The sequence below is a fragment of the Oryx dammah genome, unplaced genomic scaffold (assembly GCF_014754425.2).
Source record: "Oryx dammah isolate SB20612 unplaced genomic scaffold, SCBI_Odam_1.1 HiC_scaffold_2, whole genome shotgun sequence".
Lineage (NCBI taxonomy): Eukaryota > Metazoa > Chordata > Mammalia > Artiodactyla > Bovidae > Oryx > Oryx dammah.
In genome coordinates this window covers 183,531,153-183,585,394 of record NW_024070186.1, presented here as the reverse complement: position 1 = coordinate 183,585,394, position 54,242 = coordinate 183,531,153, and the positions used below count along the sequence as shown (strand labels likewise).

The 54,242-nt window shown below is 50.4% G+C and overlaps 6 protein-coding genes across 13 annotated transcripts in view; 4 read left to right on the top strand and 2 right to left on the bottom strand.

Annotated features, from left to right (window-relative positions):
* The first annotated feature begins 2,411 nt into the window (after window positions 1-2,411).
* SEPTIN1 (septin 1) lies at window positions 2,412-6,243 on the top strand. The gene is made up of 10 exons (XM_040259307.1): window positions 2,412-2,653; window positions 2,746-2,832; window positions 3,078-3,201; window positions 3,506-3,640; window positions 3,741-3,858; window positions 4,766-4,867; window positions 4,991-5,090; window positions 5,273-5,438; window positions 5,684-5,774; window positions 5,869-6,243. The coding sequence occupies exons 1-10, from the start codon at window positions 2,644-2,646 to the stop codon at window positions 5,953-5,955; spliced, it is 1,020 nt and encodes a 339-aa protein (XP_040115241.1). The 5' UTR covers window positions 2,412-2,643; the 3' UTR covers window positions 5,956-6,243.
* A 188-nt stretch (window positions 6,244-6,431) lies between these two features.
* MYLPF (myosin light chain, phosphorylatable, fast skeletal muscle) lies at window positions 6,432-8,951 on the bottom strand. Of its 2 annotated transcripts, none has more exons than XM_040259671.1 (7): window positions 8,845-8,951; window positions 8,137-8,232; window positions 7,809-7,884; window positions 7,479-7,583; window positions 7,285-7,363; window positions 6,722-6,770; window positions 6,432-6,631 (listed from the first exon to the last, which is right to left on the bottom strand). In XM_040259671.1, exons 1-7 carry the CDS (start codon window positions 8,845-8,847, stop codon window positions 6,527-6,529), a joined length of 513 nt encoding a protein of 170 aa, XP_040115605.1. In that variant the 5' UTR covers window positions 8,848-8,951; the 3' UTR covers window positions 6,432-6,526. The 2 variants fall into 2 exon arrangements, with proteins under 2 accessions (XP_040115605.1, XP_040115614.1); XM_040259680.1 differs by having other exon boundaries at window positions 8,137-8,298; window positions 8,845-8,925.
* Window positions 8,952-12,582: 3,631 nt separating this feature from the next.
* Window positions 12,583-23,712, top strand: TBC1D10B (TBC1 domain family member 10B). 2 transcript variants are annotated; one of them, XM_040258657.1, is made up of 10 exons: window positions 12,583-13,775; window positions 16,918-17,017; window positions 17,286-17,393; window positions 17,494-17,600; window positions 20,986-21,100; window positions 21,216-21,281; window positions 21,496-21,685; window positions 21,980-22,134; window positions 22,223-22,675; window positions 22,718-23,712. In XM_040258657.1, the coding sequence occupies exons 1-10, from the start codon at window positions 12,844-12,846 to the stop codon at window positions 22,856-22,858; spliced, it is 2,367 nt and encodes a 788-aa protein (XP_040114591.1). In that variant the 5' UTR covers window positions 12,583-12,843; the 3' UTR covers window positions 22,859-23,712. The 2 variants fall into 2 exon arrangements, with proteins under 2 accessions (XP_040114591.1, XP_040114584.1); XM_040258650.1 differs by having other exon boundaries at window positions 12,584-13,775; window positions 22,223-23,695.
* Window positions 23,706-25,725, bottom strand: LOC120877351 (sesquipedalian-1-like). 3 transcript variants are annotated; one of them, XM_040259640.1, is made up of 2 exons: window positions 25,134-25,725; window positions 23,706-24,506 (listed from the first exon to the last, which is right to left on the bottom strand). In XM_040259640.1, exon 2 carries the CDS (start codon window positions 24,480-24,482, stop codon window positions 23,862-23,864), a length of 621 nt encoding a protein of 206 aa, XP_040115574.1. In that variant the 5' UTR covers window positions 24,483-24,506; window positions 25,134-25,725; the 3' UTR covers window positions 23,706-23,861. The 3 variants fall into 3 exon arrangements, with proteins under 3 accessions (XP_040115574.1, XP_040115590.1, XP_040115581.1); XM_040259656.1 differs by having other exon boundaries at window positions 25,281-25,399; XM_040259647.1 differs by lacking the exon at window positions 25,134-25,725 and adding an exon at window positions 24,780-25,127.
* On the top strand, window positions 24,229-27,854 carry CD2BP2 (CD2 cytoplasmic tail binding protein 2). 3 transcript variants are annotated; one of them, XM_040259293.1, is made up of 7 exons: window positions 24,229-24,381; window positions 26,051-26,150; window positions 26,381-26,522; window positions 26,648-26,805; window positions 26,890-27,325; window positions 27,411-27,517; window positions 27,605-27,854. In XM_040259293.1, exons 2-7 carry the CDS (start codon window positions 26,076-26,078, stop codon window positions 27,713-27,715), a joined length of 1,029 nt encoding a protein of 342 aa, XP_040115227.1. In that variant the 5' UTR covers window positions 24,229-24,381; window positions 26,051-26,075; the 3' UTR covers window positions 27,716-27,854. The 3 variants fall into 3 exon arrangements, with proteins under 3 accessions (XP_040115227.1, XP_040115220.1, XP_040115235.1); XM_040259286.1 differs by lacking the exon at window positions 24,229-24,381 and adding an exon at window positions 25,391-25,510; XM_040259301.1 differs by lacking the exon at window positions 24,229-24,381 and adding an exon at window positions 25,424-25,510 and having other exon boundaries at window positions 27,414-27,517.
* A 24,854-nt stretch (window positions 27,855-52,708) lies between these two features.
* The window catches only part of SPN (sialophorin), a 4,127-nt gene continuing 2,593 nt past the window's right edge, over window positions 52,709-54,242 (top strand). Inside the window, exons 1-3 of one of the 2 annotated variants that reach the window (XM_040258880.1) lie at window positions 52,709-53,209; window positions 53,336-53,392; window positions 53,751-54,242. The exon at window positions 53,751-54,242 is cut by the window's right edge and continues 2,593 nt beyond it. In XM_040258880.1, the coding sequence (XP_040114814.1) occupies window positions 53,767-54,242 (476 nt within the window). In that variant the 5' untranslated portion in view covers window positions 52,709-53,209; window positions 53,336-53,392; window positions 53,751-53,766. Of the gene's footprint in view, window positions 53,393-53,750 lie in introns of both variants that reach the window. The other variant, XM_040258876.1, reaches the window with a different exon arrangement.

The following is a 54,242-nucleotide window of genomic DNA, read 5'->3' as shown; positions in this document are numbered from 1 at the left end:
GGTGGGAGGGAGGACACAACAGGGGCTAAATGGGAAATGAAAAATAGAACCACAAGGAGTGAAGGACGGAAATGGGGTTGGAGCAATAGGCAGGATCCAGACCAAGCAATGGGCTTCCCTGGTGGGTCAGATGGTAATCTGCCTGCAATGCAGGAGACGTGGGTTCTATCCCTGGGTCAGGAAGATCTCCTGGAGAAGGGAATGGCTACCCACTCTAGTATTCTTGTCAGGAAAATCTCACGGACAGAGGAGCCTGGTGGGCTATAGCCCATGGAGTTGCAGAGTCAGACACGAATGAGTGACTAACACACACACACACACACACCAAACAGTGCTTTATAGGTCATATTAAGGTTCAGAGAGATCATTCAGTTCATAAGTTCTAAAGTTGGGGTGTGTGTGTGTGTGCGCGTGCACACACACACCAAGCAGGAGATGCAGGTTCGATCCCTGGGTTAGGACGATCTCCTGGAGAAGGAAATGGCAACCCAACCCACTCCAGTATTCTTACCTGGCCTGGACAGAGGAGCCTGGTGGGCTACAGTCATGGAGTTGCAAACAAGTCAGGTACAACTTAGTGACTAAACAACAACAACAGGTGTACATATATATTAATATATATGTATATATGGTATGTTGTATGCATAAATGATTAGCTCCAAAGCCTGTGTCATCCAAAACCACTGATTCCTGATAAAAAGTCTAAGTGTGTGCATTTCATCTTACTATGAAAAAATGGAGTTCAGAGAGGGCAAATGACTTGCCCGAGATCACACAGCAAGTGGTAGAACTGAGGTCTGGGAAGTTCTGACTCCAAAGACAAGTTCCTTTTACACATTCTGTAGCCTCCCTGCCTTTTCCCTAACTAACTTCCATCACTCACTCTTTCATACATTCATTTATCTGGTATATTATTTATTGGCACCTTCTTGGTGCCAGGCCCTGTGCAAGACACCAGGGATATAAACATTAGGAAGACATAGTTCCTGCCCTCAGAAAGCTCAGCCAGGAGTAGAAGAGACAGCCAGGTAAGCAAAGGTGGGCATTGGAGGGGCTATGAAAGGTGCTGGGGAGTCCAGAGGATGGAAAATGACTCTTCCTTTTGTGGGTGGGGAAGATTTCATAAAGGAAGAAGAAGAACCCTTTGAATCAAACTCTTGAGAGACAGAGTTCACCTGGTGCAGAAGAAGGAAAAGTCCAATATAGACAGAGCCAAGGGTGCTACCCTGGTGACTCAGTGGTAAAGAATCCACCTGTCAGTGCAGGAGACATGGGTTCCATCCCTGATCTGGGAAGATCCCATATGCCAAGGAGTAAGTAAGCCTGTGCACCACTACTGAGACTGCTCTAGAGCCCACAAGCTGCAACTCCTGAAGCCTTGCACCTACAGCCTGTGCTTTGCAGCAAGAGGAGCCATCGTAATGAGAAGCCTGTATGTCTCAACCAGAGAGAAGTCCTTGCTCACTGAAGCTAGAGAAAAGCCCCTGCAGCAATTAAGACCCAGCACAGGCAAAAATAAACAAAATCGTAGACAGAGCCAAGGATGTGGGCACTTGCCAAGGGCGAATCAGAGGAGGTGATGAGGTCAGATGCAGGAGGCTTTGGCCAGGACCCTCAGACTTGATTAAGATCACTGGGAAGTCCATGAAGGGTTTTGAGCAGAGGAGTGCCTTCGCTAGGATTCTGAAGGCAGGCTCTCTGGCAGTAGTATCCAAAGACCTGATGTCCTTTTTTAAGAATCCAGTGCATGAGCTGGGGAGGAAAATAGTTAGTCCCTCCTACCCTCAATCTTGTTGCTTTTGGTCCACTCAGACCCTTGGAAATTGTTTAAAATTTCATTATTTTTAATTGGAAGATAATTGTTTTACAGTGGTGTGTTGGTTTATGCCATACCACAGCATGAATCAGTCATAAGTATATATATATATATATATATATATATATATATATATATATATATATCCCCTCTCTTTTGAGCCTTCTCCCTACCTCACCCCCATCCCACCCCTCGAGGTCATCACAGAGCACCAGGCTGAAACTGTTTTAAACTGTCTTTATCCAAGCCTTCACCTCACTTGCTAGAGAGACCAACCCACTTCCTTCCTCTTTGCTTAAACCCTACCTTCCATCAGGGTGATGGGGCCACAGTGGGGCTTAGAATAAACGTGTAGAGAGAACAGAGGGATTGAGGCTTCCGATCAGGGTGATGGGCAAAGGGACCCAGGAATCGAGAACCAGCTGTTCTCATCTTGGTTTTCCCCACTCTCTGAGCCAGTTGGAGCATCTCAACTCCTATACTGCCCGCCCCCTTGTTTGCCGCCCTCAACTTCCTGCCCCACCAGAGGAAGTGGGGAGAGCTATCAGGTGCAGCAACAGCTATCGGGGCCATGGTGAGTCCTTACGCCCAGGAATCCAGGCATCTCTCAGTCCCCAGCCCCCAGGGTAGCCAGGTTCAGGTCAACCCACAGTAGGCTGACTTCTCCTAGCCTCTGAGATCAGGTCATACTGGGGGACCCTGCCTGCCACCCCCAGCAGCCTCATATCGTCCACCCTCACCAACAGGACAAGGAGTATGTGGGGTTTGCCGCCCTCCCCAACCAGCTGCATCGCAAGTCTGTCAAGAAGGGTTTTGACTTCACACTCATGGTGGCAGGTCTGAGGGTTTTGGAGAGGGGCCTGGTAGGGGGTCCTCAAGAGACCTTGGCTGTCCCCTCACCTGACCAGCTGGGCTTGACCTGTCCACAGGGGAGTCAGGCCTGGGAAAGTCTACTCTCATCAACAGCCTATTTCTCACCAACCTCTATGAGGATCGGCAAATACCAGAAGCCAGTGGTAAGATGCCCCTCTCCTCACCACGCTGCCCACGCCCTCTGACCCCTCTCCTCCCAGACTGCACACTCTTCCTTTCTTTCTGGGTCTCCCATGACATTCTGGGGAACTCAGGCAGCTCACTGCTTTTCTCTGAGACTCAGTCTCCTCCCCTGAAAAATGGGTGGGGGGCAACTGTGAGTCTGAGAAAGGAAATTAGTCCTGCTTCAGACCCCTCGCCAGCTCCCTGACCTCTCCCCATCTCATAGCTCGCTTGACGCAAACGCTGACCATCGAGCGCCGGGGCGTGGAGATCGAGGAGGGGGGTATTAAGGTGAAGCTGACTGTGGTGGACACACCTGGCTTTGGGGACTCAGTGGACTGTTCAGACTGGTGAGGAATGGGGGAGAGCCCAGGGCTCAGCTTCCCAATGTGGCTACTCTGAGACCGAGGGGTCGGATTCAGGGCTGGTCTGCCCTGCCCTACTCACGTCCCTGCAACAGCAGGAGCTGTTTCTGGTGGTCTTGGGGCCCCAAATGCCTTGTGCTTCCCAACATCTCACCTGCCAGTTTCCTCTGACATCTTTGGTTGGAGCCAAAGACCCTGCTTCTTACCCCCACAGTCCTGGCTAGCCTTGCCCCCTGCCCTCCACTGCGGTCCAGATCTCTGACTGCCGGCACTCTCCCCACACCCCCAGCTGGCTGCCTGTGGTGCGCTTCATCGAGGAGCAGTTTGAGCAGTATCTTCGGGATGAGAGTGGCCTGAACCGGAAAAACATCCAGGATTCCCGTGTCCACTGCTGCCTCTACTTCATCTCACCCTTTGGCCGGGGGTCTGTGGGACACCCTAGGGGGTTGGGACATTTGGGGAGGGGGGGCAGAGGGTGGGTCTCTGTGCCCTGAAACTGAGCCCTGACGAATTTCTGGGTGCAGGCTCCGTCCCCTAGATGTGGCCTTCCTCCGGGCGGTGCACGAGAAGGTCAACATCATCCCGGTCATTGGCAAAGCAGATGCCCTGATGCCAAAGGAAACACAGGCCCTCAAACAGAAGGTATGTGTGGTGGCTTCTGACCTTTGGTCTGCACATGAAGCCAAAAGTCATGACAAAAGCTGAACTCAGCTTTGACTTCCTTGATCTTGGGGTAGCCTTTTCGGAGCGTGACATGTCAGGCTAGACTGGAAGAAAGTTTTTGAGAAAGGTGGGTCATAAGCTGCCTCAGGAAGCCACATCTCTGGAGGCTCAGAATAGAATCCCTGGGCTGGATGCTTGGCTAAGATCTGTCTGAGGGCAGGAGTGTGGACATAACGACCCATGTTATCCGTCTGGCCCCAGGATGCTCACCATGCCCCCATTTCCCCGCTTCTTCAGCGCCCTCTCCCACTGTTTCCACTTATGTCTCTCTCTCCTGGTCTTTTGGTGTCTGCTCACCTTCAAAACTTCCCAAACATCAGTCTTTTCCCTCTTAGGGTAAGGTCTCAGTTTTTCATCCTCTATGTCTCTTTCATGGAGAAGGCAATGGCACCCCAGTACTCTTGCCTGGAAAATCCCATGGACGGAGGAGCCTGGAAGGCTGCAGTCCATGGGGTCGCTAAGAGTTGGACACGACTGAGCGACTTCACTTTCACTTTTCACTTTCATGCATTGGAGAAGGAAATGGCAACCCACTCCAGTGTTCTTGCCTATAGAATCCCAGGGATGGAGGAGCCTGGTGGGCTGCTGTCTATGGGGTCGCAGAGTCGGACACGACTGAAGCGACTGAGCAGCAGCAGCAGCGTGTCTCTTTCATCGTCTGAGATTTTGTTTTCAGTCTTCCTGGATGCCCTTGTCTCACCATCTTTGTTTTTCACGCCTTCCTCTCGGTCTCTTTCATCCTGTGTCTGTATCTAGATCTCACAGTCTCTGGTGGTCTTTGTGGCTCACAGCCTCTGTGTTTCTGTCTGCATTTGTTTCCTCCAAGATCCGGGAACAGTTGAAGGAGGAAGAGATCAATATCTACCAGTTCCCCGAATGTGACTCTGATGAGGATGAAGACTTCAAGAGGCAGGACGCGGAGATGAAGGTACAGAGGCAAAGCAGGACGAGACTGAGAAGCCAGGGGAGGTGGATGTGGAGGTGGGAGCTGAAAAAGGTTTCTGTCCACGGGGCGGGGAGAGGATGGAGATCGTTGACTCCTCCCCTCTAGGAAAGCATCCCTTTTGCCGTGGTCGGTTCCTGCGAAGTAGTGCGGGACGGCGGGCCCCGACCGGTGAGAGGACGCCACTACTCCTGGGGCACTGTAGAGGGTGAGTAAGGCTGGGTACGCGTTCTGAGCCCAGCAGGGAGCCCAGGCCGCCTCCCAGCCAACCGTATCCAACATGTGAAGTTGGGGAAAGTTCTGTTCCCAGGGGTCCTAGGAGCCCCAAGAGAGGTCCTTGGGCAGCCGACCCGACCTAAGTTCCCTGACGCTCGCGGGTCCGCCCCCCAGTGGAGAACCCACATCACTGCGATTTCCTGAACCTGCGACGGATGCTCGTGCAGACACACCTGCAGGACCTGAAGGAGGTGACGCACGACCTGCTCTACGAGGGCTACCGGGCCCGCTGCCTACAGAGCCTGGCCCGGCCTGGGGCGCGGGATCGAGCCAGCCGTAGGTGAGAGCCAGCGCGGACAGTTAGGTGCTTCCAAGGCCCCACCCTCACTCACCATGACTTCGACCTTCACCTTCTAGACCTCTCTCTCCCAGGGCCTTTCTTTCCCCATCCCCTTTGCTTATCTCCCTAACCTAAGGATATGGCTCCGCATCCTAGCCTCCAAACAAACTCCAGATCCTGTCTCGCAGCGATGACTCAACCAAGGCCCTCGCCTTTGATTCCTTTCCTTCTCTCCCATCCCCTAGTAAGCTTTCCCGCCAAAGCGCCACAGAGATCCCGCTGCCCATGCTGCCTCTGGCAGACACGGAGAAGTTGATTCGCGAGAAAGACGAAGAGGTGAGCTTTCCCCCAGACCAAGACCCCCAAGTCCTCTTCGGAGTCCCTCTCTGGCCTCGCCCGGACCCAATGCCTGCAATCTTGCCCCGCACAGCTGCGCCGCATGCAAGAGATGTTGGAGAAGATGCAGGCCCAGATGCAGCTGAGCCACGCTCAAGGCGAGCAGTCCGACGCTCTCTGAGGCCCCCATCCGGGTTTTCTTTATCTCGCCTCCGCCTACGGTTCGTCTCTTGTCCAATCCCTGAGCCCCAGGCTGCCAGGCGCCTAATCCCGGAGCCCCTGCCTGTAAGGCCCGCCCTTCTAGGGGGCGGGTTCTCAGGTTCTCCCAATCCTGGAATTTGTAGCCCCGCCTTTGGCTCCGCCCTAGCTCACTTCTGGAGCGCGACCTCCTCTTCTAACCCTGAACACCCCCATCTCCTCCGCACTTCTCCCTGTCCGTGACTTCAATAAAAACTGAGTTTCTCTGAGGCCACGCAAGTCTTCTCTTTCCCAGCGGGAATAAGTGGCGAGCTTAGCGGGTGGAACCGCTCCACCCAGGCCTCCGGGCCACTATTTATTAATTCATCTGCTGGGCACTCCTTTCGTGCCAGCCGGTGTATCTGCCCAGCCTCCCACCTGAGTCCCACTCACACACAAACGCACTGAAGGCGCCGCGGATAAGAAACGAGACCCTTTCAATTTATTAGGAGTCTGGGTGGGGAGGTCGGACTGGCAGGAAGGCGTTGACTAGCAGAGGCCGCAAAGGGTCCGCTCTACTCCTGGTCCTTGGCGTCGCCATGCGTGATGACGTAGCAGATGTTCTTGTAGTCTACGTTGCCGCCCACGTCGGGGGGGAAGGCAGCCCACATGTTCCTGATCTGCGGAAAACAGGCAGAGTATCACCAACTGGTTCCTTACGTTCCCCTTCCCCCATCCTTCCGCTTCTCCCAGACCCCTCCTCCACTCACCTCTTCCTGGGAGAAGCGGTCACACTGCGTGGTCAGCAGCTCCTCCAGGCTGGAGAGAGGTAATTGATATACGGGAGGTTTGAGATTGGACTTCGTGATTCCTTTCCACGCCCTCCCATCTCATCCCCCTTGCCATTGCCAGTCTCATCTTGAAAACCAGGGTCACTCTGGATTCCTCACTGGTCTCCCAAACACTCTGACCTCCCGTTTTGCCCTTCTTCCTGTGTCCCATCGCCCATTTCCACAGTCCTGATTTTTCCCTTATCTCTGTGCTGTGCGGTGCTTAGTCGCTAAGTCGTGTCCGACTCTTTAAGACCCCATGGCTGTAGCCTGCCAGATTCCTCTGAAGAGCTTCTCAAGGGATTCTCCAGGCAAGAATACTGGAATGGGTTACTATGCCCTCCTCCAGGGGTTCTTCCCAACCCAGGGATCAAACTCAGGTCTCCTGCATTGCGCAGGCAGAGTCTTTACTGTCTGAGCCACCCTTATCACTGGCAGTGCCTATTATTGGTGGGAACTGAAAGAGGCTTTCTGTGTGGGAGCAGCTGGAGTGTGTCACTTACAATTGCTTCTTGATGGTGCCTTTTCCCTCAGGGTCTAAGACCTTGAAGGCTCCAGTGATCACATCCTCAGGGTCGGCACCTAGAGGGGGTCAGAGGGCACATGTAGCTGAAAGGTTGCTAAAGGGTCAGTCCCTGAAAGTTCTGAGGAGAGGCAGCTGAGGGGTTGGACCAAGGACACGTCATACTTCATTTACCTTTGAGCTTCTCCCCAAACATGGTCAGGAAGACAGTGAAGTTGATGGGCCCACTGGCTTCCTTCATCATGGCGTCTAGCTCCTCATTCTTCACATTGAGACGCCCTGGAACAGGGTTGGGAAAGCAGGGGCTGGAGTGGGGTCTTGCAGCCAGAGAATAATGCTTCCTATAAATTCAGATCATCCCATCCATTTTTATTTTTTTATCCCATCCAATTTTATCCTGGATAGACTGAGTCCCAAGGTGGCCTGGCAGGACTGGGACCCACAGCTGCTGAACTCCCAGGACTCTGCAGCCTTGAATCTTTACAGGTAGAGGAGGCAGCTCACCCATGGCTGCAAAAGTGTCCCGCAGGTCTTCCTTGTCAATAATGCCATCCCGGTTCTGGTCAATTACTGTGAAGGCCTGTGGAGGGCAGAGGCAAGGAGAGATTAGGTCTCCCGTGGCCAAGTTTCAGCATCCTTACTCCAGGCAGATCAGATTCTGAGATTCTGGTTGCCAGCCAGAGGTCCTCTTACACTCCAAGCAGGGAGGGGAGTAAGGAATCTAAGCCCTTCTCCTTCCCCCAAACAGGTGCACATTCCAGGGAGGGGTGGGGGGAGGGGCAGCAAGGGGTGCCTTTGGTCAGCCTTCAGTCTCCCTTCTCCCCACACTTACCTCCTTGAACTCCTGGATTTGGGTCTGATCAAACATGGAGAAGACATTGGAGCTTCCGCCCTCTGCTGCTGCCCTTCTCTTGGCCTTCTTGGGTGCCTGAAGGGTGAGGGTTGGGCAGAGGGGTTCATGGACCCATCCTTACTCCTCTGGAGGCAGTGGATTCTTTGAGTTCATTCTTCTAAAGCAACTCTTCTGGCTCTAGGCTTCCCCTTCCTTACGACTCTTTGCTGAGGGGACTTGTTTCAGTTGGATTGTCCAGTTTCTATCTGAAGCCCTCAAGTTCCCATCCTTCCACCCTACCCAACAAGTGAAATGTTTCTTGCCTTCTGAGTGCCCTGAGCCTGGCTCCTCTGAGTCCTAGACTTGCTGTGTGTCCCTGATCCACTTATTCACCTTGTCTGAACCTCTACCTTCTCATTTATAAAATGGGAGTGGGAATCCTGGCCTGGCTGGTTCCAGGGGATTTAGGAAGGTGGAGGAGTGTGCTTTCAGAGGGACTGGGCTCCTGAGAGTGGAGTGTCTGGGCAGATTATCCTTGATTGGGTCCTTTAGGGCATCATTCTATATATTCCCCATTAACGATACCAAGAAAGGGAAGATTCATCTTTTTTCCTCTTGCCAGACTTGGAACCAGCTCCTTTCTTTCAAGGAGTGAGGCTGCCCTGAGGTCTGAGAGATCTGAGCTTGGGCTGGGGGATTCTCACTCACCATGTCTTAGGTCTCCTGGGGGCAAGGCAGTGGCTCTGGCTGGAAAGGAGCAGAGAGTCCGTCCGGAGCACTCCCTCTGGAGTTATATAGTCCTGCCCCAGGGAGCCCTTAACATACCACTGTAACCTTAGCCCTGTGGGTGCCCACCCCAGATACCAAAATAGCCCCGCTCAGGACCTCTCCTTTCTTGGAGGGCCAGCAGCAGCTGGAGCCTAGCGAGGGACAAAGGAGGGAGGGTGTCTTGGGCGGCATGTCTCGCTAGGACCTGGGCAGGAAGGGATGTTCTTTCTCCTCAAAGGAGGCTGGAATGTGCCAGTGTTCAGAGAGGGCCCAGGCTGAGACACAGGACTAGGAGAAAGAGGAACCAGGCTCCTGTATCCCTGCAAGGTTTAAACCCAATAAATTTATTAACCAGCAATAGTGTACCAGGCACTGGACCATACTTCAGTCTCCCTTCTCCCCATATTCACCCCTGAACTCCTGGATCTGGGTCTGATCAAACATGGAGGCATTGGAGAAGGGAGGCTGAAGGCTGACCAAAGACACCCCTTGCTGTCCCTCCAAGTGCACCACCTGGGTGCACTTGGGCAAACACAGTCCTCCTCCATTGTGGAGTTCACAGTCAAGAGTATGTATGTGTCTGGGTAGTGACAGATTAAAAGTGAGAAAGAGCTATCTGGGGAAGCTGAAGGATCAGGAAGTCTACATCCCCTTCAAGGAGAGGGGGTAGTCTGTGAGGGAAGATGTGGGGCATGGAATCACTAAGTATGAAGAGACTCGACAGCCTGGAGCAGAGATCCTGCTCTGTGACATTGGGTTTTGTGTTCCAACTCTCTGGGCCCTGGTTTCCCGCTCTGTAAAAAGGGAAGGTAATTCCCAGGCCAAAGAACTTGTGGATGTGAACATATTGGGAAACAATTAGTGATGTATGATCATTATAATTTCTTTTGTGTGTGTGTGTGGCAGCACTGCACAACTTGTGGGATCTTAGTTCCCTGACTAGGGAGTGAACTTGGGCCCTTGGCAGTGAAAGCCTGGAGTCCTAACCACTGGACATCCAGGGAATTCTTACAATCATTACAATTAATATTCAGGCCCTGCCTTGGTAGAACTTACAGTCTACAGAGAGGGTAAATGCAGAAAATGACACACCAGTTGGAATACAGAAGTAGAGGGCATAGCAGGCCTGTGTAGGAGTACTGAAATGACCTTATGAAGGCTGCTAGAAGTGTCGGGTAGAAGTGGAGGAACAGGCATGCTAAGTGGGGGGCAAGGATGGGCAAAGGGCTGGAAAAATCAAAGATCAGAAGTGTTCAGATCACCAGAATTGGGATGGGGCTTGAGCAGAGGATACAAGGGCCTGGACACCAGAGATTGGAGGGTCTTCAATGCCAGAATGAGGGCTGAGACCTTGAGAGCCTTGAAAAGTTTTGAAACAGGAGAAAGACATGGTCTAGTGTGAGTCTTTAATCACTTTTTTGAATATGGATGTAAAAGTTGGAACTCAAGAGGAGGGGAGTCAAAGACACCAAGAGAGAAGCTAATTAATCACCTCCACCTTGGTGGCTGGATGGCCAATGGCTTCTCTCTCCAATCTGGGCAAGAACCAGCTTGGTTGACTGTGAGATTTTGAGGTCCCCTCTCCCAACCCTCTGGGCCTCAGTGCCTGTCCATTCCACACAGTGGAGGCCTGGGGAAACAGTGGCTAAGGAAGCCCCAGAAGGTTCAGTGTTGGCAAGGACACTTATGTCCCCTCCTCCTCTTGCTCCGTTTAGGACCTGATGTCCTGAAGAAGTTGCCTCCTCCCTGCTCCCTCCTCCAGACTCATGCCAATGCCTCTAAGACAGTTTCTTTTCTGGGCACTGAGGTCGAGCCACCTGTTGTCTCTAAGAAGGGAGAAGGAGCCACCCTAAACTTAGCAGCTGCCCTTGGCCTCCTGCACTGGGCCCTCCCTGCCTCAGTCAACAGCTGCCTCACCTTATAAGGTTACCATGGGGGTCCAGGCGCAGGGAAGAGCCCACTTCTTACTGGGTTGTGGGAGGGGAGGAGAACTCAATAGAGGGGAATGGAGGAAGTGCTTAGGAAGCTTGGGCCTAATGGAAAGTGGGGAGTTTGAAGAGAATGAGATCAAGAGCGGCAGATCTCAGACACTGGAGTTCACAGGATATGAGTCTGAGCTGGGGAAAGGAGCCTCAGAGAACTCAGAGACCAAGGAACTGGGAAACTGGGAGCTAGCTAGGCCTGACTGAAATTTCAGGATGGTGGATTTTGCACAGAAATTGGAGCCCTCCTGGGGCTGAATCCTGAATCCTGGGCCCCAGGGAGATGGAGCCCAGAGAGAGGAGGGGCTGGTAAAGTCTGGGCTTTGTGTTTGTGGTCTAGGGTAGCCTGGGGTGGGGTGCGGGGGGAGTAGGGGGATTATGAGATTGGGGTCTGGTTTCCTAGCAGAAAAGGAGGAGCACAGAACGGTGTGTCAATGAGGAGAGAGGCATCCAGAGGGTTTGTTCTGCATCCTCCAAAGAATAAGAACAGAGATATGGGAGTTCATGGTAGTGGGAATCCATGATTTGGGGTCTGGGATCTCCACTAGAATGGAGCAGGCACTCGGAGGATGAGTTCTGAGAAACCGGAGCCTGGATTCTGGGAGGAGCTCAGATAGATAGATCTAAGGACAGGGACCTAGGGGTTGGGATACCCACAGGAAATGGTGGGTCCAGAAGGATAAGTCACTTACAGGATTTGGGGGCTCTTGTTATAGTCACCTGGGGTTTGTAGCGGACTGGGATAAGAATTAGAGACAGAGTGAAGGGCAAGAGTACTCGGTCAGAGAGCACCTAATCAAGTGCCCCGTAGTGGGTTTGGGAGCTGAAAGAACTAGCCCAAGAGGGGACTCAGGCAGGGCAGCGTGGCGCTTATTGGCTAAGGGTTTCACCAATGCCCCCGAACCCCGCCGCTCTCAGCGCTGTCCCCAACTGTCACCCCCTCCCGCGCTTGTCTCCGCCTGTCACCGACATCCCTGGTTTGGCACCGCCTGCTGGTAGCACCCCCTTCCTTTGGATGTTGTCATTGGCTGAGACAGCTGTCTCTCTTCCTCCCTTATCACTAAAGTGAGAGGATGCATTCATTGGCTGACAAGGCAAATTAATCGCAAATTTGGCCCGCCCCTCGCAGCTGTCATTCCTTCCGGACCTTCTTGGGACACCCAAAGAATCCCTCAGCTGCTATTGACTGCGAATACTGTCCGTCACCGCCCAAATAGTTATCTCTGTCTGTCAACCTGACCTCCTCCCACTTCCCTTTTCATTGGCTCCCTTTTAACCATTCTTTTCTAGATAGGCCCGCCTCTTCTCGCACATCACCCGCCTCCTTCCACGGTCTGTCACTCTTCAGTCATCTTTATTGGCCAGGAGGTTCGGCTTCCCGCTTTTCTACTAGTTAATCCCTTCGTCCCGCCTCCGCTGGGTTTCACTCGCCCTCTCATTGGTTTTATAACCCTCCGCCTTCTCTGTTTCCTCTTCCCAAATTACCCACCCCCTTCCCACCTCCAGCCCCACCCACCCACCCAACGATTGGCAGAAACCCAGTTCCCTCTCTCCTATTATTCGTCCAAGACCTCTGACGAGGCGGGAGAAAAAAGGAGCGCGATGGGACTGCCCGTGCGCAGGCGTGAAGCGCCGAGACGCAGGCCGCTTGGCCGGCACCGGGGCGTATGCGCAGGCGCGAGGTCGGCCGCTCGCCCGAAGCGGGAGGGAGGGGGCGGCGGCGAGAGAGCGAGAGAGAGGTAGAGGGCGCGAGCGAGACCCCGGCGCCTGGCGCCCCGGGACCCTTTCCCCGGCTCCGCGCGCTGGTCAGCCGCCCGCGCGCCGCCCTCGACCCCGGCGCGCGCCGGGCCGCGCCCTTCGCCTTCTCCCCTTCCTCGGCGAGCGGCGCGGAGCGGCCTGAGGGGCGGCGCCTTTTGCGGCCGCCGCTGCGGGGGGATGTGAGGGGCGGCCCGCGGACATGGAGACGGGCCCGGCGCCCCTGGTGGCCCCGCCGCGCCGTCATGGCGCCCCCGCGGCCCCTTCGCCGCCGCCCCGCGGCTCTCGGGCCGGGCCCGTCCTGGTGGTGGCTCCGGGGCCGCCAGTGACCACGGCCACTTCGGCCCCGGTCACCCTGGTGGCCCCCGGGGAGGCGCGGCCCGCATGGGTACCGGGTCCGACCCAGACCTCAGATTCGGCCCCCAGCCCGACGGTCACAGGCAGCACGGAGGTGGGACTGCCCCTGGAGGCCTCACCTGATGCCCCCAGGGCGCAGGTCTCCAGCCCGGAGCCCTTGGTGCCCGAGGCTGTGGCTGGAGCCGAGATGTCCGTGGCTCAGGCCCCAGGGGCAGACCCTCCGAAGACGGAGGAGGCTATAACCTCACCCGATCCTGGACCCGGGACCCTCACCAGGACCCCTTCAAGAACGGCTCCTGGGGCCCTGACAGCCAAACCCCCTCTCGCCCCCAAGCCGGGAACCACAGTGGCCTCAGGTGTGACTGCACGGGTTGCAGCTGTGACAGCAGGACAGGTGACAAGTGGACATGGAGCTGCGGCAGCAACATCAGCATCAACCGGACAGGCTCCCGAGGACCCTTCAGGGCCTGGCACAGGCCCTCCAGGGACATGTGAGGCCCAGGTAGCTGTCGTGACGGTGACCCCAGCTCCGGAGTCCGCTGAAAACTCTCAGGACCTAGGCTCCATGTCCAGCCTGGGACCTGGCATCTCTGGGCCTCGAGGGCAGGCCCCAGACACCCTGAGCTACTTGGACTCCGTGAGCCTCATGTCTGGGACCCTGGAGTCCTTGGCGGATGATGTGAGCTCCATGGGCTCAGACTCTGAGATAAACGGGCTGGCCCTGCGCAAGACGGACAAGTACGGCTTCCTTGGGGGCAGCCAGTATTCAGGCAGCCTGTGAGTACCCAGTGGGCCTGTTTCAAGGAAGCAGAGGTGGGGCGGGATGGGGAGGAAAGGATACACCTTGCCTACACTCTCTCAGCGCATCCTTCTCTGAGGATCCAGGGAGTGACCAGTAGGAGTAGGATGCTTAAGGATCCTATCCTGCCTAGAGCATCCTGAGGCATGGATCCTAGAGCATCCATTTCTGTGGCACCAGCCTATTAAGGTTTCAGACCAGGTGTCAGGAGTTCTGGGTTTGAGTCTAAGCCTTGCCTTTGGTGGTGTGTTGCGTGCCCTTGAGTGAGTGCCTTCCCCATTGGAGTTAGGGCCTCACTTGCTTCCTCTGTGAAGTGAAAGGTAGAATGAGATGATACCTCTGGTTGTCCCAGCTCCTTGATGGGAATCTCCAGCCACAGGCCGGATAGTCTGGAGGTTTGACCAGGCAGGGGTTTTGATAGAGATCGTTGGTCCCTTAGGGGCAAAGTCTGGAGGGATGCAAGCACCTCTCCCCCGTAGCCCTAGGTCTGATGGGGTGATGAGTTGGGGAAGTCTGATGGAAGAGAGACCCGAAGGCAGGGCATCTCTGTGAAACAGAAGAGCAGGCTTGTGTTTTCACTGAAGGAAAGGGGGTGGGGGAGGCCTCTTCCCCATTTCCTCATCTCCCTAGCCGGGCTTACTCTTTCCTAGTTCCCTCCAGGCGCCTGAGTCACTCCTAAGGTGGGGGTGTAATTACTTCTGACTTCTTCCTTTCCTCTCCTTGGATGCTCCCCATTGGTCCTGTACCCCTTTAACCTGCTGGTCAGTTCAGTGTACAGCTTCGCCAGGGAACCCCGGTGCCAGGCCCTGTGCTGGGTACTGAGGATCAAATGGGCTTTTCAAGGTGCTCATCATCTAGAGGGAGAGACAAATACTTAAACCGTTGGTTTCGACATCATATGTTAGGTTTAGCCTGGAGATCATCACGGGGTTTTGTGAGCACCTAGGGGAGGGATCTTTTGCCCAGGCTGGGAATTCAGCCAGACTGATCTGAATTGTGGAGAATGAGGAGAATTTAGTCATGGCTGTGTGTGTTGGGGTCAGGGGGACCTGTCTGGTGTTGGGGGAAGCCCTGTGGGAGGGTATTCTAAAGAATGCAGGGTGTATAATCCAACAACAACAACAAAATTTCAGAAAATCTTCGAGCATCAACATTCGCGGTCCTATGTGGGGAAGGCTGGTGCTTTCCCATGCATGACGGAGGCATTGTTGTACCTAATTCACAGATGAAGAAACAGGATTAGAGCAATCGAGTGAATTGCCCCATTTGGATGCAATTGCCCAATTTGGATCTGCGTGACCTATGTTGCTATCCTGCCCTAAGGAACTTGGATTGAATTGGATTTTAGTGAGCCCCTCTTGTGTACCAGGCACCGTGCTGGGTGCTAACTCTCTGCTTTGTGGTTTTCTTCCTCTAAAGTCCATCTTCACACTGGCAGAATCTACTTCTGAGGTCAGGCTGACCGTGGGGCACGTTTTCTTACAAACTTTTGGCGGCTCCCCACTGTCCAGAGGATAAAGTTTAAGCGTTAGCCTGGACACAGGTTCCTTATTATCAGCCCTGACAACCTCTCTGGTCCTCTTTCCCACTTTTCAGCATGTGCTATGTGCTGTTGAAGTGATGGTAGTCTTTGCTACCTTCATACTCAGGCTGTATCATCAGGTAGGAATGCCCTTCTCCTGGCCTTTTCCTGCCATCTTTTACTCAGTCCTTCATGGCTTCCCTCAGATGTCCTTTCCTCCAGGAAGCCTTCTTTGATATCTGCTGCCCCTACTTCAGTTAGCTGCCTCTTCCGTGCATCTTTGGCATTGCGTTTCCCTCATCACATTGCCGTCATCCCTCTGCTAGCTTGTGACATTTCGAGGGCCGGAAAGGGATCTTACTCCTCCTGGCCTTTAGTAGAGTTTAGAATTGACTTTTAAGATAGAGATTAATGAGAAATCACCTTTCAGTTTAAGGAGCTTCTGGAACAAAAGAAACTAACATTAAACCTTCCATTTAACAGTCCTCTATATACAGTTTCTCAGTAGTCCTCCCCTAACTTGGTGATGTAGGCGGTGGCATCCCTTTTAACAGATTAAGGAAGAGACTTGATTCCCACTTGCTAAGACTCCCCAATTTCTAAGGGACAAGTGGGATTTGAGCTCAGGTCTGTCTGGGAACATGCACTTTTTTCCATTCTACTCACCTAATGCTGGCTCCTCCAAGTAACTGTTTTAAGACTGATGCGGTATCTTGAGTGTGAAGCTTTGCTAGAACAGTGAGCAGGCCGTGCAAGGAGAGCTTCATTTGCTTGGTAATCTGGGGTGATTCCAAGGAGGAGGAGGTAGAGGAAATTGCAGATGGTTCAAGGGATCTCAAGAGTCTGGTAGAAGGAAACTCAGTTGCTTCTAAGGAGACAGATATTTGTTCTGTATTTAATTTTGTGGATAATAATTGATGTTTACTCACTGAGGCCGTGCTAGGTGATACTGTTTTTTCCTCCATCTTACAAATGAGGAAATTGGGGCTTAGAGAGTGACTTGCCCAAGGCCACACAGTGAGTAAGTGGTGAAGGTCTAATGTAAAATATGTGAGGTGAAAGTGAAAGTGCTAGCTGCTAAGTTGTGTATGACTTTTTGCGACCCCATGGACTGTAGCCTGCCAGGCTCCTTTGTCCATGGAATTCTCCAGACAAGAATATTGGTGTGGGTAGGCATTCCCCTCTCCAGGGGATCTTCCCAACCTAAGGATGGAACCTGTGTCTGCTGCGTTGCAGGCAGGTTCTTTACCATCTAAGCCACCAGGGAAGCCCCAGCACAAAGGATACTTTATACATATCCTGTACTCTCTCCCCAACTTTTATGTGTCAGAAGTGGGATTTGAACACAGCCTCTGTACAGAGGTCCAACATGAGAATGTGATCTCTGTTCGGAGATTCCGTCCAAAGGGAATCCTTTCAGTGTGGTGAATTAGGGCCTTGGAGGGCCGAGTGACCAGACATCCTGATGTGTTGATAGCTCACAGAATGTGTTTGTGGTCTGGGCTCTCATTGGAGATTGGGAGGGCTTGCCTCAGTTCCTCCAGCATCAGGATTTATACTGCTGCTACTGACTTCTTTCCTACTCCCCATATCCTCAGAGAGAGCTCCATTCCTGTGGATGTGGCTCGGCAGCGGGAACTCAAATGGCTGGAGATGTTCAGTCACTGGGATAAGTGGCTGTCACGGCGTTTCCAGAAGGTTTGAGAAGGCTGTGGTGGGCAGGGCCACGGATATGGTGGGGGTGGGGAGGACAGGGTGGGCCCATGGGCTTTGGGGAAACCCAGGAACCTAATCTTACCTGCTCTCTGGACCATGTTGCGGGTAGGTGGTTCTTGGGCCTGGGGAGGAGTAACTTTAAAAGACAGAAGGCCAGGTTGGGTGTCCCAGGGAGCCTGAGGGCTTAGGGGAAGGCTTGGAGGCTGTGGCAGTCACTGAAGCTGTTCCCCTGCTGGCCACCCTGCTTTAGGTGAAGCTGCGTTGCCGGAAGGGGATCCCCTCCTCCCTCAGAGCCAAGGCCTGGCAGTACCTGTCCAATAGCAAGGAACTCCTGGAGCAGAACCCGGGCAAGTTTGAGGTGCGCACGGCTCCAGGGTGTGGGGCCAGTGACACAGTCTGTGTGAGGGCCATCATCCGTCCCCCCCGAGTCTGAGGTAATCTCAGCTGTCCCACTGCAGGAGCTGGAACGGGCTCCTGGGGACCCTAAGTGGCTGGATGTGATTGAGAAGGACCTGCACCGCCAGTTCCCTTTCCATGAGATGTTTGCTGCTCGAGGCGGGCATGGGTAAGGCAACCTGATTGTGTGAGTCTGTGGTGGGTGGATGCAAGTCTCGGCTGAAAGCAGTTCTTGCCTCCCAGGAATTCTGCAGGAGTGGTCTTTGATGAATTGAGTGTCAAGACATACTGAAGGATGGGTCCAGGGAGGGAGACACTGACTTGGGGTGATGGGGGAGTGGCGTGGGGGTATTGGTGAGGGGGAGGTGGGACACATCAGAGCCTCATTGGGGAGGTTGCATGTGAGTGATGTTTTGAAGGATAGATGGAAGCAGAGCAAGGGGCAGGGTTTTTCCTGGCTGGGGGGTTATGTAAGCTCTGTCTGGGCAGTGGCATTGGATAGAGCTGCTGAAGCTGGCAAAGCAGTTAAGGGCCCTTAAATGCTGTGCCAGGGCCCTTCGATTTTTGTTCTGTTTGCCAGACTTCCTCAAGAAGTCTATATATCGCTTCCTAGTAGTGTGCCAGATGTATTTAGATGGTTCTCAGCTCCTTGTGGGAGCACGTGGATAAACTTTAACAGTAAGTTCATCCTCTCAGCAAGTGCTTATCAAGCACCTGCTATCTTCCCGGTATTGTTTTAGTTACAGATGATAGCAGTGAATGAAAGATAAAAACTCCTGCCCTCTCCAGGCTTATTATATTTTAGTAGGGATAGACAGCAAAGAATGAAAATATGTCATATGTACAATGGTAATAAATAGAAGAGTTTAAAGCAGGAAAGGCCAATAGAGAATCTGAGTGGAGATGGGGTTACAAGTGACCTGATTTGACTTGTGTTTTAAAAGGATCATTCTGGGACTTCCCAGGTGGTCCAGTGGCTAAGACTGCCTGGGGCATGTGTTTGATCCCTGGGATTCCTGGTTGGGAACTAAGATCCCACAGACTGTGCAACTCTGCCCAAAAAAACTCCTAGGATTGTTCTGGCTGCTGTGGTGAGAATAGACGATTGGAGACAAGGGCAGCAACAGAGACCAGGTTGACTGTTGCCATAATCCCAGACAGAGACAGTGGTACATAGACCAGGGTGGTAGCAGTGGAACTGTGGGGAGGAGGGGTTGAACTCTGAATATATTTTCAAGGTAGAGCCAAAAGGATTTGCCAGTGGATTAGATGTGGAGTGGCGTGTGAGAAAGAGTAGATAAGGAAGACTCTTAAGGTTCTTGGTCTTAGAAACTAGAATGAATGTAGTTACAATATACTGATATGGGTGGTTGGGGAAAAGTAACCTTGAGGGGTGTATCAGGAACTCATTTTGTGAATGTGAAGTTTGAAATACTCACTGGACATCCAGGTGAGATGCCAGGTAAGCTGGATATACAATATACACAACATCCAGGGAGAGGTTTTTTTTTTTTTTGGTCATGCTATTTGGCATGTAGAATCTTAGTTCCTCAACCAGGGATCAAAGCTGTGCCCCCTGCACTAGGAGTGTGAAGTCTTAATCACTGGACCACCAGAGAAGTCTGGGAGAGATTTAAACTGGAGATAAATTGGAAGTTGAGAGATGTCAGCCTCTAGATGGGACCAGATCTCACCCGTGGGACTAGATGAGGTCATCAAAGTAGGAAGTGTAGGTATGAAAGGAGGGTGTTCAGAGACTGAGCCTACAGCGCTAGCATTTCACGAATAGGAAGATGGGAAAGGACCTGTAAAGGAGACTGGAAAAAGCTAGAAGGAAAACCAGGAGAGTGTTTCCTGGAAGGAAAGTGAAGAGAAGTTTCAGGATCAGCTGCTGCTGATGGATCGAGTCAAGTCAAATCTGTAAACTGACCTCTGGATTTAGCAATGTGGAGGTCATTGGTGACCTTGATAAAAGCGGTTTTGTGTGCAGCAAGGACTAAAGCCCAAATGGAGGATTGGAGGAAAGAAATTGAGGATAGCAAATCTGTACTCTGGGTGGGTTTGCCTGAACAGGCAGGAAAGAAATAGTGTGATATTCAGAGGGGAAAGTTGGGTAGATAGACTTTTTTATTTTTTATAAGCTAGAGGAAATGACATGTTGGTATGCTGCCAGCATCCGTAGTTAGAGAAAAATGGATGATACCCAAGTGATGGGAAGGTTGCTGGGAGGATGGCCTGTGTAGGCAAGAAGGGATGGGACCCATTGGAAAGGCTGTGGTTAGTCAGATTCACAAATAGTTCACTCATAGCAGCGGGAGGAGGCAGGGGCACAGAATCAGGCAGGTGGGTGAAAGTAGCGTGAGAGCTTGTGGAAGTTACATATTTAATACATATTAGGTGAAATAACTAGTATATCAAACCTGTCATTTCATGGATGTTATTACAAAGTAGAGAAATAACTGGGGCGGTGTGCAGATAAAGCACAAATGAAGGTCACACTTCAGTGACTGAATTTTGAGAAACACTGTTGTAAGCTGTGGTCAGGAGTGTGTGACTGGAGGCAGGGAGAAGATCTGAGAGATTATGAACATTTCCCTGGTTAAGAGATGAAGGGCTGAGCTGCTCAGTAACTGTGGAGGTGGAGAGGCCGCCTCACTCAGTCATGTGCAACTCTGCGACCCGTGGACTGTAGCCCACCAAGCTCCTCCGTCCATGGGATTCTCCAGGCAAGAATACTGGAGGGGGTTGCCATTTCCTTCTCCAGGAAATCTTCCTGACCCAGGGATCGAACCCAGGTCTCCCACATTGCAGGCAGACACTTTAACCTCTGCGCCACCAAGGAAGCCGGAGAGAAGGCCCAGACACGAGAGAAATTCAGAATGTAGTGTTGATACGATGTGATGACCAGCCGTGGGGAGGGGTGGCAGGCCCTCTGCTTTCTAATGGGGGGCTGAGGGGTTGGAGTTCCCTCATACATCTATGGAGCACCCTCAAGCAAAAGGGACAGATCTAGGGCAGAGCTTGTGTTCTTCTGGATGCAGAGATAAGAGGAAAATCTGAGGCCCAGCTGGCTTCCCAGGACTCCACAAGAACCAAGGCCCTGGCCTGGGGGGAAACTGATGAAATCCAGTCAGATAAGGTGGGCCCTGCCCTGGGAGAGCACCTGCTGGGAGGTTAAAGCACGCAGACAGTGCCAGAGGAGGGCCGATGCTGCAGAGGAGAGCTTCCTAGAAAAGGTGACCTTGAGGGTTTAGGGATGGTGGCAGATGGAGAGAGCAGAGCCTGTGGGGAATGGGTAGGGAGCACGTGGGTGTGCAGCAAGGGTGGAAGGCTGGAGCCTGGGAGAAAGCCTCCATGATGATCTGAGACTTTGGCTTAAGCTCAGGAGGTGGGATCGGGAAGGTAGCTAGATCAGGTGTGTGGTGGAAAGCTCCAGGGTTGATCCTGCACAAGCTCTGGGGGAGTCTGGGGTGGGGTTGGGGTGGGGGTTTGTTCAGGGGCAGGGAGCTCCCAAGTCCTGTGATTGCCTTTATGGTCTTTCCCTCTGCCCACAGGCAGCAGGACCTGTATCGAATCCTGAAGGCCTACACCATCTACCGACCCGACGAGGGCTACTGCCAGGCCCAGGCCCCCGTGGCCGCGGTGTTGCTCATGCACATGCCTGCCGAGGTCAGCAGACGCCGGATCTGGTCAGGGAGGGGCTGGGCCTGCAGGGGTGACGGGGGAGCTCCCTGCCCCCGTTCCTCTGGCCCCATCCCTCTCTCCTTGTTCTTGTCTTTCTCAGCAAGCCTTCTGGTGCCTGGTGCAGATCTGTGACAAGTACCTCCCTGGTTACTACAGCGCAGGGCTGGTGAGTGTGTGGAGGCTGGTGCGCCTGGGGCTATGGCTTGTCCCTAGGACTGTGGGGTGGGCTGAGCCTCACCCTGTGCCCTTCTGGCTGGCTGCTCTGGGCCCTCCCACCGAGCTGAGGATCCCGTCTCACGGATGGAATCTGACTGCCAGCGCCAGTCCCACCCCAGGGGGCCCACAGCCAGGGCACCTCTCATGGTTCATCCCATCTCCAGGAGGCCATTCAGCTGGACGGAGAGATCTTCTTTGCCCTGTTGCGCCGGGCCTCCCCACTGGCGCATCGGCACCTGCGACGGCAGCGCATCGATCCCGTGCTCTACATGACAGAGTGGTTCATGTGCATCTTCGCCCGCACCCTGCCCTGGGCTTCAGTGCTCCGGGTCTGGGATATGTTCTTCTGTGAAGGTACTTCTGTAGCCACGTAGGCCAGTAGGGGGACTGGGGTTTCCATGGTGGCTGAGATCCATCTCGGGGCTGGAGAAACTGAGACTTGATGTTACTGGCTCTGCCACCAGCCACAGCTTGCTTTGCCTCCCAGGAACCTAAAACCCATGGCGGCTCATTTTCTCCTTGAGGCCTCCATTTCCTCATCTGTCGGGTCAGCAATACACAGGGATGGGGGCTGTGAGTACCCCCTGCACGGGCCAGGCTGAGACCCGCAGGCTGATCACCCATGGCCTCTTTTCTTCGGGCCTGCAGGCGTCAAGATCATCTTCCGGGTGGCCCTGGTGCTGCTGCGGCACACGCTGGGCTCGGTGGAAAAGCTGCGCTCCTGCCAAGGCATGTATGAGACCATGGAGCAGCTGCGGAACTTGCCCCAGCAGTGCATGCAGGAGGACTTCCTGGTGCACGAGGTAGGTCCTGGCCTTAGCGTACCTCACACCCGCTTCAGTAGATCCCCACCCCCGACTTCACCCTGGTACCCATATCTTCTCCATCTAGGTGACCAACCTCCAAGTGACAGAAGCACTGATTGAGCGAGAGAACGCAGCCCAGCTCAAGAAGTGGCTGGAAACCCGGGGCGAGCTGCAGTATCGGCCCTCACGGAGACTACACGGTTCCCGGGCCATCCACGAGGAGCGCCGGCGGCAGCTGCCCCCCCTGGGCCCCTCCTCCAGCCTCCTCAGCCTCCCTGGCCTCAAGAGCCGGGGCTCCCGGGCAGGTGGAGGGGTCCCCTCCCCACCCCCTCCTGTCCGCAGGGCCAGCGCGGGGCCTGCCCCAGGGCCCGTGGTCACCGCCGAGGGACTGCGTCCATCCCTTCCTTCACCTACTGGCAACAGCGCCCCTCTGGCCCCTAGCGGCAAGGAGGCCCGGAGGCAGGAGAAGGAGCGGCAAAAACAGGAAAAGGAACGCGAGAAGGAGCGGCAGAAACAGGAAAAAGAACGGGAGAAGCAGGAGAAGGAGCGGCAGAAGCAGGAGAAGGAGCAGCAGAAACAGGAGAAGGAGCGGCAGAAGCAGGAGAAGAAGGCCCAGGGCAGGAAGCTCTCGCTCCGTCGAAAGGCAGATGGACCACCTGCCCCGCAGGACGGCGGGGACAGGTCCTCAGCATCAGAGGCCCGGCAGGATGCGTACTTCTGACCTCTGTCCTGGGGCTGGACTGCGTGGCCCCCTCTTTTCCCTCAGCCAAGAGCAGACCTAGCCTGGGGTGCTGCTCCCAGCCCGCCCTTGGCAGGCTGTCCCTCTTTTTGAGGAAAGTGGCTTGTTCCCCGTCTCCGTGCCAGCCGCTGATCCCCACGTGGCCAGGACAGTCAGAACGGGGGGCAGCTGCATTTCCCTGGGGAAGCAGTGGACACCTCACCTCCAGCTCGGACCAACTGGGGTCCCTTCCCAGGTGCCGCCCTCCTGATTGGCCTTTGGTCACCACAGGGGTGACTTGTGGCAGTGGGAGTCAGCAGTTTTCAGATTCTTACACTCCAGTCACTCCCCTTACCCGTGAAGTGAAGCTGGGTTCCTTTACCCCCTTCAGTCCTGCCTGTCTCCCCCAGTTCCTGGTTGGGGGCCCAGGCTCTTCTTGCTCTCCTTCTGGACATCTCTGTGTTGTAATTATGTACAGAGGACCTGGTTGGCCCAGGGTGGGGGTGTTCACTCCATCTTCTGTTCTCTGGTTCTCCCTCCCCAGTGTTCTTGCACTCTAGTTTATTTAAGGGGACAAGCACTGGAACAGGAAATGTCTCCCACCTCCCACCACCACCCTCCTTGCTCTCCTTCCTCTTCACCCACCTTTCTCTGTATTCTCAGGCCTCCCCTGCTTTGTCTGACCAGGGCCCCTGCCTTTCACTTTGTCCCTTCCAACCCTCCAGCCCCTTCCTGGGTAAGGGGTCTTCCCCTGAGCCCCAGGGGGTGGAACCCAATGTTTACATGTTCTTCTGTCTCTGCCCCCACCCTGTGCGGCCGCTTTGAGGAACCGGAAAAGAACCTGCTGTTGTACCTGGGCCTGTCTTTTGCCTTGTTATTTGATGAGTGGGGTTAAAGTAAGGACAAGGAGGGAAGGAGTGACGAGTTAGCAAGGATCTGGGTGTCTCTGGAAGCTGTTGACTGGACTTGGCAGGTACCTTTGGGCCTTTAGTCTATTAGTCGCTTGTCAACACAGTTGTTGTGTTCCTGCTTCACCTCCACCTGCTGGGGATCTGCTGCCTCCGTTGTCACTGGCCTCCTGGAACTGTCTGTGGACAGCCTGCAGCATCCGGATCTCCTTTCCAAAGTGCTCGTGCAACTCCTGGAAGCTGAAGAGAGTCCTGGGGGTGGCTGGGGAGCCACAGTCCTCTGGGGGTGAGCCGGGCTCTTGGCCAGCTGCCTGGCACAGCTCCCGGTACTGGGCCTCCAGGGGGCGTAGCAGCTCAGCCAGCCGCGTCCAGGTGGCTCCGGCCAACGCCCACAGCCAGGCTCTCAGCTCCTCCCGGTTTTCTGCTGCCAGCCTGTAGGCCCGCCCACCACCTCCCCCTGGAGTCCGAATGGTAAAGGCGTAAGGTTCTGTGGCTCCAAGGCGTGGCTCCACTTGGCAGTTCTCTAATAGGATGAGACCCAGGGGTGTGTGGTCAGCCTGGTGTTCCAGGTAGAAGAGGAGGTTTCCTCGCAGGATGAACCAGCGGCGCTGATAACTGGTATTTCGGGCACCCTTCTTTAGCAGGATGCCCTCCCGGTCTGGAGCCTGTGTTCTGTACCCACGGAAGAAACGGAGCACGGACTTTCGGTGCAGTTTCATGGTAGCCCACTGTGGGAAGAAACCCTAGGAGCAGAGAGAGGAGGAGTGGTGGATTTGGTTATCCGGGGTACCCCAGCACTGCCCTCCTCTGGCTCCAGTAGGCTCTTTCTGGGCACTGTCTTGGTCTTGGTCTAGAGGGATTCAAACTCGAGTTCTCAAGAAGGACCTTCCACCTACCTCCCAACCTCAGCTCTGCCCCTTGGGCCAAATTACAAAACCTGGGCAGGACTGTAGTGCTGGGGTCCTGTTTGGGGTTGGGGTTGGCGGATATCCACTACGGCCCTTTCCCAGGCCTACCTGAGATGAGGGCACAAGGGACTAGAGGCCTCGGTACTGGGAACAGGTGCCGCTGCCACCTCTCCTATTTGACTCTTCCCACCTCAGAAACCAGGAACTTGCCCAGGGGATAGGAGGCGGCTGATTTTATACTTCCCCTGGGTCCTAAAAGGAGCTGTGTTCGGAAAGTCCCAGGAGCTTCCAGGAGAACCTCTGGGACAACAGCAAGGCTACCCCTCGGACTAGCAAAGGGAGGACAACTGGACGCCAAGAGTAGGAAGGCAGGATTTCTAATGAGCTGATGAAGGGCGCAGAGCCAGCCGTGGGGAAAAGGAGACTCAACCCGGGAAAGAGAAAACTAGGGCAGGAACCCACCGGCCCTGCTGGGACTTTGTTCCTCCATCGTGAACCTGCGCGCCCCTTTCTCCTCAGAGCCTCTAGTGTTGTAGGAGGAAACCGAGACCACTTCCGGCCATCCTCGTCCGATCAGGGTCTAGGCGTTCAAATGTCCCCTCTTCTCACCAGAGTCGCCCCACACGGCTCGCGTCACTTCTGGGAGGGGGCGTCTCTCCCCGCGCGGCGCGTACTTCCGCCCGCTCCTTCAGTTGTTGATCTAACCCGAGTGAAGCCACTTCCGGCTTTCCCCGACGCCTTCCGCAGTTCTCTTCCGGGTGGTGGCGGGCGGGTGGCCCGGATGTAGCCCTGGTGAAACCCTCTCTCCCTTTCTTCCCCCACCTTTCCTGGATCCTTAGGTGAGCGCGTGCCGGCGGGACTGCTGGTGTCCCCGTGGCCCTGCCGCCTTTCTAATTTGTACACAGCCCAAGACAGTTGGGAGTCACCCCGCGGAGTTGGGAGTTCGGCGCAGGGAGGAGCGGGACTCCCAGGGCGCTAGGTCCTGGGTCCGCCGGGGCTCCTCGGGTTCCGAGGAAGCTGGGGGTGGTGGAGCGGGTGTTTGCCCGCGAAGCACGTCGCGCCCAGCACTGCTGGGGCCTGGAATAAGGGTGGTCACGTGGGGGAGCCCGTCTCCTTTCGTCAAAGGTGGGGGTGCCCGTAGGAGCTCCTCCGCCCGTCCGCTCTTGCGTCTCCGCTCCAGCGGCTCTTTCAGATGCTAAGCCAAGTCCCGGGGGGTTTCTGGACTGCCAGCTCCCCTTTCGGCTCCTGATTCTGTACTCCCTCCCTTCCCAAAGTGGATCTAGTACCTGCCAAGTAAAATCTGTTGTGCAGGGGGCCCCCTCGCGGGGAGTTGCCGCCTCACCCAGTTCCCTTAATCTGCACCCTTTCCCTCTGCTCAGTTTGGAAAAGCCCTTCTGTCCAGTCATGCCAAAGAGGAAAGTGACCTTCCAAGGCGTGGGAGATGATGACGAGGATGAAATCAATGTCCCCAAGAAAAAGGTGAGGGGGCCAGACTCCTCTGTTCTGTGGCGGTGTGAAGGGAGAAAAAAAATAAATTAGAAGCCAGAAGAGAGATCTGGAGGGACAAAGAAAGGATGGAAAGGGCCAGCTTTTCCGCGTATTTCTGAGATATGGTTTTGCAAGATTTTCAGTTTGAATGTAGATCCTAGAGTATTTGGGGTCATAGCCAGTAACTTGCTTCTTTCTTAATTTCTGTCTCCTGCCCACAGTTGGTGGACCCTGTAGCTGGGGTAGGGGGTCCCGGGAGCCGCTTCAAAGGCAAACACTCTTTGGACAGCGATGAGGAGGAGGAGGAGGAGGAGGAGGAAGGGTCCAGCAAATATGACATCTTGGCCTCAGAGGATGTGGAAGGTGAGCTGTACCAAAAATTGACTTTTTCCTGGGGGAACAAATAGGGACCTCTGGGGCTGTGGAGGACAGAAGGCTCCTGTCTCTTGCACGCCTAGCATGGGATTCTTGTGTCTGTCTGGGTATAGGTCAGGAAGCAGCCACGCTCCCCAGTGAGGGAGGTGTGCGGATCACACCCTTCAACTTGCAGGAAGAGATGGAGGAAGGCCACTTTGATGCAGACGGCAACTATTTCCTGAACCGGGATGCTCAAATCCGAGACAGCTGGCTGGATAACATTGATTGGGTGAGGCCCGGAGATTAGCATGGCTGGGCTTGGGCCTTGCTGGCAGTTTGTCAGGAATAAAACCTTCCTATTTTCCCATTGCAGGTAAAGATCAGGGAGCGGCCACCTGATCAGCGGCCGCTGTCAGACTCAGAGGAGGAGGACAGCCTGGGCCAGACGCCAATGAGCACCCAAGCCCTCCTGGAGGGCCTTCTGGAACTGATGTTGCCAAGAGAGACAGTGGCTGGGGCACTGAGGCGTCTGGGAGCCCGAGGGGGAGGCAAAGAAGGCAGCAAGGGGCCCGGGCGGCCCAGTTCCCCCCAGCGCCTCGACCGGCTCTCCGGCTTGGCTGACCAGATGGTGGCCCAGGGCAACCTGGGAGTGTATCAGGAGACAAGGGAACGGTTGGCCATGCGACTGAAGGGGTTGGCGTGCCAGACCCAGGGACCCCGTGACCCCACACCGCCCCCTTCCCTGGACATGTTTGCTGAGGAAGTGACAGAAGGGGAGCTGGAGACCCCAACCCCTGCCCAGAGGGAAGGTAAGATTGAAGGGCGGGGGGGGGGGGGGCTTGTGGGCAGGGGGCAGGCCATTGGAGGCCCAAATGACTTGGCCTGTTATTTTAGAAGCAGAGTCACCCGGAGATGGTCTTGCGGACGTGATGTGGGAATATAAGTGGGAGAACACAGGGGATGCTGAGCTGTATGGGCCTTTCACCAGCACCCAGATGCAGGTAAGCTCCTTTCTACTTTGCTGTGCCTCTTCTTTCCCTCCCCCAACCCCATCAGTCCTCTCCTAGCTCTGCCCTCTCTTCCTGCAGACCTGGGTGAACGAAGGCTACTTCCCAGATGGCGTTTATTGCCGGAAGCTGGACCCCCCGGGTGGCCAGTTCTACAACTCCAAACGGATTGACTTTGACCTCTACACCTGAGCCTCCTGAGGGCCCAGTTTGGTGATCCCTTCTTTGCTGGACTCTGTGGAGGAGGCCCCGGCTGCCTCAGACAGTGAAGATGTTGGGGGCCACTTTTCAGTCAACTTCCTTTTCCCAATAAAAGCCTTTAGTTGTGTATTAGGGGCCTTGGCTGTGCTGATGGCCAGAAGCTGGAGCTAGGAACCTCTTCCAGGTCCCTTTGGACTTGTTCTTGCCCTTAGCATTTCCTCCTTGGGAGTTTCTCTCTGGTCCCTCGAACCACCTCGCCTTTGTTTCCCATTCCTTGGGGCAGGGCCGGGCCTGTCAGGTGTCCTGTGGCCTCCCAATCCAGACTTTGTTCTCAGCTGAAAAATCTCTTCACTCACATGCTGTTCTCCAGAATCCCCTGGGGGTTCCCGTTTTGCTGTTCTTAGGTCTTTGGCTTCAACGACCTAAGATGTTCTGCCTTGTAACCAATATAGGATAGAGCCCCAGAAGTGGAATCTTGAGGCTTGGATGGGCTGAGACATCTGTTGGGAGTGAGCAGAAAGGCTGATGCTTACTGGCTTGCTCCCTGCTGTCTCAGACTTCTTAGAAGCAGATAGAAATGGTCTCTGAGGTAAAGTCTAAACTCAATGTTGGCACCTAAAGGACTTTCAAGGCCACCTGGGCCAGTCTGCACAGGCCCAGAGATGGGCAGTGTCTCGCAGGAGGTTACACAGTGAATCAGAGGACTGTCCCCGACCCAGTGGACTCCCTTCGAAGGCCTTTCTTGGCACCAGGCCTTTTCTGACTGGCCTTGGAGTCTGTGCAGCTTACATTTCCTGGGCTCCTACAATATATTTGACTCAGTTTAGTTCCTTTAGGAAACTGTGAGAACCGGGCTGGTCCTCTCCATTCAGAGTGCGTTTGGGGAGGATTGGGAGGAAGACTGATAGGTGTCATTGTGTAGTCTGGACTTAACACTTTCCACCTACCACTGGTGCTGCCTCATGCCTCTCCTCACTCACACCAATTAGTTCACCTGGCTCTCTGTTGGAGTCTATGGGGAACTGTAACCTCACTCCTCAGACATTATGAATGATTTGGTCTAGGGATGGCCTGGGTCTTTGAAAAACTCCCAAGTGTTTTCCAGGTGTTTCCCATGTGCATCCAGGTGGAAAACCACAGGGCCCAACTCGAGCTTACACCTGGGGAGAGGGGCCGGTTCATGGACCAGTTCATGTGTTAGAGCTGAACGTGTGTGTGGCCATGGTTCTGGTGGCGTCAGTTAGCCAAGAGTTGAGCAGCAGAGCCATGGGGCAATAGGCATCCTGGGGTGGAAGGAGGCAGGCCGAGAACCAGAAAAGGGTGGAGGGGCTGGGTGGGGATACTTGATGCTCTAGTGAGGCAGCTACCTTCTATAATAATGTCTATAGCAGTGGGGCCTACTCTAGTGCTTCGTCCACACCTGGATTTCACTGACTTCAAGATACCTTCAGTTGTAAGATGTCTTCATGTGTTAGAAAGAAAACGCTGCCTGTTGCAGTTGTAAGATGTCATTGATTCAAATCAAAGCTGCATCCTGATTTCAGATATGTTCCGAAGTGAAAAAACAGATGTTTTAGAACCAATGAAATACAGTATTCACGTTTATATCCCCAGTGACTGACTCATCAGAGGTGCATAGTGTTTGGTGAATAGATGGAAGCCAAGGGGAAGTTCCCCCAGATATCCTGCAGGCATCCCAGACACATCCCTTCTGTGTTTACATCCCTGAGGACAACAGGTGTGGGCAGATGAATAGCCCCCCAAAATGGCCACATCCTAAGCCTCAGAAGTTGTAAATGCACGGCTGTCTGGCAAAAGGGAGCTTGCAAGCATGATCACGGTAATCATGTGTTCTGGGTTAGTGAGGCAGGCCCAGTATGTTCACATGGGTCCTATTAAGTGAATGGAACTGAGGAGGGTCAAAGTGAGCGGGAGGTGAAGATTTTACACCTGCTGCTGGCTTTGCAGTTGGAAGATGGGGCTAGATACCAAGGAATGCAGTTACCTGTAGATGCCGGAACAAAGAAACGCAGCTCCACTGTGGTTTTGGCCCAGTGAAACCATTTGGGACTTTTGACCACTGCTAGAACTAATAAAATTGTGCTGTGTTAAGTTTGAGGTCATGTGTTAGCCTCAATAGGAAACTAGCACTCCATCCAGCTGAATGTCTCTCCCCATCTTAAACCTCACTCAATTCTTCATTGCCCATGTCCCTATTTCAAGCCCCTATCAACACTTAACTCCCTTGCCTTAAACCAGACAAACTGTATGTGTATATATATGTGTGTGTATATACATATATATAATTTTTACATGTGAGTATATATTTTTTTGCCATACCCTGCACAGCATGCAGGACCTTAGTTCCCTGACGAGGGATCAAACTCACGTTCACTGCATTGGAGGTGCAGAGTCTTATTTTTTCCCCTGTTTTTAATTTTTATTTATTTATTTTTGGCTGCACTGGCTCTTCGTTGTTGTGTACGGGCTTTCTCTGGTCTCAGTGGGTTGGGGCTACTCTTCCTTATGGTGCACAGGCTTCTCTTGTTGCAGAGCATGGGCTCCAGGGCGCTCAGGCTTCAGGGGTTGTGTTTCATGGGCTCCAGAGCACAGGCTCAAAAGTTGTGGGGTCTCAGTTGCCCTGAAGCATGTGGAATTTTCCCAAACTAGGAATCAAACCTGCATTGTCCCCTGCATTAGCAGACAGATTCTTAACCACTGAAGGGCCAGGGAAATCACTATATAATTTTTATATAAATAAGCTTTTTCTATCTTACAATTGTTTTGTAGATTTACAAAAATAGTACAGAGCATACACCCAGTTTCCCCTATTGTTAACATCTTTCAGTGGCACATTTGTTAACCCATGAACCAATGTTGTTACTATTTTTTTTTGTTTTTGTTTTTGACATTACTATTTTTAAATAGCTTTATTGCAATAGAATCCACCCACTTAAAGTACCATTTGTTTAGTACATTCACAGTGTTGCGAAAGCATTGTTACAACCTCATTTTAGAATTTTGTCTAAAAGAAACCCCACCCATCAGTGGTTTCTCCCCCATTTCTCCCCATCCCCACTCACCCTCCAGCCCCTGCCTTCCTCTAACCTACTTCCTGTCTCTGGAGGTTTGCCTGTTCTGGGCATTTCACACAAACGGAATCATCCCATATGTGGTCTAATGTGTTTTCTGTGTGTGCTGCTTGTACTTGGCATGTTTGTAAGATTCATCGATGTAACGTGTAATAGTACTTTATTCTCCTCTATTGTTGGGTAACATTCCACTGTGGGGATGGATTACTATATTACTACATTGTGTGGATGGGTTAAACTTTTATTTATGTTTTACTAACTTTCCGCAACATCCCTCTCCTGTTTCAGAATCCTGTCTGGAACACTGCGGTACATTTAGCTATCATGTCTCCTTAGCTTTCTCTGTTCTGACAGCTCCTCTGACTTGTTTTCACTGACCTTGACCAGTTTGAGGAGTGCTGGTGTGGTTTATGGTCAAATTCCTAAAATTTGGACTTGTCTGAAATTTCCCCTATGATTCGATTTGGGTTATGGGTTTGGAAGAGGAAGACAGAAGTGAAGAACCTCGTCTTTCACTGAAACTTTTTTTTTTAAGTACTTATATCTTTTTTATGTTACATAAATGGAATTGGTTTTTATCTGTTTATGGCTGTGCTGGGTCTTCATTGCTGTGCAGGCGTTTCTCTAGTTGTAGTGAGTAAGGGGCTGCTCTCTATTCGAGGTGCGAAGGCTTCTCATTGCTGTGGTTTCTCTTGTGGAGCACAGGCTCTAGGACAGTCGGGCTTCAGTAGTTGGGGTACACGGGCTTGCGGGCACAGGTTCAGTGGTTGTGGCACACAGGCTTAATTGGCTGCAGGGTGAAGGACCTTCCCGGCCCAAGGATTGAACCTGCATCTCCAGCATTGGCAGGTGGATTCTTTACCACTGAGCCACCAGCGAAGCCCCTCACTGAAACTATTCAAGGCTCCCCATTGCCCTCAAGATCAAGTTTGAAAACTTGAAGCTGATGGGTTTCCTATGGCCTGGCCTGACCAGCCCTTCTATCTCCACGTGTCTCTTCCCCGCTGCCTCCCTCAGCTCCAGGCTCCAGGCTCCAGGCTCCATTACCAAAAGTTCAGCCTCTCTACCCCAGTGCTAAATCAGATCTCAGAGAGAGAGTTTTGGGTGGAATAGAAAAGGAGAGCTTTATTACTTTGCCAAACGAAGGGGGACACACGGATTCTGCCTCTAAAAATTATGTGCCCCAACCCGGGAGAATTTAATGATGGGATTTATAACGTGTGGTTCACAGGTGAGGTCTCTGACAAGATTAGAGTATGAGCAAGGCTTTGTTGTTCAGTTGCTCAGTCCTGTCTGGCTCTTAGTGACCCCATGGACTATAGCTTGCCAGGTTCTTTACCACTGGGCCACCTGGGAAGGCCAAGCATCTTCCAAGGAGGCAGGGGTGAGGGGTCGTTTCATTCTAACTCCTGAGGGTATCGTCAAGCCAGGGGCAGATTTACAGGAGAGTTCAAGGTCAAAGTTGCAGGTGTCGTTACTACATCGGACACCTGCGCCTCTGAAATGCAGCCTCTTGCCTTTGGCAGGCTGTTTTCTGGAAGAGTAGCAGGACTCGGGGAGGGGAGTCTGGATACTCCAGGGTATCACACTTTGCCCTGGGCCTCTGGTGGGGTCCTGAGGGAGATGAGGTCTGGGAAGGAGCCCTGAAAGGGGTTAAGATTAATGAAGAGTCAGAATCCACAAAGCCTGAGGAGATTTGGTATATTCATAACTTTGACACACTAGACCCTCCTGGCTGGCTTGATGCCTCATTGCACAGTCACTGGACCCCAGGCTCCTAGGCAGTGGGGAGGCCTGAACCTGGCAGCCTGCCTTCCACTCTGCTCCCAGCCAGAACCAAGCTGGAGCCCTGGAGATGCCCATCTCTTCCTGATGCTGAGACCCAAGAGGAATTCCTCTCAAGGGTGGGTTGGTTGGTTTTTGGCCATATCCAGAAGCTTTCGGGATCTTAGTTCCCTGACCAGGATGGAACTTGTGTCCTCAGCAATGAAAGTGCAAAGTCCTAATCCCTGAACTGCCAGGGAATTCCCTCAAGAGTGGATTTAGTAGCAGATGTGTTACACACGGAGGGCTTCCCAGATGGTTCAGTGGTAAAGAATTTGCCTGTCAATGCAGGAGACACAGAGACACAGATTTGATCCCTGTTTTGGGAAGATCCCTGGGGGAGGAAATGGCAACCCACTCCAGTATTCTTGCCTGGAAAATCCCACGGACAGAGGAGCCTGGTGGGCTGCAGTTCATGGAGTCAGAGTGGGTACGTTTTGTGCATGATCCCAGGGTGGATAATGGACAACGCCAGTAGCCATTTCTGAACTCCCCACAGAGGCTGGGTTGCTCCTGGTCCTTTTTGACTATTCCCTAAGTTCAATGATACACTTTCACTGTGGTAGGTTCACCACTTCCCAGACCACCACCAGCCTCCTTCAGGGGAAACATCCCAGCTCACATCTCCAGTTGGCTGGCTGGGGGCCGACACTACCGTCGTTCTCCAGGAGGCTTGTCTGGCCCAGCCTGCCCTGTAGGTCAGGCCCACCTCCTTGTGTAAGCCACAGCTGCCCTGGGGGCTCCGATGGTGTAGTGCCTGCAGTGTAGGAGACCCAGCTTCCATCCCTGGGTTGGGAAGATCCACTGGAGGAGGAAATGGCAACCCACTCCAGTATCCTGACCAGGTTAATCCCATGCGCAGAGGAGCCTGGTGGGTTGCAGTCCATGGGGTTGCAAAGAATTGGACACAACTGAGCAACACTTTCCCTGTGTAAACCCTGCATGTGACAAGTGTGTAAAATCTAGCTGCAGATGCTGATGCTGTCTGAGATTTGCTTGGGCAGTATCTGGTCTTCCTGTTCTGATGCTATCGTCCTTGCGCTCACTTTCCTGTTCTCCACCCGCTACCCTGCATGTCTCTGCCCCACTCAATTCTGTGGCGTCTGGCCTGGTGGCTCCCTGTTTTGGACACATTTCTCTATTTCAAGCTCTCCATGGTCACTTGGACACGATGTGGGCTTTTGCCCTCTGTCCTAAAGGCCTCTTATCTGACTCAGACTTCCTACTCTAAACCCATCTCTATTTGATAAGAGGAAATCATTTGACATCTCTGTTTTCCTTTTCCTTTTCTTTTTTGGTCATGCCATGCAGCTTGTGGGATCTTAGTTCTCAGATCAGGGATCGAACCCAGGCCCTCAGCAGTGCTAGCACAGGGTCCCAACTGCTGGACCACCAGGGAATTTCTGACATTTCTTAAGTATCTAAATAAGTTAGGAGTATTATGTTTCATCTTCCCAACAACCTACTAGTTAGCTACATATTTTCCCCATCTTGCTGATGAGAAAATGAGGCTCAGAGAAGTGAGGAAAACTGACCTGCCCCATGTTGAAGAATCTGAAAATGATAGAGTGATAGAACCCAGGGCCGTGTGATCCTGAAGTTTAGCCAGGATTTTTGGTGAGAGATCTGACCCAGTTTGTGGCCTATTTTTATTTTTTTTTTTTATTTTTAAAAATTATGTATTTATTTTTGGCTGTGCTGAGTCTTCGTTGCTGTATGTGTGGGCTTTCTCTACTTGTGGTGCTCGAACTTCTCATTGTGGTGGCTTCTCTTGTTTCAGAGCATGAACTCTAGGGCGCTCAAGCTTTGGTAGTTGTGGCTTCTGGGCTTTGTTGCTCCATGACAAGTGGCATCTTCCCAGACCAGGGATCAAAGCTTTGTCTCCCATGTTGGCAGGCGGATTCCTAACCACGGAACTGCCAGGGAAGTCCTTCAGAAAGTTTTCATCATCCTAACAGACACTCTGTGCCCTAACTAAACAAAAAGCTCCCCATTCCTCTCTCCCTCCAATCCCTTGTAGTCTCCATTTTTTCTATTTCTCTGAATTTGCCCTTTGGTGTCCGACTTATTCCACTGAGCATACTGTTTTGAAGTTTCATCCATGTTGTAGCAGGTATCAGAACTTCTTTCCTTTGAAAAAAATCCATGATTTCTCCCCCTTCTCAAGATGATCGATTTTTGACTCATTGTCATGCTTTGAGTCTTTGTTTTGTCACACTTTTCTTTGTTAGTTCTTTGAACATATTTATAATAGGTATTTGAAAGTCTGGGTCTATTACATTTTTTTCCCCCACTGAGTTTGGACTGATGCCCCTTAAAGGTGGTTGTTGTCGTGGTTTGTTTATTTGTTTGTTTAATAATTAACCTTGCAGGCAGTATCTGTGAAATCTGCCTCCTTCATGGTGTGTGGCCATGGTCTCTACCCTGTTTTTCTGTGTTTTGTTTTTAACCAACTGGTGTTTTTATTTTTAAGCTTGGGTTCCTAGGAAGACCTGTGTTAGTGTCACTTAATGGTCAGCCACTTATTGAATGGAGGCTGTACACAGTTACCTCGCATCCGTGAGAATTCTGTTCTCTGCCAACAGATCTGTGTGTGGGTAGGAGAGTACAAAGTTCAAGCTGTTTTCAAGTTGGCCCCAGCTTTACTTTCCACTGAGCCCTTCTGAAGCGTCTCTGCTCATGTGGCCCCAGGGTTAGCCAAGCGTGGAAGGATGGAGCGGGCCACCCTGCCCTCCACTGCAAATGCACACAGCCTCAACTAGGAGTATGCGTGCCTCAACCTCAACCACAGCATCAGGCTAGTAAAAGCATCAGCTCTTCTCACTTTCACACCCCCAATTTGGCTACTTCTACCAGCAACATTGCTTGGTGTGGGCACTGTCTGTATCTCTAAATCCAATGAGCCCCCTTCATCAGTGAATCTGCTGGTCCTCAACACTGGCCCACCTTGGCAGCTGGGATGAAGTGAGATGAAGCAGCCTCAAGCAAGAACACAAGAACAGCCTCCCCAAGTTCTAACTAAAAGTTGAGCAGTTTTCAAGTCAATTCCTTCTTAGATTGGGGCATGTGTTTGGTCAGTTTCAGAGCTCCGAAGTGACTGTTTTGTCTGTTTTGCCCAGATTTATAGTTACTTTTGGGGAGAGGATTTTCTGACTTCCTCACTCAAACATAGGTGGCAACCTCCTCCTTTAAATATTTTGAACTTTGTTCTCAAAAACAGTTATGTTGGGACTTCCCTGGTGGTCCCGGGAATCCGCCTGTCAGTGGAGAGGACACAGGTTTGATTCCTGGTCAGAGAAGATTCCACAGGCCTGGAGGACAGCTGAGCCCATGCACCACAGCTTGAGAAAGCCCACACGCAGCAACGAACACCAAGTGCAACCGAAATTAATTAATTAATTAAAAACCAGTTTTATTACTTGGCCAAGAAATTTGGAAGTGGGGTGGGTCATAGTGCCTTGAAAACAGTTTGATGCTTTCAAGACTTGTTTTTACAATTCTTTAGACAGGACTGGAGGGCTTCCCAGATGGTTCAGTGGGTAAAGAATCCGCTTGCAATGCAGGAGATATAGGAGATACAGGTTCAGTCCCTGGTTGGGGAACTAAGATCCCGCATGCGGAGAGACAACCAAGTCCACGCATTACAACTACTGAACCTGAACACGCTAGATCCCAAGTGCCTCAACTAGAGAAGCCTAGATGCTGCAATGAAAGATTCCATCCTTGTCCACTTTGACTTGACGTAGCCAAATAAATAAATATTTTAAAAAATAAAAAAATTTTTAAATGTAAAAAGTAGGTATATCCAGCCCCTGTTACTGCATTCTGATCAGAGCCCCAGGCAGGCTCTCTGGTTACACTATGTGGCACCCCAGCCCAGCCCCACCTTGTGCCCCCAGATCAGTGGCAGCTGAGACAGTAGAGGGCAGCTTTTGGTTTTCTACAAATGTCCCCAGAGTTCTCCACAGAGGCCAGCAGAAAGCCCCCATTCTCTGTGTTCATGGGCACCCATGGGGCAGGCATGGGGAAACAGGCGTGGTGGAAGGAGCCAGTCCTTGAGAGTCATGGCCACGGGCTTGTTACTGAACTCAGTTTTGGCTGCTCGCTGCTCAAGAGTCTAATACGAGACAAGTGCTACATAAGGAAAGACACCTTTATTGAGGAAGCTGGCAATCCTAGGGAGAAGGTGGACTCATGTCCCAAAGAACCAACTCCCCACTCCCCGAGTTTTTGCTTGGAGATTGTATAGGGGAAAGAGGAAGCAGCTACATGTTGAAGAGAGGGTTGCGGGGCCCATGATCAGTGTGTGGTCATTCTTCTGATTGGTTTGCAGTGAGGTAACCGAAGTCAGCATCATCAGCCTTCTGGTTCCAACCTGTCTGGGGTCTATGTGCTTGTGGGCAATATACAGTGAACTTCTTCCACCCGGAGGGGATTTCTGCAAATAGAAAGTATCTGCAAAATAGATCCAAGAATTATCTGTAGCCCTTGATAAGAAAGGGAACTAGAGGTCCTTGACTTTGTTTAATGCCTAAACTACTATTATGTTGTCTTGTTTGACTATTTTCCTTTGCTTCTGCATTTTCTCATTTCTCTGATTAAATTTATTCTGTGGAACTCCGGGAAGACCTCGGAGGCTGACGTTTTTCTACAGTAAAGAGGCAGGCAGAGGATAGGCAGGAGGCAGGGAGCAATCCTAGGAAGGCCCATAGGGTCCTGCTCAGTTACAGCAGGTTACCTGTGGCTCTACAGCCACCAGCTATTCTGAGATTTACAAGGAAGCAGGACATGTAACACCTACCTGAAGCCCACTGGAGGTTTGTCTTCTGATTGTTCTTGAAATTGCCTTGGTGGTGATAATAATGCTGCTGCTGCTAAGTCGCTACAGTCATGCATGTCTGACTCTTTGTGACCCTATGGACTATAGCCCACCAGGCTCCTCTGTCCATGAAATTTTCTAGGCAAGAATACTGGAGTGGATTTCCATTCCATTCTCCAGTTGCTATCTGGGTGTAAACCCATCAGTAGCAGGAATGTGGGGCCTTCTGGAGTTTCCTGAAGGAGTAGCCAGAATGACTCCGTGGGGGGTAATGGAGGGATGGCTTGGGCCAGTGGCTTTTTTTTTTTTATTAATTAATTTATTTTATTTGGCTGCATCAGGTCTTAGTTGCGCCACACAGGATCTTCCTTGCTCCATGAGGGGTCTTTTGTTGTGTAGTGAGGACTCTCTAGTTGTGGCTCTCAGGCTTAGTTGCTCCAAGGCATGTGGGATTTTAGTTCCCCCATTAGGGATCGAACCAGTGTCCCTTCCTTGCGAGGTAGATTCTTAACCACTGGACCACCAGGGAAGTCCCAAATTGTATTTAATTTTAATTATTGCAATTTAAATTGCAGTGATTATTGTATAGGACAGCACAATTCCAGAGGCTTTAATATAGGGACTCCTGGTAGAGTTATAGGTATGATTAACCTACAAAGAATGTTGAAGCCCCCAGAGGCTAACAATAAAGGGAAAATGTTACTAATTCCAAGATTTAAGGGAAGAAATAGTGTCGCTGAACCTCAGTGAAAGGTGGAGATACATAGGAGGGGGTAAAATTCTGATCATCAATTCCAGTGTGTGTGTGTGGTTTGGGGGAGTTCTGTGCCAGAAATGAGACAAAGGTTAAATATATATTTCTTATTTCGAATCACAATATCACAGGAGGTCACCTCACAGATCCTATAGACATGAGCAGGGAGATAAAGTCAGAAGTGTGACTAGAGCGGGCCAGAAATGTCCTGTCTTCTTTCCCTCTGATCTCCAGGCTGTCCTACCTTTAACTGAACCCAAGTGGGAGCCAGAGAGCAAAGGAGCCTCCAGGGTAGAGAGCAGGGCAGAGAAGGGATCTGCGGGGTGGAAGGCAGATGACAAATCAGGCTAGGGTGACAAGCCCCAAAGCACCACTTCTGAACCCCAGGGTCTATGGAACTCTGAAAACCACTTCCTAGGTGGGATGTGTCAGACTGAACAAGTGCTTGGGGCAGAGGCAAGAGGGGACCCTTGGAAGTCTTATGGCTTCTGAGGGATCTCTGCTGAGATTCTTAATGGCCAAGGCAGGAGAAGAAATTCAACTCTGTGCCAGTGCTTGACCTAAGCTGGGTAATTTCACTGACATTTTCTTGTTTAATCTTACAGCATTCCTGGAGAGACAAGCATTATTTTTGTTTTATCATTTACCATCTTACCATTTGTCATTTATCATTTTAGCATTCCCTTCAATTTAGAGCTGGAATGAGGGCAAGCAGTTGGTGACACCCGTTGGTGACATTTTCCAGACTGGAGGAAAGCTGCATGGGTGTACTGAGTACTTCATTACTTATTCTGGGGCTGGAATGGATCCCAAAACATGCCTTAATGGCCAATACCTGGTCAGCCAGGTCCTCTAACTTCCAAAATCTAGTATTTAAATTCCTACCACCTCTGGCTTTGCAAAGCACACAGATCTTCATTGTCTCGGTGTGTGGGAATCCCATCAGACCTCCAGGCCCGAACTTGGACTCCTGATTCTCTGGCTTTTCTCAAAGCTCCGGAGAAGGCAATGGCACCCCACTCCAGTCCTCTTGCCTGGAAAATCCCATGGACAGAGGAGCCTGGTAGGCTGCAGTCCATGGGGTCGCTAGGAGTCGGACACAACTGAGTGACTTTACTTTCATGCATTGGAGAAGGAAATGGCAACCCACTCCAGTGTTCTTGCCTGGAGAATCCCAGGGACGGGGGAGCCTGGTGGGCTGCCGTCTCTGTGGTCGAATAGAGACAGACACGACTGAAGCGACTTAGCAGCAGCAGCAGCAGCAGCAGTTAAACACCAGTTAAACCCTCTAAGGGTTTCCCAGGTGGTGCTCATGGTAAAGAACCTGCCTGCCAATGCAGGTGGATTTAAGATACACAGGTTTGATCCCTGGATTGGGAAGATCCCTGGGAGGAGGGCATGGCAACACAGTCCAGTATTCTTGCCTGGAGAATCCCCATGGACAGAGGAGCCTGGTGGGCTACAGTCCATAGGGTCGCAAAGAGTTGGACATGACTGAAGTGACTTAGCTTGCATGAATATATATACACACCTGAATCACTTTGCTGTATACCTGAAACTAACATAACATTGTAAATCAAATATGCATACAATCCATAGGGTTGCACAGAGTCAGACACAACTGAAACAACTTAGCAGGCCTGCACACAAACCCTTTAAACACTCTTAATGATAGCTCTAGGTCAGATTGGATAAAGAGAAGCCTACAATGACAACTCTAAAGCAGTACTAAAGATCTAAGACCATTTTGAATGCAGTACTAGGACCTAGTTGTGAATGCAGATTCTACCCCATACCAGCTGTGTGATCTTAGGTAAGTCACTTAACCTCTCTGAGCCACTGTGGCCCATTCTTCACTGGAGTAACACCCATCTCACATGTCCTCATCTCTTCATCAATACTCACTCTTGATTTGCTTTGGTGATGGAAAGTGAAGTCACTCAGTCGTGTTCGACTCTTTGTGATCCCATGGACTGTAGCTTACCAGGCTCCTCCGTCCATGGGATTTTCCAGGCAAGAGTATTGGAGTGGGTTGCCATTTCCTTCTCCAGGAGATCTTCCCAACTCAGGGATCAAACCCTGGTCTCCTGCATTGCAGGCAGACACTTTAACCTCTGAGCTACCAGGGAAGCCCTAACACTCACTCTTGAGCTGAGCTCATCCGGACATGGCTTTAAATACCAACCATATTCTGATGACCCCCAAATTCACACCTTCAGTGTGGGTGTCTTCTGGGAGCTCCTTACTTGCTGGTAGGAGTTCATAGAGAATTGCTTACTTGGAACCTCCACTTGGGTGTCTAAGAGGCATATCGAATTTAGCATGTTCCCAGATGAATTCTTTATCTTCTCCCCCAAACCTGCTCCATCCCCAGCCTTCCCGTATCAGAAAACCACAATTTGGTTCTTACAGTTAGTTGCGACAGAAATCTTGGTGTTGTCAGATCCCCTCTCTCACAACATCCCCCCCCACCCCCACCAAAGCTAATAGGCTAAGAAATTCCATTGGTTCTACCTCAGAAGATAAGCAACAGTTGATAACTGGCCTCCACATTGCCCATCATCCTGGTTCAGACTCCCTCATCTCTCATCTGACCCGGGGCAGGAACTCCTGCCCTCAGAATCTGGCCCTATTTTCTCTCCGACCTCCCCTCCCACCCTCTCCCTGGCATGCACTCTGCTTCAGACATGCTGGCCTCTTTGGGGTTCCCAGAACACGCCAGGCATGATCTGCTGACAGGCTCTTTGATCTGATTTTGTTCTGCATAATAGCAAACACTGTAGATTTGTCTAGACTCTGTCTCCCCTTGGGAGACAGTCACGTCCAGGAGGACAGGTGACTGGCACTTTCTTTGGTTTATGATTATAAACTATGCCTAACTCATGGTTGCTTTCATGCTCAGTGGCTTCAGTCGTGTCCGACTCTGCGACCCCATGGACTGTAGCTCGCCAGACTTCTCTGTCCACGGGATTCTCCAGGCAAGAATACTGGAGTGGGTTGCCATGCCCTCCTCCAGGGGATCTTCCCCACCCAGGGAAAAAACCCGCATCTCCTGCATCGTCTGCCTTGTAGGCAGATTCTTTGCTGCTGAGTCAGCGGGGAATTTAGCATTCAATAAATATTTATGAAATAAATGAACAAATTAAATAACATTGTGAGGTAGATTCTTTATTCTCATTTCAAAGGTCTAGAAAACTGAGACTTGGAAATGTGCCCAAGGGAATTCCCTGGTGGCCCAGTGGTTAGGACTTGGTGCTTTAACTGCGGGGGGCCAGGATTCCATCTTTGGTTGGGGAACTAATCCTGCAAGCCGCGTGACACAGCCATAAAAAGAAAAAAGGAAAGAAATGTGCCCAACTTCACACAGTTAATGTCAGGGAGTCAGGCTAGAATGTTTGCCTTCAAGGCCTAGACCCTTACTCATGACTGACATGTTGTTGGTTGATGTCATCCCTGACATTAACCAACATGAACGATATTCTCATGTGAAAAGCAATTTTATGTGAGTGCCAGGAAAACACCGGACTCCTCTGAGGAACTATTGTATTTCTTCCTCCTTGAATAAGAGAATTCATCATATAAATTGTCCCTTTGGGGGTCGGCCCCAGGAAGTTCATAGTCAAATGTGGAGTTTGTCACTCTACTTGCTCTTTCTTAGCCTTGGATTTTGTTTGTTTGGCTGCATTGGGTCTTAATTGGGGTGTGTGGGCTCAGTTGCTCCTCGGCATGTGGGATCTTAGTTCCCTAACCAAGGATCAAACCCAAGTCCTCTGCATTGGAAGGTGGATTCCTAACCACTGGACCACCAGGGAAGTCCCTGCTTTTTCATCTTATTGGTAGTTTTCTTTGCTGTGCAGAAACTTTCTAGTTTGATGTAGTCCCACTTGTTTACTTTTGTTTTTGGTATTAAGTTCAAAAAGTCATTGTCAAGACCAATGTCAAGGAGCTTATTGCCTATGTTATCTTCCAGGAGTTTTATGGTTTCAGGTCTTAAGTTCCAGCCTCAATCCATTCTGAGATCTTTTTTGTGTAATGATGTTAAGATAAGGGTGCAAGTTAAGGCTTCCCTGGTGGCTCAGTGGTAAAGAATCCACCTGCCAATTCAGGAGATGCAGGTTCAGTCCCTAGGTTGGGAAGATCCTCTGCAGAAAGAAATGGCAACCCACTCCAGTATTCTTGCCTGAAAAATCCCATGGAAAGAAGAGCCTGGTGAGCTACAGTCCATGGGGTCATAAAAGAGTCAGACACAACTTAGTCACTAAACAACAAAGACTAATTTTTTTACATGTGATTGTCCAGTTTTCCCAACACCATTAATTGAAGAACTTTCCTTTCCTCACTGTATATTCTTAGGTTTGTTGTTGTAAATTCATTGACCATATTTTGTGGGTTTATTTCTGTGCTGTCTATTCTGCTTCATTGATTTGTATGTCTGTTTTTATGCCAGTGACATACTGCTTTGATTATTATAGCTTTGTAATATAGGCTGAAGTCAGGAGGTGTAATGCCTCCAGCTTTGTTCTTTCTCAAGACCGCATTGGCTCTTAGGGTCTTTTGTGATCCCTTGCAAACTTTAGAATTGTTTGTTCTATTTCTGTGAAAAATGCTACTAGAATTTTGATATGGATTGCATTTAATCTAGACTGTTTTTGGTGGTATGGACATTTTAACAATATTAATTCTTCTAATCTGTGAACATGAAATATAATGGCATTTTTCTGTCTTTTTCAGTTTCTTTCATGAATGCCTTATAGTTTTCAGTGTACGGATCTTTTGTCTCCTTGGTTAAATCTATTCCTAGGTATTTCATTCTTTTTGATGTGATTATAAATGGGATTGTTTTCTTAATTCCTCTTTCTGATAGTCTGTTACTAGTGTATGTAAACACAGTTGATTTTTATGTACTGATTTTGTATTCTGCAATTTTACCAACTAATAGGAAGCCCATAGAAGGGGACCAAAGGGGACTCAGGACTCATTGATTGGGTTTTTATAATGCCTCCAGGATCCCATGCTGTTTGTCTCCATTCTCTGCACCCATAACATTGTCAGCATCCTAGGGCTGGTTCTTCTCAGAGTTGTAGGATGTGTTTTAATCACGTGGTAGGAAAGGAAAGTCATTTCTCCTGGTTTTTTTTATTTGTTTGTTTGTTTTTGTTTTAGCCAAAGAACTTTCAAACCTTATAAGCTTGCAACTCAGTGGCTAGAATGGGGTCACATTCTCTTTTCTGATCCAATCGTGGGTAGAAATGGTGGTGGTTACTTTAGATCATCAGACTTTCTCCTGGAGCTGAAAGGGTGTGCCAGTGTCCCTGATATGCAGACAGGGTGGCCATCTGAATGAACTGAGGTTCTCTTAGGAAGGAGGAGGGCAGGATGGATGATGGGGTTGGTTAATCTGGGCACTTTCTTTTCACATTTCAAGGGCTTTTTTTTGACTGTCTGGTATTTAAGTATATTCATACTTTACAGTGAACTAATAAAGCTGTTTGGGGATTTAGGTACTGGAGTTGTTGCTGCTGCTGCTGCTAAGTCACTTCAGTCACGTCCGACTCTGTGACACCCCATAGACGGCAGCCCACCAGGCTCCCCCGTCCTTGGGATTCTCCAGGCAAGAACACTAGAGTGGGTTGCCATTTCCTTCTCCAATGCATGAAAGTGAAAAGTGAAAGTGAAGTTGTTTAGTCCTGTCTGACTCTTAGTGACCCCATGGACTGCAGCCTACCAGGCTCCTCCGTCCATGGGATTTTCCAGGCAAGAGGACTGGAGTGGAGTGCCATTGCCTTCTCCTCTTTTATCCTATATGTATATTATATAATGTATAGAATAAAAATATGTATATTATATAATATATACTTTTTCAGATTCTTTTCCAGTATAGGTTATTATAAGATATGGAATATAGTTTCCCTGTGCTATAAATAGGTCTTTGTTATTTATCTATTGTATATACAGTGATATATGTACCTGTTAATCCCAAATTCCTAATTTATCCCTCCCCCATCCGTTTCACCTTTGATAACCATAAGTTTGTTTTCTATGACTGTGAGTTTTATAAATAAGTTCATTTGTATCATTTCTTTTAGATTCACATATAAGTGATATCATATGATATTTGCCTTTTATTTCACTTTGTGTGATAATCCCTAGGGGTCCTTCCATGTTACTGCAAATGCATTATTTTATTCTTTTTATGACTGAGTAGTATTCCATTGTGTGTAGGGGTGTGTGTGTGTGTGTGTGTGTGTGTGTGTGTAAAAGCCACATCTTTCTTTCCATTGAATTTTAAATTTTAATGAATTTTCATTAATTTAAATTAAAATAGTCCCGCTTGGCTAGTTGCTGTATTGGACAGTATAGCCCTAGACAACGCAAAGAAGAGAATGCAAGTATTAGCTACTTTAAGCATTATAAAACTAAATGTGTGCATATCAGAAACTAGGAGAGAGATCAGGAAAGGGAAACCACAAAGCAACAGTCAAGAAACTGCTATAAGAGGGGACCCATGGCCCAGCGGTTAGGGTACTGCACCTCTGCTGCGTGGGGTTCAGTTCCCGGTTGGGGAGCCAAGATTCCCGCATGCTGCACGGTGCAGCCAAAAATAAACAAATCAAAGCTTCCAGCCACTGACATTAGAGAAAAGAAAAAAAAAAATTTTTTTTTTAATGGACTTCCCTGGGGGTCCAGTGGTTAATACTCCATGCCCCCAATGCAAGGGGCCCAGATTCAATCCCTGGTCAGGGAACTATCCCACATGCTGCAGTAAGACCTGGCATGACCAAATAGATAAATAAATATTTTTCTAAAAAAGAATCTATAATTGCCAACATTTACATAGGACTTATGATCTGTTAAAAATGAGGCAACAGGCCTCAAATGGAGTCCATTTGTGTTGAGCCAAGTCACTCAAACCAAAACTTAATACCTAACCTGATTATAGTTTCAGCTGTTCCCAGGCATGAAAGTTTAAATTAACCAGTCTGGAACTTCTTGATCAACACTAGTGAGGTAATTTTCTTGATAAGACTTCTATCTTTCCTGACCCCTGCCTGTAAGGAAATAATTGACTAGAATAATCCTTTTTTTTTTCTTTGGCTAATCGCCTCCTCATCCTGCCCAACTTAGGCCTATAAAAGCCATCGATTTGTACAGCCCCTCAGAGCGCCTTTCTCCTGGCTAGGTGAGATGCTGCTAGATTCCTGGATTGTTTAGTATAAAACCAATCAGGTCCTCAGTTGAGTTGTACTCTTTAACAGGTTGGTGGCACAGCTACCCCTGGCTTAGCTCACTGAATCCTTAGTGTTAGTCGCTCAGTCATGCCCGACTCTTTGCAACCCCATGAACTGCAGCCCACCAGGCTCCTCTGTCCATGGGATTTTCCAGGCAAGGATACTGGAGTGGGTTGCCATTTCCTTCTCCAGGGGATCTTCCCAACCCAGGGATTGAACCCGGGTCTCCTGTACTGCAGGCAGATTCTCCACCGACTGAGCTCCAAGGGAAGCCCTCCACTGAATCCTTAGGATAAGGCTAACTCTTTTCACAGCTCAGTAGCCTGAGGCACAGGAAGGTGACATTTGTTGCCCAGGGTCACACACACACTCTGTCAGCGGCAGAGTCTGGGGGTCTGGCCCTAGGAAGTCTGGCCTCAGAGTCCTCTCCAACCATCATCTCGCCACACATGACAGCTGACACCAAAAATGACCATGAGCTACTAAATTTACAGCAACAGAAACTGCAGTTACAGTTAGAGAGGGCCTAAAAGAGAGGGATGGCATGGACCTGGGAAGTGGGACAGGGCCAGTGGGCCAAATACTTTTCTATTGGAGCTGGAAGCCAGTGGATTAATGACAGGCAGGGAGGATACTTCTAGAAACAGCAGAATTAACATGTTGTCGAGGAATATGGAACTACCAGAAGAATTGAGACTAGAATAGATTAAGGAGATTAAAGAATGGTTCCTTTCCAGGACTAGGACTTGGGAGGGAAAGGGGAGGAGTATTACCCTCCATGATAAACACTCTGTGCTAATAATATGCGTTACTTTGATAAAAATTGAGAAACCATTACATTCAATGATAAATTAGTAGTACATAAACACCCCTCTGACCAGATAGAAAGTCCCTGGGAGGGGGCGGATAGCAGAGAGGGAAGGGCTGCCTGACTTGTCAGCCCTGTTCCTGGAGAGGGCTGTGGATGGGAGGAAAGGGCCCAGGCTTTGGAGGATTAGATGGGACATCACAACACAGCTCATACGCATCAGTTATTGTTTACTAGGCTTTTACTAAGGGACTGCCCTGCCCCCCTACACTATCTAATTTAATCCTCCTATGAACTTTGAAAAATAATATATGTATATATGTATATATTGGCCATGCCCCACTGCATGAGGGAATCTTAGCTCCCTGACCAGGGATCAAACTTGTGTCCCTTGCATTGCGAGGCAGGTTCTTAACCCCTGGACCACCAGGGAAGTCCCTGAAGCACAGTCTTAACCACTGGATTGCCAGGGAAGTCCCCCAAATAGTCCCTATTTATAGATGAAGAAACTGAGACACAGAGATGACATACCTGACCGCAGGCCATGAGCAGCTCAGGTGCCCAGGATCCCTAATCTGAGGCTTCCTTGACCTCAGGCTTAAGGGCAGGGAGGAGCAGGCTCCCATCTGCTTGGATGTCTGCCTGGAAACAGCCCCTCAGAGACCTGCAGGAGATCAGATCTGAAAGCCCAAACCCTGGGGAGGACAGAAATATTATCTTCATAGAACACAAGTGGCTTGCCCCACTCTAGCACCTGCAGACCTCTGATGAACTCACGGGACTTCCTGGAGGTCTGTGGGCTGGGTGCAGCCTTCACAATTACAGACACACCCAGTGCTTGCAGCTCCACCCTCGTCTGGTCCCTTTCAGGCGTCCTTGCTTCAGTGGCACAATTCTTCACCCTATACCTTCTTTCTTCTCTCAGCCAGAGAACTCTTTGTCAGCCAGTAAACATCACGGAGCACCTACTGTTTACCAAGCAAGTCAACGAGGGTTCCCTAGTGATCCAGTGGTTAAGAATCCACCTTGCAATGCAAGGAACACCAGTTTGATCCCTGGTTCAGGAAGATCCCACAGGCCGTGGGCAACTGAGCCCATGCACCACACCTCATGAGCCAGCACTCTGGAGCCCATGAGCTGCAAGTACTGAGCCCACAAGCCACAGTTAGTAAAGCCAGCGTGCCCTAGAGTCTGTGCTTTGAAACAAGAGAAGTCACTGCAGTAAGAAGCTTGCGAACCACAACTAGAGAGTGGCCCATGTTCGCCAAAACTAGAGAAAGCCCATGTGCATCAACAAAGACCCAGTGAAACCAAAACTAAATAAATATTTTTTAAAAAGTAAATAAAAAGTGCCATAGAAAACAGCGGTAGAGCCTGGGACATGCAGGCTGGGGTGAGGGGAGAACAGTTTTAGCCCCCTCCCCCTGCATAATACAGTACAGTAGCCAGGCAAAGACATACTGAGAAGGTGACACTTGACCCATTTAGATAACAGGGAAGAGCCTTCTAGGCAGGTTCACAAATGGCACAAAAGCCTCCAGGCTCAGATTCTCCAGGGACAGCTTGGAGGCCTGGGTGGCAGGAGCAGAAGGAATGAGGGCAGGAAGGGAGGGAGGGTCAGATTGACGTGGCCTTGTTGTCCACTTTGAGGACTTGGGCTTTTGCTGTGGGTGGCTGTCTCAGAGTTTAGAGCGGGGGACGGGTGAGATCAGATGTTTGACCCGGTCCCTCTGGCTGCTCCTTGGCTAAGAGCCCAAAGGAGGTGATGAAAGACAAGGCTGAGAGCAGGGAGACAACAGTGAAGGTGGAGGAAGAGTAACCAGATTCTAGGTCTTTCTATTTTATCTTTTGTGCGTGTGTCGGGGGAGGCATGCCACAGGGCTTGCAGGATCTTAGTTCTCTGACCAGAGATCAAACCTGTGTCCTTGGCAGTGAAAGCCTAGAGTCTTGACTGCCAAGGAATTTCCAGTATGTTCTTTTATTTCGAAATTTTTCAGGTAAGAAAGGTCCCAAGAATAATATAGTGAACACCCGCAGATCTTTCACATGTCTTCACCACTTAAAAAAAAGTTTTATTAGATGCCTGAGCACGTAATGGGCTTCCCTGGTGGCTCAGAGGTAAAGAATCTGCCTGCAATTCAGGAGACGCAGGTTCAATCCGCGTTTCAGGAAGATATCCTGGAGAAGAAAAAGACAACTCACTCCAGTATTCTTACTTGCGAAATCCCATGGACAGAGGAACCTGGTGGGCTACAGTCCATGGGGTGGCAAAGAGTCAGACACAACTCAGTGACTAAACGACAAAGAATAGAATAGAAGAAAAGAATAGAAGAATGATGGAATTACATTTTTAGTATGGTATCTGGATACATCTTAAAAACTCAGAAGCTCTGAGTCCTCTTTGTTCCTGACTTAGGGGAAACATAATGACCCCATTCACCTTTTTGATAATGATCGCTAACTAGAAACCTTTTTTTCTTCTTTTTCTCTTCTTTTATGGGCACCTGCGAAGAGATTTGCAAGATACGCGTTTCTGCTTTCTCATTTTGAAGTCGAGTTCTTTCTGCTTTCTCATTTTGAAGTCGAGTTCTTCTCAAATATCAGGCCAGGTGCTAAATATATAGAGGGAAATGGTGGCTCAGGAAAATGTTAAGATATATTCGATAACCGGTTTGTTATAAAAGTTTATAATGCAGGAACAGCGAGATGGAAGAGAGGAAAAGGGCAAGGTCTGGGGGGAAGGGGGTGGAGCTTCCAAGCCCCGCCCCCATCTCTCCCCATCTCTGCATGTTTATCAACCTGGAAGCCCCCTCACTTCATTTTATTTTTCCATATGTGCTTTATTTTTATCTTCCAAATTTTTAAATTTTCTATTGTTATTATTGTGTGTGTAAAACTATTGAAGAGGAACTCGCTGGATTATGCACCATGACTCCTACATTCTTTAAACATGTTATTTCCTTCAAACTAGGAATATAGCCATAATATGCTTATCAAATTCAAGGAATTAATGTTAACTCAACAACATTATTATCTATTCTACAGTCTAATCAAATTTTGCCAGTTATCCCTTGGTGTCCTTTACAGCATCTTTTTTTTCCTGTTGACGATCCCATATTGCATTTAGTCCTCAAGTCTCTACTCTTTTAAGTTCTGAAAGAGTGTCTCAGGCTTTCTTTGTTCTTCCTGCCACTGACATTTTTGAAGAGTAAGGGCCAGTTGCTTTTGTAAAGTGCCCTTCAATTTGGATCTGCCTGATATTTCTCAGTGATTAGATTCAGGTTTTTGCATTTGTTTGCTAGGATAGAAGTGATCCTTCTCAGTGCATCATATCTGGAGCCTCTTGTTGGGTTTGTCCCATCACTGGTGATGTGAATTTTGATTGCTCTGGTAAGATAGCGTCTGTTAGTTTTCTCCACTGTAAAGCTGCTACTTTCCCTTAATGAATACATAGCTTGTGGACTATAAATACATAGCTTTAACACTGTAAAAATACCCTATGTGCACGCCACACCTCCCTGCTCCAATTTCACCTAGTGGTTTTAAGCATTCATTCTTATCTGAATCCATTATTATTATGTTGGTTGTAAATTGGTCTTTTTTGTCTTTATTATCAGTATTTTTAATATCTACTTATTTGGCCACACCAGGTCTTGGTTGTGGCAAGCGGAATTTCTTTTAGTTACAATGTACAAATTCTTAGTCGTGCCCTGTGGTATCTTAGTTCCCTCACCAGGGATTGAACCCATGCCCCCTGCAGTGGGAGCTGAGAGTCTTAACCACTGGACCGCCAAGGTCCCTGTTGTCTTTTTGATACTAGTCATTCTGACAGGTGCGAGGTGATCATCTCATTGCGGTTTTGATTTGCATTTTCTTGATGATTAGTGATGTTGAACATCTTTTCATGTGTCTGTTGGCCATCTGTATGTCTTCTTTGAAAAAATGCCTACTTGAGTCTGCTGCCCATTTCTATTCTTTTTGATTTTTCTTTTTCCTCTGCCCATTTTAAATCAGACTTTTTTGTTGTTGTTATTGAGTTGCATGAGTTCCTTATGTATTTTGGGTATTAACTCCTTATCAGATGCATGATTTGCAAGTATTTTCTCCTATTCTGTAGGTTGTCTTTTCATTTTGTTGATGGTTTCCTTTGTGGAGAAGCTTTCTAGTTTGATGTAGTCCCATTTATTTTTGCTTTTAATGTCAAATCTAAAAAGTCATTGTCAACACCAATGTCAAGGAGATTATCATCTATATTTTCTTCTAGGAGTTTTATGGTTTCAAGTCTTACATTCAAGTCTTTAAATTATTTTGAGTTTGCTTTTGCATATGGTGTGAGAAAGTAGTCCAGTTTGTTTCTTTTGTAAGTAGTATAGTTTTCCCAACACCATTTAATGAGGAGGCTGTCTTTTCCCTATAGCATATTCTTGACTCATTTGTCATAGGTTAATTGACAGATTAATTAATCAATTAAGTGTGAGTTTGTTTCTGGGCTCTCTATTCTGTTTCATTGATCTATGTGTCTGTTTTTATGCCAGTGCCATACCGTTTTGATTACTGTAGCATGAGATATAGCTTGAAATCAGGGAACAAGATAGTTCTTTGGGTTCATCTTATACTTTCCAGGCTCCAGCCCTGGGATCAGCCATTTTCCAAGGAGCCTGGTGGAAGAGGCAATCCCCTGCAGCCCAGAGCATACTTGCACACTCTTGCTATGTGTGCATACGTCCGTGCACGCTCAGTCTCTAAGTTGTGTCCACCTCTTTGTGACCCTATGGCCTGTAGCCCACCAGGCTCTTCTGCCCATGGAATTCTCCAGGCAAGAATACTGGAGGGGGTTGCCATTTCCTTCTCCAGGGGATCTTCCTGACCCAGGGATTGAACCCTCATCTGTATTGGCAGGTACATTCTTTTATCACTGAGCCACCTGGTAAGCCCACACTCTTGCTGATGTGCCAGCAATACATGGTCCTGGCCGTTCCTCATCCAGGCAGCTTCTCAAGGTTGTGTTGACAGTGAGTAACGCTGAGGGATGAAGTAATGTCTCCCTTCAGGACAAAGGGCAAGTTTGTTTACCACCTACTCAAAAAGAAGGAAATTCTCCAAGCTCAGAGTTCCTCAGCTGTGGGGCAAGTCTCTCCGTGTTCACCGCTGTGCGAATTGGAGTGGGGGTGGGTGGGTAAGCGGAACTGAAGCAGACGCAGCACATCTGCTGTTTGCTGAGTGATGAGTGGTGGGTTTCTGTGTCTCTGACTTAGGAGTCTCATGTCTTTGTCAGACTATTCGTTAGCTTGTGAATTAGGTACAGTCCCAGGCCCTGATATTAGCCTGATTCGGTCACATGTCATGTACATGTATTAGTACTTGTACAACATAAAAATCCCTAGAGGAGGAAATGGCAACCCACTCCAGTATTCTTGCCTGGGAAATCCCATGGATGGAGGAGCCTCTCGGGCTACAGTCCATGTGGTCATAAAGAGTTGGACACGACTGAGTGATTGAGCATAACATAAATACCAGTTTTGATTTTTTAAAAAAGAAAGGCAAAAAAAGAAAAAGAAATCATATATATACCCAAAGTCAAGGCTTACAAATTAAAGGAAAGTGAGAAAACAGCAACCACCCAAATAAGAAAATAGAGAACTCTGCTCATTCCTACCCAACAAAATTTGTTAATACCTCTGTAGATATCTTTTCAGTGTCTTCCATATAGATTCCCACATTTTTATTAGTCTTTTGCAAAAATAAGATCATAGCATAATGGGAGGGGGCTCAAGAGTGAGGGGATATATGTATACTTATAGCTGATTCATGTTGTTGTACAGCGGAATGCAACATGACATTGTAAAGCAATTATCCTCCAATTAAAATGAAAAAAGGAGGGGGCTTTCCTGGTGGCTCAGTGGTAAAGAATCCACTTGCCAATGCAGGAGGCACAGGTTCGATCCCTGATCTGGGAAGATCCCACATGCTGTGGACCAACTAAAGCCCATACACCACAACTATTGAACCTGTGCTCTAGAGCCCCGGAGGTGTAGCTACTGAGCCCACGCGCGGCAACTACTAAAGCCCGCGTGCCCTAGAGCCCGTGCTCCGCGACAAGAGAAGCCACCATAGTGAGAAGCTCAAGTACCACCCCCTGGAGAGTAGCCCCCACTCGCTGCAACTAGAAAAAAGCCTGTGCAGCAACGAAGACCCAGCACAGGTAGAAGTGATTAAATAAATACAAAGTTTCAAAAATTAAAAAAATAAGATCATAGCATGCTGCTGCTGCTGCTAAGTCGCTTCAGTTGTGTCCAACTCTGTACGACCCCAGAGCTGGCAGCCCACCAGGCTCTCCCATCCCTGGGATTCTCCAGGCAAGAACACTGGAGTGGGTGGCCATTGCCTTCTCCAATGCATGAAAAAGTGAAAAGTGAAAGTGAAGTCACTCAGTTGTGTCCGATTCCTAGTGACCCCATGGACTGCATATTCAGTGCTTAATAACCACTTTGATTTAGTCAGGCAGTCCATGCCTGGGGCTGTTGTGGTGACCACCCCCAGCTTCTTGAGAAATCCAGAGCCCACCAAGAATTTCACGCAGCCTGCAAAGGCTCTCACTGCCCCCAGCAAAGGCTCTCACTGCCCCCAGCCAGAGTCAAGGGCTTCCTCTTGCCCTGGTATTTCCTGGGAGCTCCTGGGGCAGAAGAAGTGCTAGCCTTGGGGGTGCACCTAACAGCCTGGGGACCACAAAGGCAAAGGAAACCGCCTTCCCCTCCCATCTCCTCCTCCACACCCCTTGGTTTTCAAGCACCCATCTCCACCAGCTCTGCTGTGACCCCTATACCTGTTCCAGAGTCACCAGCTTGCCATCCCATTTTCCAGTGAAGATCTAGGAATCCCCATTCCAGAACCCGCCCACCATCCCCACCTGCTGCAGCTGAGATCCCAGAGCCCCTGTCATCACCTGGGACCCTCAAAAAGTGAGTGATGCCTCTCTCATCACAGGGCAATGTAGGAGTGGGGCGGGTGGGGCAGGATGCTGGGGTGGGTGGAGCCAGGGCCACTTCCTTTCCCCTTGGGGCCCCTGACCGCCAGTCTTGCCCCAGCTTCAGGAGGAGTTGGAGCAGCCTGGTCGCAGCCCTGTGCCCTTTTCAAGTGAGCTGGTAAGCAGTGGGATGTGGTGGGGCAGGGGCCTTGGTGGACCTGGGAATGTGCCTCTGGCTTGAGAAGATCTTGCCAGATAATGGGAAAAAAGGATGAGGAGCCATCGGAGCTGCATGTGGTCAGGGCAGGGCAGGATGGGATGGCAATGGCTAGAGCACACTGAGGGGTCCTGTGGGATAGGGTTGATGGGGGTGCTGCCAGTATCTTGTTATTTCTGACACTAGTGAAAGCAAGGGTGGAAAAAGCCGTTGAACCGGCAGTTGGCAGGGAAGTGGGCAGGAGGGGAGGGCCTGGCTCGGTCCTCCCCCTACCCGCAGATCCTTATGTGCTCTACTTCTCCAACTTCCCCACCCTCAGGTCCCAACTCCTGCTCATGTCCGTTGCTTTGGAAATGATCCTGCTCCTCCTCCTCTTCGGGAGCATGAGGGGGGAAAACCTGACTGAAGCGTCTCCAAGCAGCTCTCCTTCGTGGACATCTAAAACCACAATAGACTTTCTTTCTTCTTTGGTCTCTGGGAACCTAACATTCAACTCAGTGACAACCAGTCTTACAACAAACAAGCTCTCTAAGATGAGTGATAACCCTGAGAGCCAGACCTTCCAGCCTTCCTATATAGCCAATGTGGTGTCCTCTCTTGAAACTTCCCCTGCTGCCAGCAGGGACAGTCTTGTATCTGAGTCAACAATCTCCCAGGAAGATTCAACCGAGAAGTCAACAATGCCCATGAAAATCCCTGATGCCTCCAGCATACCTGGTGTCTCCGTAATGAAACCTATAGGATTCCCTACTATGACTGGTGAAACCATGGCAACTAGCCCTCTGGAGACCTCCAGTGGGACCAGTGGAAC

Excerpts from the sequence above, each read along its gene's own strand:
- SEPTIN1 (XM_040259307.1), top strand. Across the intron at positions 2,833-3,077 it reads GCAAATACCAGAAGCCAGTG|CTCGCTTGACGCAAACGCTG; the intron begins GTAAGATGCCCC and ends CCCATCTCATAG. Across the intron at positions 5,091-5,272 it reads CTCCTGGGGCACTGTAGAGG|TGGAGAACCCACATCACTGC; the intron begins GTGAGTAAGGCT and ends TCCGCCCCCCAG.
- MYLPF (XM_040259671.1), bottom strand. Across the intron at positions 7,885-8,136 it reads AAATCCAGGAGTTCAAGGAG|GCCTTCACAGTAATTGACCA; the intron begins GTAAGTGTGGGG and ends TGCCCTCCACAG. Across the intron at positions 7,584-7,808 it reads GGACACTTTTGCAGCCATGG|GGCGTCTCAATGTGAAGAAT; the intron begins GTGAGCTGCCTC and ends ACCCTGTTCCAG.
- TBC1D10B (XM_040258650.1), top strand. The coding sequence starts at position 12,844 with ATGGAGACGGGCCCGGCGCCCCTGGTGGCCCCGCCGCGCCGTCATGGC. Across the intron at positions 17,394-17,493 it reads AGAACCCGGGCAAGTTTGAG|GAGCTGGAACGGGCTCCTGG; the intron begins GTGCGCACGGCT and ends GTCCCACTGCAG. Across the intron at positions 21,101-21,215 it reads TCATGCACATGCCTGCCGAG|CAAGCCTTCTGGTGCCTGGT; the intron begins GTCAGCAGACGC and ends TGTCTTTCTCAG.
- LOC120877351 (XM_040259640.1), bottom strand. The coding sequence starts at position 24,482 with ATGAAACTGCACCGAAAGTCCGTGCTCCGTTTCTTCCGTGGGTACAGA.
- CD2BP2 (XM_040259293.1), top strand. The coding sequence starts at position 26,076 with ATGCCAAAGAGGAAAGTGACCTTCCAAGGCGTGGGAGATGATGACGAG. Across the intron at positions 27,326-27,410 it reads AACCCCTGCCCAGAGGGAAG|AAGCAGAGTCACCCGGAGAT; the intron begins GTAAGATTGAAG and ends CTGTTATTTTAG. Across the intron at positions 27,518-27,604 it reads TCACCAGCACCCAGATGCAG|ACCTGGGTGAACGAAGGCTA; the intron begins GTAAGCTCCTTT and ends CTCTTCCTGCAG.